This window comes from Vitis riparia, chromosome 17 (assembly GCF_004353265.1).
Source record: "Vitis riparia cultivar Riparia Gloire de Montpellier isolate 1030 chromosome 17, EGFV_Vit.rip_1.0, whole genome shotgun sequence".
Classification (NCBI taxonomy): Eukaryota; Viridiplantae; Streptophyta; class Magnoliopsida; order Vitales; family Vitaceae; genus Vitis; species Vitis riparia.
Window position 1 is genome coordinate 8,599,485 of NC_048447.1, and position 53,702 is coordinate 8,653,186.

At 34.6% G+C, this 53,702-nt stretch overlaps 4 protein-coding genes across 5 annotated transcripts; 3 read left to right on the plus strand and 1 right to left on the minus strand.

The window, feature by feature from the left end:
- Positions 1-6,084: 6,084 nt before the first annotated feature.
- LOC117904062 lies at positions 6,085-6,444 on the plus strand. The gene has a single exon (XM_034816588.1). It carries the CDS (start codon positions 6,085-6,087, stop codon positions 6,442-6,444), a length of 360 nt encoding a protein of 119 aa, XP_034672479.1.
- A 15,786-nt stretch (positions 6,445-22,230) lies between these two features.
- On the plus strand, positions 22,231-34,064 carry LOC117904063. The gene is made up of 10 exons (XM_034816589.1): positions 22,231-22,631; positions 23,101-23,759; positions 23,876-24,081; positions 24,807-24,887; positions 25,001-25,087; positions 25,244-25,376; positions 25,472-25,543; positions 25,947-26,099; positions 31,388-32,046; positions 32,128-34,064. The coding sequence occupies exons 1-9, from the start codon at positions 22,231-22,233 to the stop codon at positions 31,507-31,509; spliced, it is 1,914 nt and encodes a 637-aa protein (XP_034672480.1). The 3' UTR covers positions 31,510-32,046; positions 32,128-34,064.
- Positions 32,798-33,787, minus strand: LOC117904064. The gene has a single exon (XM_034816590.1). The coding sequence runs from the start codon at positions 33,785-33,787 to the stop codon at positions 32,798-32,800; it is 990 nt and encodes a 329-aa protein (XP_034672481.1).
- A 9,093-nt stretch (positions 34,065-43,157) lies between the features above and the next one.
- On the plus strand, positions 43,158-53,144 carry LOC117904682 (50S ribosomal protein L19-like). Of its 2 annotated transcripts, none has more exons than XM_034817415.1 (6): positions 43,158-43,245; positions 43,367-43,538; positions 44,134-44,373; positions 44,478-44,564; positions 44,692-44,825; positions 52,713-53,144. In XM_034817415.1, the coding sequence occupies exons 2-6, from the start codon at positions 43,371-43,373 to the stop codon at positions 52,813-52,815; spliced, it is 732 nt and encodes a 243-aa protein (XP_034673306.1). In that variant the 5' UTR covers positions 43,158-43,245; positions 43,367-43,370; the 3' UTR covers positions 52,816-53,144. The 2 variants fall into 2 exon arrangements, with proteins under 2 accessions (XP_034673306.1, XP_034673307.1); XM_034817416.1 differs by having other exon boundaries at positions 44,137-44,373.
- Positions 53,145-53,702: the final 558 nt, after the last annotated feature.

Genomic DNA, 53,702 nt, shown 5'->3' on the forward strand with positions numbered 1-53,702 from the left:
GAGCGGAAATACAGGGTCCACAATATTTTTTTTATATTTAAATTTAATTATTTAATTAATTTTTAAAAAATTTAATATTCATCTATTTTATGTTATGGTTGTATTTGAATATATTTTATTTTAAAATATTTATATTTATTAAATGATTATATGAATATGTCAAATCATATATGTTTTTCAAGAGAAGATAAAATTAAATTTTATATATTATTTTTTAAAAAATAATATTTCAAATTATAATTCAATGATATATCATCTATATTAAAATTGGAAATAAGTTTTATAATAAATTAATCAATTCTTTATTTATTTTCTATATTTTTTATTGTTTTTGAATAGAAAATTTTAATATTAAATAAAAGTAATTAATTATTTTTTATTTAATTAATTAATTATAATGAATAAATTATAGTTAATTTAATTTATTTTTATTATTTAATAAACAAACATATTTTTGTTATTTATTGAATTTTAAAAATTAAAATAATAATCTTATTCAAAAAACATTTATAACTCTTATAAAACTAAAAAAAAATATATATGTTTTTCTATCATGTCTTTCTTTATTCATGGTTTGATATTAGCATAAAAGTAGGGATATTTATAAATATTGAAAAAAAAAAAAGCAAGGTCTTAATGTTGTGACACTTATTATATTAGAAAATAAGTATTTTTAAATTTAAAAAGTTAATTTTAAATTTGGTAAATATTAATTTTACCATAGTTATTATTTGTGTTTTATGAATACTTTTTTATTTTAATTAAATAAAAAATAAAAAAAGGATGCTATTGAGATTTTCTTATAATCATTCACAATAATAAAAAAAAATTGAATTTTTAATATGAATTTTATAATCATTCACAATAATTAAAAATAATAATTTAAAAAATAATTATCTAGAAATGGTTTTTATTTTGTATAAATAAAGAAATTATTTAAAGAAAAATAAAAGGAAAAAAACGTTGTCAGAATGGTTATAAATAAAGAAATTATTAAAGATTTTCTTATATGGTTTTGCTTATGGGATTTTCGGTTTGGTGGTATGATTGAATACACTAACAACAAAATTGCCTAGATTACGGTTAAAATAAAAATAGAAAAAAAAAAAAAAAGTCTGCAAAAAAAGTCTGCAAGTGATGTGGGGGCAAATGAGGAGGCGCATTGGGGACAGATGGCAAGTGGGTAAATATTTGAAGGAAATAGGGTTAAAAAACAATCACAATAAAACCGCCTATGATGACATCCCTTCTCTCCCGTTTCATGAATAAAATGTGACCAATTTATAACCCTTTTCTATTTTTTATTTTAAATTAAAAATAATATTTATCAAATAAAAATATTAATAATTATAAAAATTAATGTTTACCAAATATATAAGATTGAAAAATATATATTTTTTAATCTAAACTTATATTTTTATTAGGGACAAAAGGTACATGTAACATGTAAACACAAATTTTGATTTATAAAATCCAAGAATAAGGAAACATGAACAATTTTATATCATTGGAGGAAAAAATTGTAATTACGTTCTTCTAAAATATTCTTTATAACAAAAATATACTTATGAGAGTACAGCAATTTTTTCAACTTTTTTTTATATAAATAATTATAATTATATATATATATATATATATATATATATATATATATATATATGGAATGATTTTAAAATTCAAATAATTTTTAGAATTTTAAATTTTAAATTTTTTTAATTTAAAATTTATTTATTTTCTAATTATAGAACATGTCACAAAATTGGGGTTTACTTTCTTTTGGTTGTTTATAAATGATTTTACTTCCATGCTTAGTTTTATTATTATTATTGGTGGAAGATTGTAATTGAAATATAATTTATTTTTTAAAAAATTTTAGGAAAATCTTGTTAAAGAAACCTTATTTAATTATGTCATAGTCACCAGCTCAATAAATTATAATGTATATTTATTTATAAAATAATACAAAAATTTATTATTTAAAATTTAATTTAATTTTATAGGTTTTTTATTATAGAATAAATGTGGAAAATAAAGAAATTATATTGTATAAAATAATTACAGTTATTCATTATAATTAATTAATTTACTAAAAAATAATTAATGACTTTTTATTTAATATTAAAATTTTCTATTAAAAAATAAAAAATATAAAAAATAAATACATAATTTATTAATTTATTCTTAAACTTATTTCTAATCTTAATATAGATAATACATCATTGAATTATAATTTGAAATATTTTTTTTTAATAACAATAAATAAAAGTTAATCTTATCATCTCACTAAAAACAAATATGATTTGACCTGTTAATATAATCATTTAATAAATATAAATATTTTAATCTAGTTTTTTTCTATGAAAAAAAAAAAAAGTGCTCTACAGACCACACTGGCCATAACTGTCTTTGTTTGCTCTCCTTCTTTCTGTTTGGTCTCCCTCTCTCTAATAGAATCTCTTTCTTTGTCTTTTTTTTTCCTTGTCTCCATGTTTTCTTCTTTTAAAATCGAAATGGTTAAATGGAAAGTTAAAAGTTTCTTAAACATATATTCTATATTACTAAAATGAAATAATAAAAATATGCAGAAAAAAAAAAATCAAATAACTTGCTTAGATTGAAGCCAACTGAATCTAAGGCAGAAAAATAAATTTAAAAAGTTTGAAGCAAACTGAATTTAATCCAGAAAAACAATTAAAAAAATAATCTGGTTAATTTGAAGGACAGCCAATGTAGCATAAAAGATTGGGTTCTACAACCAGGAGTTGTAGATGAAGTAATGCAAAAGTATATATATCCATATACATAAGCATAGTAGAAGGTTGGTGTTATGAAACGTGGCATTGCGCATAGACATATATTGCTTTGGATATTACATGTGTATGTCACAAATATAAACTCCCTAGGAACCCTTATGTTCTCAATTTCGAGAACACCTGCAACAAAAAATGTCACTTCATTTTGTCACTAAATTTAGTTGCAAGTTACTTGGGTACAAAGTTATTTGGATAATAATATTAAGCTATAAGAAAAAGTGAATGAATTCTTGGTGTGAATGAATGGTCAGACAAGTAAATATATAAAGGGAATGGGGCTAAAAAACAGTCACAACAAAACTGCTCGCATTCTGACTTTTATATATAATATAGATATAAATATAGATTCCTTTTGATGAATTCATCTTTGAAAACTTGTTTTGAATTGATGTTCAAAGGTTCGTTTGATAGTGATTTTGTAAAGTACTTCTAGTATAAAAATATTTTAAAGAAAAATAATAGGTGTTTGATAAAATTTTAAAAACACTTTAAAAAGTTAAAAAATCATTTGTAATATTTAATGGAGAAATACTTTATAGATAATTCTTTGTAAATATTTTTAAAGAAAACATTTTTACTAAAAACATTTCAAATAGAAATATATATATATAACTAAGGGTATGTAATTGCTATATAATCAAATAATAAAATGAATTCACATTTTAGGGTATTATATGTGATATATAATACACACACGTACAACATTGTAATAAATAATTGTTATATGTGATATCCTATCATAAGTGATATAGGTTTTTATTTTAATTGCCCGTGGCAAAAGCACAATAGTTTGATAGAAAATAGCACTTTTGGTACTCTAGAGAAACAAATCTTGATTGAACCTATATTTGCTCAATAGATATAATCTACTCACAATAAAACTTCAAATAGGTTTAATGTGCTTTTATCTTTAATAATTGGCATAACATTCAATGCGAAACAAAGTATATAGTTGTCTGGCGGGTTAAATGTTGGTAATGAGAATAGTAGTTCATTATTCTTAACAATAGGTCCTAGAAACTTCTTTACTTGGCAAAGTTGGATTGACTTAAAGGCATCACGCATTACAATAGAATCTAATATATTGTCTTGCTTATAAAAACATATTCTTTGACCTAGAAGTCCTTTTAGATGAAAAGGAGCAATGCGTCTAGGTTGCAATCTTGTTATGATTTTGAGATGATATGTGATGTCTTACATCGGATAGGGGAGAATGTTCCTGGCGCTATATATGTAGAGACTCCTCTTAATCAAGTAGACGCGTTTTAAAACCGTGAGAGCCCAAAGCAAACAATATCTACATGATTGGATGTGAGTTGTTACATGATCTATTAAGGAGTACAAAATATTATATTACAAGAAAAAAAAAAGGTGTGAGTGTTGACGAAGATAAGACATGGAAAGGACTAGGGTAAACTTGTTTATCTTCTTTGGAAAGTCAATGGGTTTATTTTACTGCTTTTTAACTTATGATTTTTTATTTTTAATATTTATAGAGTTTTTGCGAGATTTTGTAGGCAAATTTTCTATGAATATTTGATGTTTATTATGTTGATTGGTATTATGATATTCTTGATTTAATTAAACTCATGATATCTAAGAAAATCCTGATAAATTTTCTTTCATAATTAGAAAACATTAGGCTTGGACTACATATTGGCCTACTGTTAAGCATTTTCATGAATCAAAAACAAAATTTTTAATATATATAAATTGAAACAAATTTTGTCAAATAAAAATTTTTCCACGTATCTCTTCCTTAGAAAAAAGAACATTCAATTGCATGGTCACTTAGGTGGTGTTTGTTTTTTTTATTTAATTCTAAATAAACCTTTAATGCTTAATAATGTTAAATATTAGATTGTTTGTTTTTGTAGTATTTTATTTTTATTAAGTATTAAAAAGTTTAAAAAAAAAAACCAATATGTTATTTTTTCTATTTAAAAAAAATTACATATTTTGACTTTTTTTTATTTAATAAAAAGTTTATAAAATAAGTCATGAAAAGTAGAAAAACAAACAAGCTAAATTCTGAAAACAAATTATTTTCAGCAAAAAGCCAAAAAAACAAACACCATCTTAGTATATTTCAATTTACATAGTTTGAACTTAATTAATAATTTGTTGAGTGCATCACTAATTAAAATATATAATTAATGGCCTAATTAAGTAGTTAGTTTCATGAATTCAAATTTAGGTACTTTGTTTTCACTTCTGAATCATATAGCTGAAAATTGCAAAGGGCACATTAAGGGGATGAGTGGAAGGGAATAGGATGATGCAGTATGTATAGTTGGCCTTTTAGCAATGAAGAGGCAAGCACTGAAAATTGTTGTCATGGAAAAGTATAGCATAGTGTGTTGCAACTTGGCTGCTAGTTGCAACTCTTTATTCCAATAGACTAATGATGGTGAACCCACCATTTCTGGTGGATCGACTTGTCCCTGTAATATAAACACTACTGCAAATGGCTTCCCCTTACTTATTCCCCTATGTTCATAAAAGCACAACATATCAAGGGCATAAAGCAATAAAGAAACAGTAGCTTTTTGCTCATTTCCTTTTATGGTTGGGGCTGTAGGGTTGCAGGAATCTTACTACTAAAGATCAATATAACAATAATAGAAGTTATGACTTACAAAAATGAAATATAATTATAGAAAATTGTGTTGTGGTTTTGTTTATTTAATCATTTTTGGCTATTTTAGGGTTCCATTAAAAAATATTAATTCAAATTAAATAATTTACAATTTTATAATAATTATTTTATCAAGGGCATTAAGGTATGATTATCGCTAAATCCTCCAATGATCGAAGGTTGTTCTTGGGCTATCACTACAAAAGTAGTCCTTGTACAAACTCTCTAGTTAATGAAAGTCACAGAGAATCGTAATTAAAATCGTCTAATTAGTGAGAGTCCTAGAGTAATGAAGGTTAGACAATGGCTACCAAAAAAATCCTCTAGCACCCCATTTGAATATCTAGGTGCTGGCCATTGGATGTCAACTACAGTAGTTTAGTGAGGGTGGTCACTAAAAGGTTCATGCACATTTTGATGAGATGGTCACTATTGACCATCATAGTTGATCTATGGAGGAATCTTATCTCTTTAATGAGTGCGGCTAGCAATATCCTAGTATCCTTAAGCTCTTGTAACGAAATCCAATGATCAACAACTATATAAAGCTCATTGCACCCTCAGTACTAGATGCATCAGAGCAAATATCACAAGCAAGAAAACTCTCAATACTATTAGAAGAAAATTAGATACATGGCTTACTCAACCATGCAGGCAGCTTTTCTCATCCTCCTCCTGGGTCTAGTCACCACCAAACCAGCCCTTGGAATATCAGATAATTGCTTGGGTATGTCCACTAAACTCCGAGCCTGTACTAATGTTCTGCTTGAAAATAATCTGATTCCGACTCTCGCATGCTGCCAAACCTTGGGCCAAATACAAACTCTTGAGTCCTCCATTGGAATCAACAGGACCTGTGTATGCGTCCAGGGCGCTGTGGCAGAGATTGTTCCCGCACGCATCATTGCTGATATCCCCCTCCAAGTGCTGGCTGCATGTGGTGTCAACCTGGCCTTTAACATTACAGCGAGTCCAAATGGCTGTAAAGCTTAAGAAGACAAGACATATTCCTTACCCGCAGGAGTATGAACTCTTGTGGTCGTGCTTGTATTAACGGTGGTAATGGTAGCTGCTGTAGTGGCATATTATGCAATAACAATCCACCTTTATCATGGAATTAATAAACTTTTGTTTTGGTGTACACGTTGCAGAACGGCTGGCTTGTTGCACTTGCACATGTACAACCCTCAAAAGAAAAAAAGAAAAAATATTGAAATATCCTAACTTAAAATGATTCTTAAAACTATTATATTTTATTCCTAATGGAGTAAATACTGATAGCTATCCATCAATCAGTATATCCAGGAAAATATCTGTTTAAGAAAAATATCTTGAGACAATAGAAGCCCCCCTATTCAAAAGGCTCATCTTTTGGGTTTTGTATGATTTATAAAAATATGTTTGTATTTCAAACATCTAATGTTCAACCAAAGATAAATAAATGTGATTATGTCCCGTGAGACAACTCGAATACTATCATTTTGAAAATCATCAAAAATATTTTTAAGTTATGTTTGATTTATGAAAGTACTAAAAAAAACATATTTACAAAAATAATTTTCTTATGATGGGTTATACTATGGAAAATATGAAAGAAAATAAAATATAATTAAAATTAATTATAAATTTATGTGTTTTTCAATTATTTAATCTTTATTTAATAGAGGAAAATAAATAAAATAAATTTTAACAAGTATATAAAAATAATTTATTAACTTTAAATCCTTTTTTTTTTTTTTTACTTTTTCTTTCTTTCTATTTATCCTCTTTCTTTTCTTTCCGTTAAATTTTCCCTCATATTTTATGGCCACCGAAAACATAGGCTTAAGAAACAAATATCATAAAACAAAATAAGTCACTTCAGAAGACTCTCTCCTTAATTTCATGAGCTATACTTGTTCTTCTAAGAGAGATGAAGAGCATGGCCTTGCTCAAATTAATTATTTAGTATCCCATGTAAAATTTGTTGTTCTAAGGGTATAAAAAAATGGAGGACTACCCCAAAATACACAAGCAAATAACAGAAAGAGGAACTGAAAACTTATCGGAGATAGGCTGAGGTGTGACAAGCATTGTCCTTAAAATAGATCCACCCTCTTCGAAGACAAACTTGATGCACTAGGGTTACCAGTGGTTTATCTCTAGGATTCAACAACCGGTGAATCTCGTCTTTGGTGCACTCTGTAGGCGAGACATGTACAACTTAGGTTCAAAAGTATTTCTCCAGATAGATTTATGAATGTAGCAAGGACAGTCATGTACATAAGAACTCTATGAAAAATTGGTGAGTGGAGAGTTGTGGGTGACCTGCTTTTATAGGCTACTAACACAGTCCCAAGAGGACTCTACTTGTAATTGGAACCATTAACACAATCCCGATGGGACTCTTCCCAAAGAGTTAGTCAAAAAATAAAAGACTAAGTCAAACGGAACAAAATTACATTAGTATAGAACAAAAGACTAACTTCACATTTACACTCTTCCTACAATCCCCCACAGAGTGTAGACATGAAGGAAGGAAAAAAATGGAGGAAAAAAGAATTCAATGCATCAGTACTGGTGCCCAAAGGCTATGAACTAGTCTTAGGACAAATAAGTATTAAATTACAAAACATGGTGAAAATAAATTTCTATGAACTAGTGGTTCTTGATGTAACTCAAAGGACCTTTATCCACATTAGTTTTCTCAACTACACTACGAGTTGTACATAACAGGTTGGCATAAATAGGTCATGCGCCCTGCCTAGATATTCATAAAAGCTCCAGAGAATTTGCCTAAGTTCTCATAGGAAGTGGTCTCACCTCCACTCTTATATAGGTGAATCCATCAAGTATGTTCTGCATTAAACATACCATCCATAAGAAATATGGTATTCGTTAAGTGTATACACTCAGCCTTAGTCAATGCAAAATACGCTCTATCTACACCATAGGGATAGACTCTCATACAATTAAAGTTGATAGAGCACCTCAAGTCAACAAGTGATTTGTTATTACTCATATGAACCTACTTCATGAAATTTCCATTCTAATATGTTAGGTTACCACCACTCTTGACTTCTGTAATAGGCATAAGTCTCATCCCCTTCAATGTTTCTTATTTAGTGGTTTGATCAAAGAATCGGCCAAATTCAACTCTAATTTCACAAATTCTAGGGATATAAATCTTGTTTCAAGCAGTTGTCGCACAATATTGTGCCTTAGGCATATATGCCTATTCTTCCCATTAAATATTTTACTTTTAGCCTTAGCAATTGTAGCTTGACTATCACAACACATAAGCATAAACAGGGCGGGTCTCATCCATAAAGAGATATCTACTAAGAGGTTTCTAATCCACTCAATCTTAGAACTTGTCTTTTCTAAGGCAATAAACTCAGCCTCCATAGTAGACCAAGTAATGCAAGTTTGCTTGGCAGACTTCCAAGAAACGACACCTCCTCCAAGGGTAAAAACATACCCACTAGTGGATTTCATCTCATATGAATCAGAGATCCAATTTGCATCACTAAATCCTCCAATGACACTTGGAAATCCATTTTAGCACAAACCATAGTTCATAGTGCCTCTCAAATACTTAAAGACTCTACGAATAGTAATCCAATGGTCTTGATTAGGACTTTGGGTGTACCAACTCAATCTACCTACTGCATAAGCAATGTCAGGCTTGGTACAGTTCGTTAAGTACATTAGACTCCTTATGATTTGAGTATACTCGATTTGGGAAACATCGAGTTCTCTATTTTTCTTCAGTTTTGAGCTGGGATCATAAGGAGTTGACACTAGTTTACAATCAAAGTGTTCAAACTTCCTTAAGATGTTCTCAACATAGTGTTCTTGAGAAAGTTTAAACTCATTAGGTGTTCTAGTTATTTTAATTCCTAGAATCACCTCTGCCTCTCCTAGGTCTTTCATATCAAATTTAGATCTTTGGAATTTATTGGTCTCACACACAACCTCTTGGCTAGTTTCAAAAATCAGCATATCATCAACATAAAGACAAATGATTACACATGTGTTATCCTCATACTTGCTATAGATACACTTATCAGCATCATTAATGGAATATTCATTAGTTACTAACACACAATCAAACTTGCTATGCCATTGTTTGGATGCTTGTTTTAACCCATATAATGTTTTAACCAGCCTACACACATTTTTCTCTTTCCCCGGAACTACACAACCTTCGAGTTGTTCCATATAGATTTCCTTTTCCAAATCCCCATTTAAGAATGCAGTCTTGACATCTATTTGGTGTATCACCAGATTATGAATGGAAGCTAGAGCGATCAATACTCTAAATGACGCTATTCTAGTCACAGGGGCAAATGTGTCAAAGTAATCTACATCCTTCCTTTGTTTAAAGTCTTTGGCAACTAAACGAGTTTTATATTTCTTTATGGACCCATCTTGTTTTAACTTTCTTTTAAAGATCCACTTACAACCAATAGTCTTTGCACCATGAGGTAAATCTACTAACTCTCATCTATGGTTATACATGATTGATTCAATTTCACTATTAATGGCCTCCTTCCAAAATGGTACATCATTCAAAGTTATAGTTTCTTTATAGGATCTAGGGTCCTCATCTATTAGGAAGGTGTAGAAACCATTTTCAAGGTTTGTTTCTTTTCCATCTCTTTTACTCCTTTTAGATTCAAATTTAGAAGGTTCAATAAACTCGTCTCTACTTGTTTTCTAAACTTGTAGTTCGCCACCACTTAGTTTCTTAGGAAAGATGCTTTCAAAGAAATTCACATTCTTTATTTCTATTATGGTATTTACTTCTACAAGATTGTTTTCTGAATTAGTAACAAGAAACCTATATGTCACGCTATTCTCAATATAGCCAATGAACATTGCATCAAAGGTTTAAGGACCTAGTTTTCGTTTTTTAGGTTTAGGGAAAGAACTTTAGCTAAACACCCACACACTTTCAGGTATGCTATATTAGGTGCATAACCCTTCCACAACTCATAAGGTGTTTTACTAGTTCTCTTGTAAGGTATTCTATTTTGAATATGACAAGCGGAGATGATAGTTTCCCCCCACAAGTTCAAGGGTGCTCCTGAACTTACCAACATTGCATTTTTTATTTCTTTTAAGGTCCTATTTTTCCTTTTTGCTACTCCATTAGACTCAAGGGAATAAGAAGGAGTAGTTTCGTGAATGATCCCATGATCTTCACAAAAAAGAATTAAAGGGGTTGGACTCATACACTCCTCCTCTATCAAGTCTAAGCCTTTTAATTTTCTTACTTAGTTGATTTTCCACTTCATTTTTGTACTTGATGAAAGCATTTCTTACTTCCTATTTGTTTCTCAAAAGATATACCCTTGTATACCTTGATTAGTTATTTATGAAAGTTATGTAGAATCTTTTACCACCTCTAGTCATTGTATTTTTTAAGTCTCCTCAGTCACTGTGTATTAAACTTAGTAGATCTTATTATTTTTCTACTGATTTGCAAGATTTCTTTGTAGATTTAGATTCTACACATGATTCACATTTTCCATGATTTTCTAAGGACAGCTTAGGGAATAAACTCAATTCAACCATTTTCTTCATATATGAAAAGTTCACATGTCCTAATCTACCATGCCAAATATCACAAGAATCAATTATGTAAGAAGAATAATAAAATACATTATTATTGATAATATAAAAAACATTCAACAACATAAATAAACCCTTATTACAATAACTCTTCCCCATAAATGCATCATTCTTGATTAAAACTATTTTATCAAAGTCAAACAAGATTCTCACTTCTGCTTTCCTAAGTAGAGATACTGACACCAAGTTCCAGTAGATATCTAACACATGAAGAACATCATTAAGGGCAAGCACTTTTCTAGAGGTTAGCTTGAGGAGAACTTTCCCTTTGCCAATCACTAGGGTAGATCTAGAATTGCCCATGAACACTTGTTCATCTCCTTTCTTTATAGTGGTATAGGAAGCAAATTGACTTTTGTTGCCATAGATGTGCTTGGTAGCCCTAGAGTCTACCACCCAGTCTTTCATATTAGTGACCAAGCTTACCTCAAAGGAGACTACTGCTATGATCACCTTTGTCTCTACCAAATTTGCCTTTGAATTGGACTTCTCAGTTCTCTTTCTATGGTGGCATTAAGTTGCATGGTGTCCAAACTTGCCACTGACAAAGCAATTACCCCGTTTTTTTAATAGTTGGGTTATGGACCTTGTTTTATGCATTGGGTTTGTTCTTAGAGTTTTTTTTTTCGAGACCTATTGTTTTTGAGTTTGGGCTTTTCTTCTACTACATTAGCCTTAGAAGACAGTTCCTTAGCTTTATCAACATTGTGTTTATTTCGATTTTGTTCCTCAATCCTAATATGGATTATGATATCTTCTAGGGACATTTATTTCATTTTATGTTTCATGTTATTTTTGTAGTCTTTCCAAGACTATGGAAGAGCTTCTACTAAGTAACCAACCACAAAATATTCAAGTAATTTAATGTCTTCAATAACTAAGTCATTAATCAACAAGTGGTAGTCATGGATTTAAGATGATACATCTCTATCGTCGATCATTTGGAAATTTCTAAAATTCCATATGACATATTTCTGAGTTCCTACATCTTCCAAAATATATTTTTTATTCATCGCATCCTAAATTTCTTTTGCAACTTTATATTGACAATAAACATCAAAAAGTTCATTAGAAATGGTACTAAGAATAGCATGCCTAACTTGTTTATTATTAGTTTCTCAAATAGGCAACTATTCAAAACCATTTTCTAGTTTTGGGTCAATCAAAATATGTCCCAAGTTCACTACATCAATTCTTGAAAAAACCCTTTCTTGCCATTTTTTGAAGAATGTCCCGTTGAAGGGATCAATCTTAGAGGTATCAGGACGTGTGTGAACTAGGGAAGCTTCCATTGATCTATTTCAAGATTTTTGTTCTAAGGGTATCAAAAAGCATAGGACTAGCTGTAGACCCTCAATTTTGTCCCTTTAGCACATGTTTTTAAGTTCGTTTTCAGTGCTCCACAATAGTTCCTTGGTGGCCCAGTACTACTCATACCACTTACCTTTTTCTGAGTCACCTCGGAGATTTTGGTTGAGGGATTATCTGACCCCTTATTGTGACCCCTGGCAGCCCTATTTTAGACTTAGGCTTTTCGTTCATTTTTAGGATAGTTTTTAGGGTAGCTCATTTAGGCACCCTAGGCCCACTTAGGCACTTAGGCCCATTTAGGCACCCTAGATCCACTTAGGCACTTAGGCCCATTAGGTCCACCTTGGCCCACTTAGTCTCACCTTGGCCCATTAGTCTTTTTTTTAGTATGACTTGTATGGTTGTATGACCCATTTATCTCATTTACTTATTTATTTATTTTTATCTTTATTTTTTTATTATTACTAACCACTTTTATTTTATCATTTATTATGGTTTTATTTATTCATTTATTTTAATTTATTTTCATTATTATCAATCATTTTTAGTTATTTAGTTATTTAGTATTCTTACTTATTTGTTTATTATCTTGTTATTTATTCATTTATCTATTATTATCATTTTATATTCTCCGATTTATTTATTTAGTTATTTATTTATTTTATTATTTATTATTTATTTTATTATTTATTTATTTATTTATTTAATTTAATAATTTGAAATTTTTATGGAAGAAGTCTACTATTGGAGAAGTTTTTGAAAACGGTAAAACTCTTTAAATGATATGCATGGATTGTAGGTGATATGCGTGGATTGGTATTGTTTGAAAGTCAAAAAAAAAAAAAAGGAGTTTTTCCGGTGCATAAGATAAAATTTGGAGAGAGGAAGACTCCTCACGTAGAAGGACTGTTATTTGCTATAAAAAGCTCTAACAGATAGGTTTTGAAGAGGACTTTCAGCACATAGAAAGAAAAAACAGAGAGAGAGAGAAGCAGAAAAATTGGAGTTTCAGAGAAGACTTTCTAGTGAGAAGCTGTTGGTGGAGAAGAAGGAGAGGGCGGTTGAAGAAATCTCAGACGACATACCAGTGGGATCTCCTTACCAGAAGAGAGTGTTCCTCGGTATGTTTGTTGAGAACTCCTTACTCAGTGTTATTATCACTTTGTTCTATAATTGGTTTCGTGTTCTAATTTGTGCTTGAGAGAGAGGGTGTATACACTCAAAGAGGAAGTTGTGCATGAGATTTATAAGAGTGGTGTACACTTAAAAGAGAGAGCAGCAGATTGGTGGACAAAACATTCGTACATTGCACAACTTCATTGGTCAAAAGGGTAGTGGAACTAGGTCCAGATTGCAGCATAAAATTTATGTTTTTTTTAAAATGAGACTTCAAATGGTGAGTCCCTTGGGATCAGGGCTGGATGATAGTGATAGATATGTAGGGATGGTGGCAGCTAGTGGGGAAATTATATTGTACATCAGCTTCAGCACGTAAGGGAGTAGCCACCATTCTGACATGAATTCCCCATTGTGCACCCTGTTTATGATTATCTTCCTACAAAATACACAAGACTTTGTCATCTCAGGTGCAGCTATAACATCAGTATACCTGTTGAGACCCCTTCCTACTGAGATTTCTTGATCTAAAATCGGTTTGTTAAAAAGAAAAGAACTACCCATCTTAGGTATTAAATGATTTAATCTTTGCTGCCAGTTTTCATCAAACCACTGACCCTTCAACTTCAAAAATTCATTTTGACAACTTTAGGATATCTGTAAAAAATTTCCAGAAATTTTATGACTTTTCTCACTTCTTGAACTTGAATTTGAGGTTTTTTTTGAGTTAGAAAGTCATTCTGAGATAGAAGATATAAATGAGTCTTTAGGGGGACTCCGTTTTCACATGGTTCTGGACACCCAAGATCTTTTGGAAAAAATAAAATACTAGAGGACTTTTTAAAATTGATTCAATATTTTTTTCTCAATTATAAGCTTCTTGAAATTGATTTTAGACACATAAAATATTAGAAAATATGCATTTTTGATGGAGATATGATTTTTCAAAGTTGTGCCTACTGCGCATGCTGGAGTTTGTACATCTGATTAGATTTATAGTTTTAAAAATATTTTTAAGTACTATTCGACCCCGAATTTATTTTTTATGTGATATATACATTTTGAAATATGTGTGTGATTTTTTTTTTTTATGATTTTATAGGATCATTTATTATTTTTTTTAAAATTCATTTATTCATGTCACTTTTCCTTATCTAATCTGGACTTTGTAGAACCTTTAGGTGCCTTTGCGATAATCTGTCTTTTGAATGAGTGTTTGGCTTTCGGTATGTTAATCTAGATGTGTTTGTGTGTTTAATTGATCTCATGCTAATTCTTGATTGTTATTCTTAATAGATGTGTTTCTTGAATATTCGTCATTAATTCTTGGTGGGTATCTCGTTATCTTATTTGATCTAAGTTTGAATAGTTTAATTGCTTTGGTAGTCTTTAGTAAAATTTACTTTTCGGAGGCCATCGAAAAATAGTGAAGATTGGCCTCCATTCTCACCACTTCAATTTTCTTGGTCGTCAAAAATTCTACTTTATGATTTTGTTCTCTTTTGTTTTGCTTGGTATTTTGATTCATACACTTTATTGCTTTCAAATTAATTTCTTTTTATTTGTAAAATACAACACTATTCTCAAAAGCTCATTTTCCTTAAAAATCCATTTCAAAAATTCATTTAGAGTTCTTAGAATCAAAATCTCATTTTTTTAAAATAATGTGCAACCATGTTTTGATCTGATCGGTTCACATCTTTCAAATAAAATTACAGTTCTGAATAAAACACGAATCAAAGCTTGTGGTCCCAAATAAATGGGATAATTCTAAGCTAAATTCGTGTATATCGATTAGGGAATTGGTGAAACCCCTACATAAGAAAATCTTTTCAAAATTTATTTTTGTTGCCACATTTGACACTTGTTGAAATCACGTCTATCTATTTTTTTAGGAATTATATACAAGATGTATCTGATAATTGATGATTCTGTATACTTTGATCACTTTTGCTATGCTAATTAGATAACGAACATGCTAGGATTTCTATATTTTATTATTTGTTATCTAACCCCTTACAACTTGAGGAAGCACGTTACAAATTATCTATGCTATCCAGGTATGTCCTCTATCACCTACTTTCTGAATTATGTGAATATGCTTGTCATTGTGAAATAATGCTTATGTCTAATAATGCTTGAGTGTTCTGATATACATGTTTCATTGTTTGATTATTTCTAATAAAATACATGCTGGATGATATATTGTTTAAATTAACCATTGATGTTTTATGATAGCGATTGAGAAGCGGTCCGAGTACGCATCCTAACCTTCCTTTATTATGATTTGATCTTGTTTAGCATGTTTTTTTTTTGAACCACCTAGCCTACTTAGGTATCCATAATTAAACCGAGTAATTGCCACGTTTCCCTCAACTTAGTCAGTAGAGACCTTTTTAGAGCTTAGAGGGGTGCTACCTCCTAGAGGTACCTTCCCAATAAGTAACCTGATCCCCAGACCAAGACTTGGGTTTTTCAAAGACATGCCTTTTTTCCAAAAATTATGGAGTCACATTTTAGGGTTTTTCTTTCTTGTTTTATTTTCCCTTTAAAATAAAAATAAAATAAGTGGCGACTCCAACTTTTCCAAAAATTATTTTTCACAAATAAAAAGCGAGTCTCGCCGATCGAGTGGGGACGCACGTAAAAAATGCGGGTCCACACTAGCCCAAAACACATAACCAAAAAATAGAAAGAGGAATTGGAAACTTATTAGTGATAGGCTCAGGCGTGACAAGCACTGTCCTTGAAATAAATCCGCCTTCCTCGAAGACGAACTTGGTACACTATGATACCAATGGTCTATCTCCAGGATTCAACGGCTAGTGAATCTCGCCTTGGGTGCACTCTATAGGCAAGACGTGTACAACTCTAGTTTAGAAATATTCCTCTAAATAGATGTATGAATGCAGCAAGGACGGTGATGACCATAAGAACTCTCTAAAAAATTGGTGTGTGGAAAGTTATGGGTGACCTGCTTTTATGAACCACTAACACAGTCCCAACGGGACTTTACCTATAATAGGAACCACTAACACAATCCCAACAGGACTCTACTTGTAATTGGAACCACTAACACAACCCCAATGGGACTTTTCCTAAAGAGTCGGCCAAAAAATAAAAGACTAAGTCAAACGGAACAAAATTACATTAGTATAGAACAAAAGACTAACTTCACATTTACACTCTTCTTACAAAATTTAATGGTCAAAAATCAAGTTGATGGGCCTGATCTAGTGTTAACTTTGTTTTTTAGGTCCTCTTGGGGTTATGGGTTAGGCTAAGTTCAGATCCAAACTTAACACAATGAAGGCAACATTCCTCATCCTGTTGGTGGGGATAGTCACTACCAAAACCAACCTTGGACAAGTTTGTGAGAATTCCTTGGTTGATCTCTGCGCTTGTGCTGTTATTTCTTACCTCAAAAATCTTGGTACTAATGGCCTGTCTCCTGCATGTTATGAAAGCTTGATCCAAATACAAGCACTTGAAGCCAACCTGGGAACCAATGTGACATGCTTATGCACTTGAAGATGCTAAAAAATCTTCATAACTAATTGAAAATTTTGGTTCTACCATTTCTGGATTCAAATAAGGTTTCTTGATGCAGAAATGGGTTTCAAGGTTTTTGAGAGTTTTCCCAAGGGGGAGCTGACCTCTCTTTGGTTAGGGAGGAGCTACTTATATGCTCCTCCTACATGAAGCTTCCAAAAGGTTTCTTCCCTCTTTCTTCCATATGTTTAACTACCTTTTTTAGTATTCAGTCAACCTTCTATAACCATTGTTGACCTTGACCATCGGCTGCCAAAAGAGTGGTTGCAGATTTGCTTTTAATGGTAGGTAGGAAAGCAAGCTGGTGCTAATTGAAGGTTATCTCTTGTAGAGGACCTTAATCATAGGTGTTTTTTAGGTAAACATGTTTTAGGTGTTTGATTATAGTTGGATGTATTTTGAATGACATACATTATGGGGATATTTATTTTTAGCAGTATCAGCACCCAAACCCAAGTTTGAGCCATTATTAATGGAGGCATCAATTCTCAACTCTCCACTGTGTTGATGGCAAAATTCCCCTGCTACAATAGTAGTCACCAGCAACGGAATCTCGATCAACGCGTAGTATTAATTCCTCCTTCCTCCTGCAAAAAGATGTCCGGATGGGTTGTCTGGACACACCCTCCGATGATTAAGTTAGTCTTTTGGAAGTTGTTGGAAAATAGAGTTTTCCTCTGGGAGTGTTGCTCCGTGATTTTCGTCAAGGATGCTTACCTTCCTGAGAGTCTCCTTAGAGTTTATATATGAGTCAGAAAATATGGCCCCGCTGTGCTAGCGGGTCCCATCGTCATGATTGCGGCTCATAAGGTGGCAAAGCAATCATGACATTTCTGGTGCCAAGTGGCGGCTGTCACTTCAATTTATGTCTTTAAATATCGGGGATGTGTCAGGCATTCTGATAAGATTTGGGAATATCTTTCTGGCGCCAGGTGGCGGCTGTCACTTCAATTTATGACTTTAAATATCGGGGATGTGTCAGGCACTCTGATAAGATTTGGGAATATCTTGTCGAGCGTATCTTGCATTAAAGATGAGTGACAGTTCAGTAGACTTGGTCGTCAGTATTATTGGAGTTTGCTTTTTGATTGTGGACAGAAATGGATCCGGCGAATCATGAGTGTATGACGAGCCAAGTTATCCGGGGAATCTGAATTGTCGGCTGCGGATGTTCTCCGGGTAAGCGCTATTAGAGTATCCAGACATGTCTTACCGGGGAAGTTGAATCGCCCTTCTCTCCCATCCGGCGTCAGGCGCCGGATGTGACATATCCGAAGAAGGTGGAACGTTGGCCGGACAGAATTCCGGATGTGAGATATCCGGAGAAGGTGGAACGTCGGCTGGACAAAATTCTTATCCGAGTGTAATGAGCTATGCCGCACGTCGCAAGGAGGACCATTTGCGTGTGCAAGGGAGAGAGAGCCACGTGGCATTTTTTAAGGAGGATCCCACACACTGTACTCCTGAATGCATGTGGTGTTGGCCTTGCCTTTGACCCCATCGGGAATTAATGATACCTGTAATGTTTAGGAAGATAGGGCATGTACAACTTCCTTACCAGCCGAAGTATGATGAACTATTGTGTCAGCACTGCTAGTAATGGTGATTGTGGCAGTTGTAGTAGGCACCCGCGTATTATGCAATAAAAATCTACCTTTATTATGGAATTAATGAACTTTTATGTTAGTATACTCCAAGTAGAATCGATGTATATTGTATAGATACTGCATATATATGAGTTATGGATCCTTGAAAGTACATGATTCCAGGCCTAGGCAAGTATTTTCAAAAACAATACTTCTGACAACGGCCGATACAAATTATTTTTAAAAACTGTTTTATAGTGTTTTGTAAAACAAAAGTCTGATTAAAAATATTTTAAGGAGTTTTCAGCGGTTTAAATAATTTTATAATATCAATAGGCAATAAAGTTCATAAATGATAGTAGATGCTTTTAATAAAGAAAAAAATCAAGCTTATTCAACCTGACATGAGCCCAACCTCTATATTCTTTCAAGAGAAAAACCAATATAGAATGAATTCCACAACTTCCTTCAACTCCATCTATTGTGTGTAAATTTAAAAACACAATTTATGACTTAAAACAACTGCATATAAATATACCACGAGTAAGGTCTATATCAAGAGTAGAGTCGGTTCCTCCTTCAATTTGAGTTTGTCATCTCTGAATTTAAAAAAGGCTTGTTTTTTTATTCTCGGCACACATGGATGATATTTCTTCAAAAATTCATTGATCATGCCTTGGAGATCGGATTCTTCCTCAAAGACCTTGGTTCACTGTATTTATTTCCTTAAGGCATGCAAGCATTTTCTCCACTTACCGGCACGTCATTGGCCATCTCTAATATCTTAATTTCTCTAGTAAGACCAAACATTCCCCTATGCAATAAACAATCTCTAACAAATTCATGCTTAAGCCCTCTGAAATTCATTGAACAACTATCAAAAAGATCCTTCATTATCTAAAAGAAATGTTGCATCTAGTCTACTTTTTTAGCAAACCCACTCTACTCTATCTTCATGCTTTCCCAGATACTGACCGGGCAGGCAATAAAGATGATTGCACATCCACATCTGCTCTCATTGTTTACCTTGGTGTCAATTATCCCATATTGTCATGGAATAAACTTCTAATATAGTATACTCCATGCAGGTTTGATATATATATATGAGTTTAAGAATCCTTGAAATTATATAGTATATGATGTGAGGCCTAATATCCCAAGGAGCCCTCTTGTAGATCCATGGTTTGCCAATTAGAAGTATGATCCTATCGTCGGGTCCCTGCAGCCAAACAAAACTTCCATATATTTGTAGTGAGAAAGGGGAAATTTTCAAATTGTGCTCCTCAGAAAATTCAGTTCAAAAATTCCCAGAAAAAATATCTGTTTTAGAACAAAATCATGAAGACAAAATAATCTATATATATGTTCAAAAGACTTTCTCCCTGATTTCAGATAAGTTGGAGTAGTTTTAGCAAAAGGGAGAGAGGTACTACCCAATAGATCCTATTGATCTTCAAGTTTGGTAGCGATCATGAGCCCCAGTCACCATGCAAGATTCATCAAGAGTCAATTATTACACTGACGTGAAAAGGACTCGACCAATCAAGAACCTGATTGCTCATTGAATAACCAACAATTTGCAGCCAAGTCTGATCATATTTTATTCATCAGTACCTGGGGTACTGCCATGGATATTTAAAAAGCTGGAATACCAACTGGTTCTTAAAAAGGGAGGGACCCTAGCTATGATCTGAAACCATATACAGAAATTGCACCCAATTAACATCTTGCACCAAAGAAAGATCACAGGCAAGTAGTCAAGTAGTCAAGGAAAATATTTGTTTAATATGCTTTTCTGTTAATCATCTTCAGAAAGTTATTCAGTTAAAAAAACTTCCATATAAATCAATATATAAGAAATAAATTAATGAAATGATTACATTTGTATATAAAACTAATATAGGAAAGGAACCTCACAAATAATATTAGATGCTTTCAATACAAGATTGAAAATTATTCAGCTTCTGGTGAGCCCGAAGCATTCTTTCGAAGAAAATCCAACTTATCACAGAGGACAGATAATAATAAATGTGCCTTTTATTTTTAAGCTAAGCTCGTATGCCTTCTGATCAACCTTTTGAAAATAAATCTTCACAACTCATGACAGTTGATATAATTCACACCCTTTTATTTTTTGGCAACTTGTTTCGTGTAGGCTTAAAATATGACAATTACTGCAAAGCAGTATCAATTTCAGAGACTGGCTAAAAGTATAAATGCTGGTTTAATTATCAACAATAGCTAGCAACACTTAACCATGATGGTAACAGCCACTGGGCCTCTGCAATGGTTAAATATCTGTCGCTATACTGCTGCTGCTGCTGGTCTCTTAATTGAGTCCTTAAAGAATGGGGTCCTTGCCCTATCAAGCTCCTATATACAAGTCCTCTTTTCAGCTCAATTCCACGCCCAACCAAGCAAATTAACCAATCCATAGTGTTAACAAGATGGAAAGTGTGTTGAAAGCACTAATACACATCCTCCTCCTCCTCCTCCCGATGGCTTTGATCACTACACTAAGTGAAACAACCGATCCCCTGTGTGCAGATGTGTCCCCAAATATCCATGAATGTGCTGATATTCTTCAGAGCAGAAACCTCCCTGATGATCCACCCACTGAGTGCTGCAATGCCTTGAAACGAATCCAAGAGACGGAATCCAGAATTGGGGTCCAAAACACATGTCAATGTGCCAAGAGTTGTGTTATTACTCATATTGTAGCTGCAGGTGCTTCCATCAAAACCCTGGATGCTGGTGAACGAGATATCTCCACCAGTCTCCAGGCCAAATGTGGTGTTAGTCTTGGCTTTGACATTTCTGAGAATGCCCAGTGTTGAGGGGATATGGCATATTCGCTGTGTTTTCTGTTGTTATTGTAGTACTGAATGGGCAGCACTAGCTGCATAAAAATTATGTGCTTTTCGTCTTCGACCACATATTTTTGCACTTAATTATGATTTGCAGCCTCACACCATATGAATTTGGGGCAGTGTCTTGATGGTTATGCCAATATCTCCAATAAATATATGGAAGATGAGTCATTCCAAATTAAGTTGTATCTCCCAGTATTGTTCAGTTGTGTTGTCTCACTCAAGACTAATTCAGTGGCAGCCTCAACTTTCTCGTATTGGGTGGATTTGATTCTTGAAATTTCATCATGAACAACAAAATCTGGGGAGAGTCCATGAATCTCTGCAAGGTGTGGTAGGATTTTAGTGATTTGGATTCAAAATATTGTATGAAAGAACAACAAAATCCTTGGGGAATATTATTCTAGGAATGAAAAGGAAATAAAGAAAATTTGGAATAATCTCGATCACTACAGCCAATTCAAACAGCCCCATTCCTCTTTCTAGCTACAATTTCTCAGCGAGCAAACATACCATTAGATCATAACCCTTCATGTCGCCAACCCATTAGACTAAACAATACAAACAGAAAAAGACAACCAACCCAAAGCCGGCCAACTTTTTCCTTCATCCACTGTGATATTATCAATGTACGTTTCAGCATGCATAACAACACCTCTCTTGTGTTCTCAGCCAAAAGCTCCTCCAAAACAAACCCTGCCTTTGCACTGAGAGCAGTGGCAGCCATGGACAGGAGATTCAGCAGAGAAAGCAACGGATTCACAAGCCTGCAGAAGAAGCTGGCAGAGAGCCAGCGTCCAAACCGAGAAGAACCAGTTCCCGATCTCACTGACTTCATGAATGACATGTTCTTCGGGACTACAAACAACGACAAGAAAGCATACAACCTCACAGGTGGTGGTCTGATGGACGACGATGAAGATTACTACGGGGACAGCACAAGGAACAGTAACAGCAGGTTAACTCAAGAATGGCTCAGGGAAGCTAAGCAGATGGTGGCATCGTCTCCTTCTCGGTGTGAATCGCCTTCAAGGCTTGTCGGGTCGCCAAGGTTTGCGGCGGCGCAAGGCAGAGAGTCGGCGTCGTTGCTGGACCGGAGAAATCCTCTCTCCAGGTCTGCTAGAAGGTACATGATCATATTTACTGCAACTACATTCACCCTCTCCATTTAAGCTCCTAATTTAACAAAGCGTAACCCATAAATCTTAAACCCAAATCAAAATTCAAAATATTAGACTAATTTAGACTAAATTTTAGGCTTTGTTTGATTTTAGGATATATATTTATAATAATAAATTTAATATCTCATCTCAAAAAATGTTTTTGTTTAAAATAAAAGTTAGAAATGAAATTAAAATAAAAACTCTTCAAAAAAAAAAATATATACTAATCCTTTATGATTAAGTGGAGTTTTAGAGAATGATTTGGCATTCCCTCAAACCTTTATGATTTGCATAGGACTATATACTGCATAAGGGCGACTACTAGGAAGTGTGAACTTAGTAAAAGGACGCATCATCCTTGGTTGGACTCCTGTTACCGATTCTATCCTAAATTTTCCTGAAAGATTCCTGGGTTATAATATTGAATGACAGGCACAGAGCAGCGGAAGGCTTCAGTGGAGAAATCCTCTCAAAATCAGCTGAACACAGCCGAAACAAGTCGGAGAGTGTAGGCGCAGCCGCCATTCCCTCCGAAGTATCCCCTGCATCGGCGGTCCAGAAATGGTTCTCCAACATCCTCAAGCCATCCAATCCCGCCCCTCCATCCTCCAACCTTCCCAATCCGACGCCCCAAACTCTGCCACCTCGACTCTCCGTCAACCGCAAATCTCGCTTTCAGGACGACTCATCTGGACCTCACTCACTCCCAATCCCTGCCGCGGCCGCCCAGTCCAAACGAACCTTCAAAGCTCCGGCAGCGCCCGACACACATTTGCTCTCTCCGCCCAAGAATCTCATCGAATCGGCTCGCCGGAGGTCGATTTCGTCGTCGACATGCTCGTTGCCCGAGAATCCGGTTCTGTCGCCGCCCAGAAATCTCGTGGAGTCCGCTCACAGGCGGTCGATATCTTCGTCGACATGCTCGATTGATAAACTTTCGTCAAAGGTCAATTCGGCAGGAGGGCACAGAGGTGGAGACGAAGCTCGAAATATTAATGAGTTTCTCAAAGAGCAAAGAACCAAAATTGGGAAAATTGTGGATGGAGAAATCTCTGCAAAGGCGAAAATTTTGCTCTCTGGGCCTTCAAACAGTTGAGTGTTTTGCAAATTGAATTGAAATTTAAAACCTATTCTGTAAATTTTGCAATTCGAGCTGAATTTTATACGGGTTGTTGATGAGTTTATGTTTTGGGTGGTGGGTTTGTAGGCACGAGTTCGATGGTGGCGGCTATATGCTATGCGTGGTTGTTGGAGAATAGGACGAGGGCTAGTAAGAAAGTAGATGATGAGGAGGAGTGCGTGGTGGTGCCTGTGATGAATGTGAGGAGGAGAAACATGTGGAAGCTACTGCAGGCCGCCTGGCTCTTCCACCATGTCAGCATTGATGCCACCTCATTGCTCTTCTCTGATGAGGTATTCGATTTGTCTTTTATTTTGCTATTTTCGGTTTCATTGTTTGTTACTTTGAAGTTGGAGCTCACAGCACTGAATTGGACCCAAGTGTCTCACCCTTAAATGAACTCGTAGTTCCAGAAATAAAGTTTATTATCACAGAAAGAAAGTTTCTTTATCAGTGAAATAATCTGATACCCTCTCTATTTTTGACATTTATCTACATTCTTTTTTTCAGACTTGACAGTGGAATCTTCTTAAATTTGTCCCAGTTCAATTATGGTGTAGACCAAGTTTAAATTTATACAATATTCATCTAATTACAAAAATTAAAATTAAAAAAAAAAAAAAAGAGGTGTGGATTGGGGGGGTAACATAAAATTCGGACATCACCTCAATAAAGAAAATATGATCAAGTATAATTGCCCCTTTTTTGAAGTTTCTAATGTCAATTATTTGTATCCTAACCATGGAAGCCTATTTGTATCCTACTCGAAGAATTTTATTTTTGATATATTTCTTTCCTATTCTGCAACAGCGCAGTGTCCCTGCAGACTTCATAATAAATTGACTATTTTGTGTGATATAGATGACTTGAGCCTCGGATTTATATGATTTAAGTTCATTTGCGCAATAGGATGAAAGCCATCCATCCAGTTCTTTTCTAGGTTCAAACTTGTTTGCTGGTTTGAATAGTTTTGAAGTTTGAACAATTCTCTGACTTTGTTAATGCAATTGTGGGTCAGGTGGATTTGGAGAATTTAATGATGGCTAAGCAATTAAGCATCCTTGTGGTTGGGCAAGATGTTCTCAGAACCAATGGCGAGGTTGGTAAATATGAATTAGAGATTGTTTGATGTGTATGAATGATTCTTATGAACATGCACCACCAAAGTTGTGAAGCTGATTTTATATCTTAAACCTTTTGTAACATCTCTAGGTTGGATCCCAATGCACCATCCTTACAGATAATTACTGTGAAGATGCCTATGATCTACTTCAAACCCCAGTGCTAAAAAACCTTCTGGTAAATCATAATACTTTTTCTGTAGCTGTACTTAATATTTTTGTCTAGTATCTTTTGTACTTTCTTACATTAAAAACTAAAATGTAGCCCTGCTCCAGAATATTTTTGAACTGGACAGTCTGGCATAGCACATTCTTACTAGTTTCTGTGCTTCAGCTGGCAGGTATTCTTCTAGACACTAGAAATTTGAACGCATCTGCTAAGTTATCAACGACCAGAGATGCGGAGGCAGTTCAGCTGTTATTGGTTGGCTCAGCCCCAAATCACAGAAATACTCTTTTTGATCAATGTAAGGTTTTCTGCTTCTCTAGATCATCAGTGAAAATGTTTCCATTTGTTCATGTATCATGAATTAACTCATCCAGGTTTTGGTTTTTTTATCAGTGATGCAAGATCAGAGAGACAATTCTTTCTTTGAAGCCTTGAGACACAACTATGGGAAGCCTCCTAATGAGAGTAAGCTATATAGCTAATATTTTATGGAGATTTAATTGTTTTTCTCTTTCCTTTTTATCCTTGTAGTCCCTGTAATAGATGGGGCGATTTAAAAAGGTTGTTTTGTCACTTGGAAGCACTGAGGATTGTCATTTAAGCAAGTTTGGGTCAGATATGATGAGCCCTAATGTCTATAAGGGGAAGACAAAACTTGTGTACCCAACTCTAGGTAGTCTAGATGAGGTTTCCTGATTTGATTGAGTGGAATACTTTTCTATGCTCTATGCTCCTAATAACAGTGGATTGTAGGTGATCTGAAGTTTTACACTTACAGTGTGAATGCATGTTTTGCTCTTGAGCATTCACTAGCATTTGACAAAGTTTTATGGTTTTTTCATCTTTTTCCCCTGTTTGTTGATTATAGATGGTCGTCGTGATAGTGGAGTGCTGGTGGAACATACAGTTTCAGAGAGGAAGTCAACCTCCATCTCTCGCAATGAAGCCATCACACAAAATGCATATAGGAATTCTAATGATGTGAAAAGTGCAAAACCTAGCAGAGTGTCACCAAAATCGGGTATTTTTTTCCTTTTCTTTAAGCACTTATACTTCTACTTTTACAAATGTGGTAAACTTTTGTATCTAGTAGTAGGTTATCAAATTTGTTTTCACTGAATGTCAGTTTTTTGGGATGTTTTTGTTCGATTAATTGAGATGATAACTAATATTAGCTAAGTATAATCTATTTTCTTAAAGCTATTATTGAAGTGCAAGGTCCACAATGTTCTCATTTCCTATCTTTGGTTATTTTTTGCAATGGGTCTTGTGAATTCTACATTGTAGGTTCTTAACATGCTTTTTGGGTACCACACTTTGTCTCCTAGTTCTTGATGTTCTTTATTTCCTAGTCTTTTGCTTGACCAATTATTATCACTTTGTATCTATGTTTGTCTCTTGTTATTCCCTACATAATGATTCAAAAAATACTAAATCCCCACCTACAAAGGAAATTGTTGATAAAAGTCCAAAAATATGACACTTTCTTTTGACCGATGTTTTTTTCCCCTTATCATTTAGGAAAGATAAGATAATCTCAAGATAGAAAACATTCTCTTCAGTTCAAACCTAGAATAGATATTTTTCGTTTCCTACTCACACAAGCCCTGACCATTGCTTTCTATCAATTTCTAATTTTAATCTTCCTCCCCCTTCTGAGACTATGGTGCCTGTATAGACTGGTATTCTGTTATGATCCAATTTTAACTGGTAATAAATGTTGGGGCTTTGCAATATTTGATTAATCACAATTCTGTATAGTCCATTTACTATAGAACTTCCTATGGAATTCATTAGAGGAATGTTTCCAACAAAAATTGTTTATTCTTGCATATCTTTGCCAGTTTTCTAAATTAATACCGTATCATAGACTGTACCCTGTTGGATTAGTTATCACAATTTAGTTTCGTTTTTGAAGTAGAGTGGAGTTGTATGATTGGTCTTGACAATTCATTATCATATTTTGCGGAGATCACATCTGTACAATCAATCGTTTCGTTCTCCTTTCTGGTTTTCTTGATAGACCGTATCCTGTCCAATCGGTGATGGTAGTTCAGTTTCAATTTCTGCATAGATAGCACTTGTACGATCAATCACGTCATCATTATATCTCATTTTCATCATAAACCACACCTATATGATCAATCATGTCGTTGTCCTGTCTAATTTTCGTGATAAACCACATCATGCCTAAACGGTCATGATAGTTCCGTTTCGATTTCGGCGTAGATAGCACCTGTACAATTAGTCACGTCATTGTACTGTCTAGACTTCATCATAGATTGTACCTTGTCAAATTGATCATAACAATTCAATTTCATTTTCAGATTAGAGCGAAACTGTACGATCAGTCACATCATTGTCTTGTCTCATCTTCGTCATAAACCACACACTATCTAATTGGTCTTGACAATTCAGTATTGTATTCTACGAATATCACACCTGTACGTTCAGTCACATCGTTCTCCTATCTAGTTTTTGTGATAAACCGCATCCTGTTTGATAAGTCATGACAGTTCAGTTCCGATTTCGGCGTAGATCACACCTGTACGATTAGTCACATCGTTGTTCTATGTGTTCTTCTTCATAGTACGCCCCGTCGGATCGGTCATGACAGTTCAATTTCATTTTCAGCGTAGAGCGGACCTATACGATTGGTCACATTGTTGTCCTATCTCATCTTCATCATAAACAGCACACAATTCAATATCGTATTCTGCGGAGATCACACCTGTACAATCGAACACATCATTGTCCCGTTTGGTTTTCATTATAGAAACAATTTAGAAAAATATGAGTGATTCATTTACAATATCTTTCTTTTATCAATGATTCTACCATTTGATATGTTTCCAAAAATAATCAAAATCTAATTTCCTAATCTATATTTGCAATTTTTTGAAATGTATAAAGTTCTTCTATCAAGCCTTAATCAATAATCCTATAAAATCCTTCAATTTGTATCTAATGAAATCCAAGTATTGTAGGCATTCCCTCATTTCCTCCTCGAGCATTTTTAATTTCCCATTTATAAAATAAAAAAAAAAAATCTCATTATTATTATTAGATTGGCTCATTCTTCATTGAATTATATGGGTCAATCAAGACCTAGCAATGATGGAATTTATATTATGTTTACTGAATCACATGAAATTTTACTCAACTCCATTAATCTAATCTAATATATGAAATACACGTTAATGAAGGAATAAAGAGAATTTTATGAAGGTTTATATTTATTAAACATGTAGAGATATAACTATCTATATATCGGTCTCCTCCTTTATTGCGTATCTATTTAGGTTAGTATAGGACATGCTCTATCAAAATTAAAATTTGTATTTTCTATTCAATGAAAATTGAAACACGATAATTTAAATTTACTATGGGCATCTTATATAGATAAGATAATTAGATATTTGTGTAAGAATTTGTGTTTTAAGTTTACATATAATTGCTTCTATAATATAATTACAAAGAATTTCTTATGTCATTAAAGAAACACAATTTGAAATCCAAATTCAAGAGTCATTCATGAATTCATAGTCAATGGTAATAGTTAATGGTTCCAATTTGTCCTGAATTTTAACTTTTGTGAATTGTTTAGCTTTTCAATTTCAATAGAAAAGAGAGGGGAAGTTTTCAGGTATTATGTATTTTGTGATACTATACAATCAATCAGAAGGATGGACCCAATCCAAAACAAAAAGAAGGATTTCTTTTTAGAAAAGGGATTAAGCTAAATGAAATTCAAGATGTAAGTACAATAAAAAAGAGGGTTTATCTTTTTATATTGTTGTGGTGGCATGGCCAAGTGGTAAGGAGGTTTTAGAAGAAACCTCAAGCAAAAATCTAGGGAACTATGGTTTAAAGAAGGTGACAAGAATACGAAGTTTTTTTCATAAGATGACTAATGCTCGTCGTAGAAGAAATTTCATAGGAAGAATTAAGGTGAATGGAGAGTGGGTTACGGAGGAGTCTCAGATTTCGGAAAAAATTGTAAATAATTATTTCCAACTTCTTTTGGCGGATTCAAGTGGCCTGTGGAGACAGTATTAATAGGTTACCCTTTTCAAGGTCAAGCAATGAGACTTCTGGAGGGTTGGAAGAGCCTTTCAGTGTGGAGGAGGTTTATGCAACATTGCTAGAATTAGAAGGAGACAAAGCCCACAATCTAGATGGTTTTCTTTTGGCTTTCTAGCAGCACTGTTGGGACTTTCATAAGAATGAAGTCTTGGGTCTGTTCAGGGAATTCCACACCCCTGGATCTTTTGAAAGGAGTCTAAATGCCACGTTCTTAGTGTTAATTTAAAAAAAGAGGGAAGTCAAAGACTTAAAAGACTTCAACCAATTAGTTTAGTGGGAAGTTTGTATAAACTTCTAGCTAAAGTTTTGGCAAATAGGCTGAAGAAAGTTATAGCACGAGTGGTGTTAGATTCTCAGAATGCTTTTGTGCAAGGGAGGAAAATCCTAGATGCGGCCCTAATTACAAATGAGGCTATAGATTCAAGATTATGGAGTTGAAGGGGGAGAGTGATCTGTAAGTTGGACATTGAGAAAGCCTATGACCATGCCGATTAGACCTTTCTTTTGGAAGTGTTGCAGAAATTAGGTTTTGGATGGAGATGGGTTGATTAGATTTGGCTCTGTATATATCAAACAACTAGGTTTTTTTATCTTGGTTAATGGTTTTCTAGCTGGTTTCTTTCGGAGCAAGGGGTTTAAGGCTAAGGGATCACTATCCCTATATCTATTTGTGCTAGTGATGGAGCCTCTCAGTATTCTGTTAAGAAATGCAGGGGAGGGGCACTTCATTTCAGGCTTCAAGGTAAAAGGCAGAAGAAGAGGAGTGGAGATTTCTCACCTCCTTTTCATGGATGATACCTTGCTTTTTTGTGAGCCTTGCTTAGACCAATTGATTTGTTTGAGTTTGGTCTTGTTTTGGTTTGAAGCTTTTTCAGCGCTGAAAATTAATTTGTATAAAAGCGAGTTGATTCCCATGGGGAGGTCCCTAATGTTGAGGAGCTTACCTCTTTATTGAGTTGCAAAGTGGGGAAACTTTCAACTACTTATTTAGGCTTGCCTTTGGGTGCTTTGTTCAAGTCCCTTTCTATATGTGATGTGGTTGAGGAGAGGTTCCATAAAAGGTTAGCCCTTTGGAAACAACAATACCTTTCAAAGGGTGGTAGACTTACCTTGCTTAAAAGTACACTTTGGAAAAAAAAAATCTTTCTTTTCTGTAATTCTAGACAACGATAAGCTATTTCCCAATTGTTTCACAACGTGATAAGGATTAGATTAAATTGGAAATGGAGGTATGTGATAGTAGATAGTGATTTGTCTTGATTCTATATTTTTATGCCTTTTAAGAATAATGCCTAATGAAGGGGAACAAAAGAAAAAAGGGGTCTTATTATTCTTTCATTTTCATTAGTAAAATTCCAATGATATTTTCCAAGGGTGTCACAGCATATTTTGCTTGTGCTTAATGTTTTCTGATTCTCATAGAAATCTTTTAGGAACTTGTTTTGTTATAAGTGAATATATGGAATTTGTTCATCAGTAATGTTGGGTCAGAATCCTATTTTGACTTTGTGCCATCAATTCCACTATTATTAGTGAACAATAATGGAATAATTCTTTCATATTCATAGAGATGGGGAACATAATTCACTTGGATGTATTAAGTCTCACATGGGCTGCTTTAATGGTAGTCTTCACAAAACTCTTTCAATCATAGTATGAGGAAGAAGTGAGCTCTAGAGGTACTACTAATTCAGTTGAGGAATCAAACTGCATCAATTATTTTATAGATCATTCTGCAAAACATTTTTTTAACTATTTATAATTATTTATTATAATAAAATAAAATGTAAATAAAAATATCTTCATTTTGAAATTCCTTCTTTGGATTCTTTCTTGCAATCGGCCTTGTGAATTTCTAAATTCTAGGTTCTTAACATGCATTTTGGGCACCACTCTCTATCCCTTAGTTCTTGCTGTAATTTACTTCTTGGTCTTTTTCTTGACCAATTATTATCACTTGGTGTCGATGCTTGTCTCATTTCCTGAGTCTTTTTTAAAAAGGGGATACCACTGAGGAACACTCAAGTAATGTAAAAGAGAGCAGGTATTGTTGGGAAAAGAATAGGTATTTTAGGATGGAGTAATGAAAATAGTCCCTTTTTCCACCATTGTAAATTCTTGATAGAAATCAAGTTCATCAGCACGAATTTATTTTTCCCCTCCAATGCTTATTCTAAAATTTAATTCAGCCCTGACACCATTAACACATCTCTCCCCTTGCAGCAAAGCCCAAGTCTTCAACCGTGCAAGCACCCACAGTAGCACCAGCAGAAGCAGCACCCAATTCCTCTGGTGGAAAGAATAAATTTTTCCTGGCAAAGTGGTTTGGTTTTGGTTCAAAATGATGATCAAATGCCTGACTCATTTGCATACTGTAAATCTGATCCTCGTTAAGTTCCAAAAGTGATGAGTTAGAGGCCGAGTAGATGAGTTCCTGGATTGCCAGTGGGTTCAACAAAGCAGTGAGTTGGGTTCCACCATTTTATCCCCCATGATCTTTGTTTTTGGATGTTGCTTGGCTACAGGATGTTGTTAAAGAGATGAAATACTTATGGCTGGCATGCCTCTATTATTATTTTTGTACCAGACAAATAATGTTTAGAGCTGCTGACAGCAGATTAGTCCATGCTATTGTAACTCCTGTATTTTCTCCCAATGTTGTTATTGCTGAAGTTCAAAATTCTTCACTTGCCTGTCCACAAGGAGCAAGTTTTTCTCCCACAATACAAATCGACAACATGGAAATGGTTGAGTGATCATGTGATCATAGTTATCACATTGATATTCTTGCTATTACTGTTTACCCAAAGATTTCGGCCTTCAACAGTAGTGTGGACTACGACAAATATGTTGTGTTTCTATCTACCAATTCTCCCTGTAAGGTGCATTAGACTCTTGCTTCCTGTTTTACGGTATCTGGTTAAGACCTTAAGGTAATAAATTGATAATTTTTCAGTCACCAGTTTTATGCAGGTTGGACTCTGAAGCTACAACTGTGGCAAGTGTATGATAGACTTTTCTTTTGTGATGGACAAAGGAAAATGAGTATTACACCACCATTATTAGGAAACAACAAAAAATTAACTTTTGATGGGTGTTTAGTTTAGTAGCGAAGTTGTTGTAAAGAGAAGTAGAATGGAAATGAAGATATTTATTTCATGTGCAATGCACTTGCTCTCTTGCAGTTGGCGACTCCATCACCATCACATGCATCAGCCTCGTTTGGGCAGATACAGACATTCTAATGTCAGCCTCTCAGTCTATACATAAATGAAAGACAATGACATATATATTGAAAAAATAATAGCTCAATTATCAAGATCAGATCAAGAGGAGGAGGTAATAGAATTTCTTTTAAAAGATGAGGGAGATGCCTCTAGATTAGAAATTATTGGTCATGTATGTGATCCAATCTGTCTTGTCCAATTGTGACCACTTGTTCAATCCCAGCTGTGACTAACTTCCAAGCCCTCTTCTTTTGGCCCCATCTCCTTTCATGTGATGCCCTCTCAATGTGCTTTCTGCACCGAACCTCCATCCTCACCATTGCATTCAAGGCCCATTCTTTAACAGCCTTATTCTTCTTGGCATTGTTGGCGATATGACCGTTGGCATGGGCCAACTCAGTCCCCCTCATTCAACCTTCCAGGCATAGAGAAACAAGCAAAACTCAGATGACCCACCAGCATTGAACCCCTCTGCTGCATCACAGCTCCCAGTTTGAGATGACAATGGTGTTGTTGATGTCAGTGATGATAATGGCAGAGACGAGGAAGTTGATATTGATATCGATGTTGGTGATGTGGATGACATAAGTGGTTTAAAGATAAATAGAGCATGCCTTAAACCAGGGCTAAAGAGCCAGTCATGGACATCCCAATACACCTCCACTCTTAGTTTGTTGACATGAATGGATTCATTACCTCTGAACTTCCATTGGAGATGCTTAACATGAATGACCAAATGGCCATCTATCCTTATCTCCATTTCTGGATCAACCCTACCACAGGAATTGCCATTACCCATGCTCCCACCACTGCCACCACTTCTGTTCTTGCACTCAATTGAGATGTCATGGAATCTGCCTCTCTCATGAAACTTAGCTTTTGTAGAGAACTTCTTCTTTCCAAATATGTGCTCCTTCTTTGAAACCAAAATTGGATCGATGAGAGCCGGTCTGCAACCTGTCTTCCTGTATGCATCCTTCTTTAGATCGCCAAGAAGTAGCACAACCTCTTCATTGCACACAACTGCCACATAGTACTCTGAGCTTGGCTCGGTTTCTCCATTGAATTTTGCAGCCTTAAGGTCCCAGAAGATGTCAACAGGCTTATCATCAACTACAAAGCGCTTGGAGCCTTGTTTCCTCCAGAAGTACCATGGCTTCAGCTCCACCTTGCAGGTGTATTGGCTCTCCCCATCCGGGCCTTCCACTGCCACTGATAGGCCATGAAGCAGCAAATTCTTGCACCAAGTGATGGTAATCAGGCGGCACTGATCTGCAATTTTCGTGCGGTATGCATACATGAAAACACTCTGCCCAGACCTTGTAACAGCAGCTGGGTCATCAGTTTGCTTCTCAACAGATGAAAAGCAAGCAGGAATCCCAATTGGGTCTTGCATTGTACCAACTATTCCTGCAAATTAACAATGGGCAAAGCTCAATTTTGAGGAGGAAGAACCAGTCAACAAGATGAGCTACTGGCCAGGATGATGAAATACATGAGTTGGAGAGGGCTGAATTGGAGTGAAAAAAAATGAGAGAGAGAGAGAGAGAGAGAGAGAGAGAGAGAGAGAGAGAGAGAGGGAGAGATCTTGCTCACAAGATGTGAGTCACAGATGCTGCCAGAGGTGTTCTTGGCATCATTTATGAAGTGATAAAATTATACATATTCCCTAACTGGCATACAGATGGCAGATGAGTGAGAGTGAGTGAAGAACAAGAACAACCCTTTTTATATTCAATCACCAATGACCTCTGTTGATTTCTCATACCTGGATTTTCTTTTCTTTTTTTTCTTTTTTTTTTTTTTCTTTCTTGGTTTCTTGGTTTACTTCAAGTATTTCAATTTCTTCTTTCAACTTTTGTGAATCCAAGGTGGTTTTGCTTCTGTTACACTTAAAATACATACTTCCATGCATGGTAAAAAGCAGAGAAGCCCCTCTTCACCAGATTTGGAGTATAGATTTCTACATCCAAGCAATTGCAGCACATGAAGGGGTGGGTGAAAAGATGACCAGTCAAAATTAAAATATTACAAAGAGATGAAGAGTTGGTTTTCCAATGTGGGTCTTCATAATTCTTTCTCCTTTTTTTTTAATATTATACATCATTTTTTTGTGGGGAGATTTCACTTTTTAACTTTTCTCCAAATATTTTGCAGCAGAGAGAAGAGAGTCAAGAGGCTGAGTGTAGGAGAGGAATCTAGGGGGGGTGATAGTTGCAGAAAAGTGTTGAGGAATCTATGGCTGCAGGCTTGCAGCTGCAGATCTGGTCTCAATGCCCAGTCTTCTGCCTGTACTTTGGGTTTAAGTCAAGCAGATAACATGGCAATAAACAACCCCATTTCTACATTTTAGTGGAGAAAAACTAAAATAACAATATGCTTTCTTCTGGCTTGCCTCCCCTTTTCTGTCACCAGAAAAAAGTACCCCTGATGTCATTGTTACTAGAATTCAACCAAAACTTTCATATATTATTTTAAATTATAATTTATTCTAAAAGTTTAATAATTAAAAAATTCTGAAAATTATCTCTTGTTGGGTTGTCATGTCATTCTATGACTAGAATCATAAATCCCTTATCCTAAAAGTTTAATAATTATAATTTTTTCAAAATAATACCTTAATCATGTCTTCTTAAACAACTACCATCTTAAAGGAATTAAAAAAATATTCAGATGTGTGACAAAATTTAAAAAAAATACGTATAATCATTTAAAATTATATTTGTTAGATGCTTTTTAAAAAAAAAAAAAAAAAATTGTTACTTAACATATTAATAAATAATATTTTAATTTATATTTAAACATTAATTATTCTTTATAAAATTGTTTCTAATAGAAGAATTATAATATATATATATATATATATATATATATATATATATATATATATATATTGTAGACTAATGCCTTTAAAAATAACACCCTATTTAAATAATGGTTATTTGGTTAAAGAGATTAAAATAACTCTCATATTTGAAAGAATAGTTCATCCCTCACAAAGTATAAAAATTGATCCAATTTGAACAAAAATACCCTCTTTTTATTTCCTTCAACATTTATAACCTTTCTTCTACTTCATTATCCTCTTTTAGGTGTACAAAACCGCTCTTCATCTTTCATTTAGAAACCTAAGAGAATTTATCATTTTCTTCTTCTATTTCATTCTCTTCTTTTAGATACATTGAACAAACTCCTCATCTTTCTTTTAAAAACCTTAAAAGAGTAAATAGATGATCGAATAAAAAATAAAAAGCTAATCTACTATAAAATAGAGAGAAATGAGAAGTTGTCTAGGAGGGAAATAAAAAGAAGAACATTTTTGTCCCAATTGAATCATTTTTTATGTTTTTCGACATATGGGTTATTTTTATAAATATGAGAGTTATTTTAACCTCTTTTAACTAAATAACCCTTTAAATTAAATAATGGTCTACAAACATGTAAGATTAAGTATAATATCCATGGATATGAAAGGTTTTTACCTCCCTTGTTGTACTCAAGGTTTGAAATATGGTAAACACGGATATGTCTCGATATTTGGATTTTACAGATATATCAAAAATATTTATATCGAAATATCGAATAAATATTTATGAATATTTTAACAAAAATATCAATAGAAAATAAATAATTCAAAATTCATGAAAATATTTAGAAAACTTAAAAAAATGATAAAATGAGTAAAAATATTTATATTAAAGTTATTTTGTAAGTGTAATTAAGATAAATACAATTAAAGATAATATTTATCAATTTTTTTATAAAAAAATTAGCTTAAATTCTTTTAATATATTATATTCATTTATTTTAAAATTTTTAAAAATACTTTTATTAAAATATGTTTTATTACATTTTAAATAAAAAATTATATTGATTTCTATAAAATATTTTATTTGAGATTTTATTTCTAAAATTTTATTACAAATATGTGGTGAAAACTTTTTCTATTAACATTAATTTATTGAAATAATTAAAATTATTAACAATTTATAATATCAAATTAATTTTAATTTATAAAATATTAGGATTTCATTAGTTTTATATATATATATATATATATATATATATATATATATATATATATATATATATATATATATATATATATATATATATATATTGTAGCAATTTTTTAGTGAAATTATATTTTTAATATTTTAAAATAAAACATTTAAAATTAAAAGGATAAATAAAAAAATTAAGAGTGAAGTGATAGTAATTTTTTAAAATAGGATTAATGAGATAAATATGAAAAGAAGTTAAAAATAAAAGATAATATAAAATAAAATTATAATATAAATTTAAAATAAAATAATTTTTTTTTTTTGAAAAAAAAAGAGATAAATATATATCATTTAAAAAAAAAAAAGAAAAAAATTTCCAAAAAAATCGGGGCCCACAGAGCATCGCCCCCACGCCCAATTTTTCTCCAAAATTTGCCAACGAAAAAAAAAAAAAAAAAAGCAAAACAAAAGATTTTTCAAACCTTGGTTGTACCTAAATTGATCTCCAAATTATCAAAACCCATCCTTGAAGTAATTCAAGGCCTAAGAATGATGGCTTGAGTTATGGGGCGTTGAAAAATAATGAACGAAAGTATTTGGATCGTTTCTCATTTATGGGCGAATTTGAAGAATTGATTTGTTTAACATTGAGAAGGAAAAAGAACAAAAGAAAAGGGGTCCCTCCAAAAAAAATTGCAGAAGAAGGTACACAGCAGCTGTTGAATGGTCTTGGAAAGTATGGGGGAAAGAAACAAGTCACTTTGGCAGTTAAAAAATTCATAGGTGTAGTAGGATGCCCTTTGAACTCCATATGATAGGCCTTTATCACTGGGATGTTTCAAGGAGTTCCTTTTAAGCCTAGGTACCACCCTTAATGCGTTTGAGATGGAATTTCCAAATTTATATTAAAGCCATAATTTCTAAATAGAATTTGTAAATTTATATTGAAGTTACAACTTTTAGATGCGATTTCCTTTTTTTCTTTTTTCTTTTTTTAAAAATCACATTTTCCAAAATATGGTTTCAATTTTTTTTTTTATTTTTAAATAATAAAATAATTACATTACTCTTGCATGGTGTGGTAGGAGCTATTTTGAATGAAATAAGTCATTGAGTGTATTATGACTAAATTCTTAGATTCCGTTTAATAGTAATTTTAGGAAATGTTTTTAATATTTTTAATATTTGAAAATTTTCATAATTCAAGCGTTAGAAATACTAGAAACGTTTTTTAGAATCGCTTCCAAACGCACTCGTAATTTATACAAATAGAATTCATCCAATAATATATGTAGTGAAATTTTCTATTTGAAGAAAATGATGATCCTATATACATCAAACCACATTTTTATTACCATTTATATCATATGATTACACATCAAGTGGTAATAGATATAAAATAAATATTCGTAAAAATTCGTTGACATTGAAACATCATCTATAAAAATGATAGAACTAATGTTTTTCTTGGAAAAAATTGTTGACATGGATATTGTTGATCCTTAAAAATCTTTTTATGTCAAGGAAAATTGTAACCATCCCTTTCTCATTATTAAGAAAGTTATCTTTTAGCTTCTAGATCTATCAAACTATTTGACTAATTCTTGTATCTCAAATTTCATTTTGTGCTTATTCTATATGTTTGATATTTTTCTATTTAGATAATATTTTATAAAGAACTATTTTCCTATTATTATAAATGAACTATCCTATGGTGAAATTTTGTAATAGAAATGGGTTTATTGTAATATAAATATGTTAAATCAATATTTGATTGATCTTAATTTTGATGATAACAAAATAGGGTTTGAAACTAATGATTTATTCTAAGTGTATTTAGGCAAGATGATTTATAAAGTGACAATAACAAAGATAAATTTAATCAAAATAAAATTAAGAAAAAAAAATCCTCAAAGAGAATATTAATCAAAACGTATTTTATAAGATCTCTTTGTAAGGTCATTAGTGCAATCATGCATTTTATCATTAAAAAAATGATTTTTAATCTCAAGTTTTCACATTAAAACAATTTGAGTCATTTAAAGTCATTCATGCATTATTTTCTCACTTTTTTTTTGCTTGTTTGACTTATGGTTAACTAAGAGGTTGACTGATTTAAGTTTAAGGTTGATAAGTTAAACCAAGAGGTTAATCGATCAGGTCAAGTGACCAATTGGTTTAGGAAAATTTTCAACGTGACAAAAACTTGTCTCAATTGGTTGAAGTATAATCTCACCCGATCGAACCAATGATCAAGCAGTCAAACTCTTGTAATCTAATTGTCACAATTTTGCTCAAATGACCCTCCTTTGAGCTTATATAAAGGAACATGAAGCTTCTGGAGCCCCTTGAAGTCATATACATGAAACTACTAGTGGAGAAGTGTGGAAGTTTCTAGAAGAGTCTAGATATGTCTACACATCTCTACATAAAAATGGAAGGCAAGGGAAGAGTGTGGGGTATTTTAAAGAGTTCCAACGTACTTTTGTACATATGTTGTATATAGTCTTCATATAGAGAAATCTAGAATAGAGTGGAACCTTTATAGGTTCCAAAGAGTTCTACAATGCCTATAAATAGGAGGTGTCCTCATTTGGCCAAGATACCAAACAAGTTGAAAGCTTCATAGCATTGTAAAACTTTTTTATGCAATACAAAGCTTCCTTTATTTGCCTTCGTTGTGCACTCTAACTTTTAAGTCATGTGAATTACTTAGCCTAACTAGCTAAGTGGGTAGGAAAGGTTGACATAGCAACATCAAGCATTTTGAGTTGTCTAAATGCCGCATGTGAGTTTAGGAAAGGCCTAAATCCTATAACTTTTGCTACTCAACAACTAGAAGCCAATTTCATTATTAGTTGACCCCAAACTATGCATAGTGGCTAGTTTATGTTTTCAACTTCTATTTTAAGGCTCCAAACTTCATATATTAATGGGGAGACAGTTTAAAATCATTCTTGAATATTATTTAAGTATTAGGGAAGTGTTTAGAGTGCACTTGTTTTTAAATTTACATTTCATTTTAGCGTACTATTCAACCTTAGTTCCCTTGTATTGTATTATACCAAAATTGTAAACTAAAAGTTTTATTTTTATCAAATATTTTCTTATATGCCTTGTGAGGTAGGCTCAAGTATGAGGTATCACTTTAGGAAAAAAAATCTAAGTATGAGGTAACACTTAGGATTTACCAACTCTGAGGTATCACTTCACTTAGAGAGTTTAAGAGTGAAATGTCTTTTAAGGAAAATTGTAAGTGCTCATTGAAGTTGGTTAATTCAAGGGTAAAGACTTGAAGACTTGGATTGGAAGCTTTCACATAATGGAACTTCAAACTTGGGATTGAAGCTAAAAGAAAGTTAATATAGGCCGAGATTAGATTGAATCCCTATAAATCTTAAGTTTATATTTCTCTCCTCCCTACTCTTTTTATATATTTGCAATTGCTCTTATATTGATTTTTATCACATTATTATTTATATTATCACTTGTATTCTACAATTATTAAATTTCCAAAAAGTGAACATCACCCTATTCAACCCTCTTTTTTTTTCCTCTCCTTTCCTCCTCGTACTCCTCTTAGGATGGTTACCTTTAATTTGTATAATTATAATTTTCTTTTAAAAAATATTCTTATGAAATAGGGAAAGAAAACAAGATTTTTTTTTTAATTTTTAAATAATGATTTTTTTTTTCTTTTTGTATAATCCAAAACTTTTGGGATTTGAGAGTTTTTTTTTTTTTTTTTTGGTATTGTTAGTGTTCCTTTGAGTATATTGAGTTGATTTCCTCTTGTGGGTGCAAACACATTGCAAAATCATATTAAATTCTACATTTTCTTATTATTGATCATTTCTCATTTATTTTTGTTTTCTTATTTATTATTCACTCACTTTTACATAAAAAATTGTATTAAAGTTAACAAGATTTCTAGAGTGAAATATGAGATAACAAAATTTTCTTGAAATAATTTTTTCCCTATAGTAATGACAAATAAAGGCACTACTCATTCAATAAAGAGTTCATAAGATGTTAAAGGGTATGATGAAGAAGCCCAAATTTATGATAGATGAACCGTTTGAAAGGATGGATTAGAAGGTTGCTACTATGATCCATTTAATACATAATGTGAACTTGACGCATAAAAGATAACTAAAATAGTTTATACTAGTTATACATGACAAAAAATTTGTCAAATAAGTTATATATGAAGACGGAGTTGTATGGCCTACATATGGTAGAAAACATAGATCTACTACAACACACAACACTTTTATATTTTTAATTGATTGACTTTGCAACTATTGCAATTCAAGGCAAGGTGTGAAGAAGAGGGCAAAACAATTTTATTGTTGTTATTACTTCCCTCGTTATATGATAATGTAGTAACAATTCTACTATACGGGGAAATTTTTTTTATAGTTTGATCATGCTATTAGAATTTTACCATATTATGATTAAAAAAAATAAAACATTTGGTGGGGAATACCAAGAAGATGGTTTCTTGGGAAAGTCGGAAAAGAAAGGGGGAAAAGGTCATTAATAGGGAAGATCGTTGAATAAAAACAATTCCAAGTTACAATCGTACTTAATGATGTGAATATGTTAAGTAGAAAATTTGCTATGAAAAATCTCAGAGCTATATAGAGATATAAAAAATTTGGAAAATTGTGGATGTCTTAAAAGAAGTGTCTTCGTAAGTTATTACAAAGATTAAACATAAGTGAATCCAAACATGTGAATGTTCCTCTTATTATACATTTATACTGTCATCATCTCATTTTTGTTCTTGTACAAATACTTGAGGTGGAATTTATGTCAAAAGTCTCTTACTGTAATAGTTTTTATTGTCTTATGTATTTATTGGTTTGTACCAAGCCTAACGTTACATATGTAGTAAGCGTAGTTATCAACCACATGATAAATTCTAGAAAGAAACGGTGAAATACTGTAAAATGGATTCTTAGATACCCTATATATACTCATGATTCAAGTATCTTAGTTGACAAAGGTGTACCCTTTTATAGTCATTGGTTGGATATATTGATTTAGATTATGCTAGAGATCTTAATTCCAAGAGGTATATAATGGGTTATTTGTTTAATTTTTTTCTAGTAGACCTACTAGTTAAGGGTGTAGAATACAATTGCATCATCCATGATAGATATTGTTATCAAAGATCTACACGTAGGACAATGCAATTGATATATCGAATGCAGTTCTTCCCAATGATGAGTTCAAACATTGCTTGAACATTATTTATCTTTTCATTTTGTTGAAGATGGAAAGTTGTATAAACCTATAAAGGATTACAATTTAGAATCTTTAGGAATGTATGTTAAGGATGTTTACAAGTTTAGGAATTGGAGCAAAGGTAAAGATTTTTGAAAAGTGTCTCAATTTTTCTTTTGGATTTATTTTTAAGTCTTCGACATTTTCTTATTTGAATAATATTTTATTATAAACTTTTTCTATTAGTAAAAAGGAAATGTTCTATGGTACGATTTTGTTATAGAAGTATACTTATCCAAATAAAGAATATTCCTTGAAATTAAGTAAGAATATACAAAGAAAATTTGATTAAAATGAGGAGTTTTTTTTATTAGGTTGCTATTTGAGTGGATTGGTTGTGTTAATGGCTAACCAAAGCCCAATTCAAATTAAGAAATAATTGACACGAACTGAACTCAAGGCCAACGCAACATCATTTTTCTAAGCTTAGATTGAGTTCAAGTTGATTAGATTAAACTTGGATTAGTTGGGCTATATGATTTAAAATCCAACCATAATATTTAAAATTTTTTTTTTCTATATATTTATGCCAAATTTTAAATACTAAATATGATAAAATATCAAAATAATAACAAAAAATTAAAAAATTTTTAAATATCTTTCTATAAAAAAATAAAAAATGTTAGAAATAATATAAATTAATATTTTTTCTTTAAAAATATGAAAAGAAAATAAATATTATTATATGTTATTAATATTATAAAAACATTAAATTAAGTTTGAGCTGAGTGATGTTTGTTTTTTTATTTAATTCTAAATAGAATTTTAAAGATTAACGGTGTTAAGTATTATATTGTTTGTTTTTTTAATATTTTATTCTATTAAACATTAAAAAACAAAGACACATCAATACAATATTTTTTCTATTTAAAAAAACTAATAGTGTTTGTTTTTTGTTACTTTTTGCTGAAAGCAATTTGTTTTTAGAATTTAGGTTGTTTATTTTTCTATTTTTTCATGATTTATTATAAACTTTTTACTAAATAGAAAAAACCAAAATATTTAACTTTTTTAAAAATAAAAAAAATAACATATTGGTTTTTCTATATTTTTTAATACTTAATAAAAATAAATTATTATAAAAAAAAAACAATCTAATATTTAACACTATTAAACATTAAAGTTCTATTTAAAATTAAGTAAAAAAACTACAATATTTTTACATTTTCATTTCAATAAAAAATTTATAATAAGTCATTAAAAAATAGAAAAACAAATAACTTAAGAGTTTGAAAACAAATTATTTTCAGTAAAATATACTTAAAAAAAACTTCGTCTTAATCTCAAATTATTTGAATATTAACTTAAGTCTAACCCAACTTAAGCTCGAATGAAAAAAATCTAACCAAAATTCGGACCTATCATTCTACAAAGATTAGAGATATTTTCTCCATTACCATTTTCCTTTTCTAGGGGTATTTTAGACATAAAAGCATGAACTATGTGGGCACTTTTGTCCATGTAGCACAATCATAAACCTTGGGTTTTATTCGAATCAGGAACCTTAGGGTTTTAGATTCTTCATCGACGAACCCCGTAGAAATCCATTGAGATCAATGTGAGTTTTTTTTCTTTTTCTTTTTTTTTTTCTTCATTCAATTCACTTAATTTATCTGTTGAGTTCGCATGTTAGTTGTTTGTAAGTGAATTGTTTTCCAAATTGTCCCCGTCGAATTCAGAGAAATGCAATCATTTCGTGGAGGCATTCTCTCGAAGATTGTTCATTTCAAATTGGCAACAAGATTGTGCAGTTTCGAGACCAATGACGGGGTTGTGGCCGTCGCCAATCTTTGTGGGAAATCATTTGATTCTTCGATCCGCAAGTTCACTTCTCGCTCTTCATTGCCATTGGTACGTTTTCTGCTGATTCATTGTCTGTACTTCGAAAAATGAAAGGGTTTTGCTCAAATTAGAGAATTCCAGCCTGCTTATTGTTGAATGAAACTTTTAATGATTTATTGAAAGCGATCCCTGGGGCCAATCTGGAGGGATACGGATACCAATTGTTTAGGATTTTGGAAACCCAGAAGTGTTTGTCATTGTTAAATTGAACTTTTCTAATTTTATAGCCCAATTTTAGGGCGTCTGAAATCAATTCCTATCTAGCCATCCCCTCTGTTGATGAAAATTAGACTGGTGTCTATAAATGGATGAAATTTTTTGGTTTACTAGTGATTAGATTGTTGGTTTTGTGGATGATGTTCATTTTTTTGTTTGAGGGTTTGATTATGCTTGGGTAATTTGCTTTTTGTTTAAAAAATTTGAGCGATAGGCTAGTGATGATGGCATGGTTCTTAGCATAACTTCTTAGTGTTCATTTCAGCCAGAATATATTGATGTTTACAAGGTCTCATTTTTCATTCAAAGAACATATTTTTCTTATTTCTAGGTTTTATTTTTCTTTAAGATATAAGGGTTTATAGCAATCCTTGTGAATTTTTTCCAGCAGTCAAAGTTTGGATCGCAAGCAGAATTTTTTACTCCTTCAGGATCACTGTTAGACAGAAGCTCTAGGTCAGGTCTTTTTCAATGGACAGCAGCAATGCCAACTTTCCCCAGCAGGTGTATCACGACAACAGTTAACCCTATTTCTGCTTCACAAGATTCTTCTGCTGCTCCTGTTTCCGATTTGGCTCCACGCATCAAATTTAAGAGGCTAGATAAAACATCCAAACACATAATGCAGGCATGCTTCATTTTGAGCACTGTTGGAATCAATAGTAACACTTTCCAGGTCTTTCATTAATTCTTTTATTTTAATTTTTATTTGTAATCATGCTGTACTTGCAGATTCTAGATAAGGAAGCAGTGGAGGAGGTGAGGGCAAAGAGAGAGATACCTGAGATAAAGCCTGGTTATATTGTTCAGCTCAAAGTGGTATGTAAGTGCTTGTTGATTTTGTTATTATTTTTATTATTAATTTCTGTCATTATGTGAGTCTGGGTGGCTATGTTAAGGGAATTTTAGCTATAAGTTGTTCCATTGTGATATTTGGTATGAGCAGGAAGTGCCAGAGAACAAGAGGCGTACTTCAGTTCTGAAAGGTATTGTTATAGCAAGGCGGAATGCTGGGCTCAATACTACATTTAGATTAAGGAGGCTGGTAGCAGGGGTGGGGGTTGAATCCCTTTTTCCACTGTAAGTTAATTTTGGTTCTGTTTCCTTTTTTTTTTATTTGTTTATTTTTCTAAAATGAAATATGGTTCACAATATTTGTTGCTTTGAAAATGCTGCTTTATATCAGAGAGGATAAAAAATCATTGAGGCTAGGTATACCAAAATTGCCCCTTCTAAAACCTAATAATCCTTGAGTGTGACTATATGTACAAATCACATCTTGTGTTAATTGCTATTGGTAGATTCACACTAAAGGAAAGAGGTGACTAGAAATTGTAAGATACGGTTGTTAGATGAATGAGATAGGTTACATATGGTTGATAAGATGGCAAAGATGGCAAAGATGTCAAGTGAAAGTGAAGAATGGAGCAATTTGAAGGGAAAAAGTTTAGAGAGGTGGTAAGACCTTGGGCTATGAGTTTTTGTGCAAGTTGGAGCTATTTGAGGGCACTAGTAAGGGAGTGCCTGTGGGTTGCAGGCCAAAAGCCTGTGGCATCCCTTGCTGCTGCACTAGATGGCAACTGTGCTAACAATTCAGCCTTTTTTTTTTTTTTTTTTTTTGATAAGTAAGCACAGAATATATTGATAAGAGGCCAAAAAGCCACACGTATACAGGGGGTATACAAATTAGCTAAGCCTCACCACCAAAAAACAACAAAAAACCCACCATCCCTTAATTGGAGGCTATCCACTCCAACGAGCCTATAAGAGACATCGACCTCTCTCCACTATACATTCTCGCCCAACACCATAAATTACAGACAAAAGAATTTTTAAGTTTCTGAATATCTATCATCCCTCCCCTAAAAGCAAGCCTATTTCTTTCCTTCCAAAGGGTCCAAAAAATGTACAACGGTATAGACTTCCATATCTTTTTCCTTTTTTTCCCTACAAAAGGGCCCCTCCAGCTTAACAAGACCTCCTTTACAGTTTCTGGAAAGACCCACTGAACACCAACCAAAGCACATATCATATCCCATAGGACTTTTGCCACTATACAATGTATGAGGATGTGATTTACAGTCTCCTCTTCGCAACCACACAAGAAGCACCGATTAGGGAGGTGCCACCCTCTTTTCTGAAGCCTATCAAGCGTAAGCACCTTACCCCAAGTAGCCTCCCAAGCAAAAAACAGAATTTTTGTTGGGACTTTATCCACCCAAATGTTGTTCTTCGGGAAATTATTAGCCACGGTATTTACCACCAAGTTGTATGCTTCTTTTACTTTAAACTGTCCGTTTCTCCCCCCTTTCCAAAAAACAGCATCCTCTTCTAAAGTAGGCTTGAACCCCCTCAAAAAATGGAGCATATTACCTACCATTTCCAGCTCCCAATCATTGAAACCCCTCACAAATCTTAAATCCCAATCACCATGGCCCACATTCTGATCCCACAATTCTTCTACTGTGCCATTCCTATTAGCAGCCATCTCATAAAGGTGAAGAAACCTTTGGGACAGCACTGTACAACCGCACCAAGAGTCATTCCAAAAGCTGATTTTGGAACCATTCCCCATATTAAACGCCATGTTTTCCCAACACCAATCTTTTTCCTTCATAATTTCCTTCCAAACCCCTACTCCAAACGCCCCATTAGCCTTTTTGGTCACCCAACCAAGACCCTCTTGCCCGTATTTCGCCAAAAGCACTTGCTTCCACAGATTTTCCTTTTCACAAGCAAACCTCCAAATCCATTTTCCCAACAAAGCCTTGTTTAGCGGGGTTAGCTTCCTTAGACCAAGCCCCCCCTTTTCCTTCTCCGTACACACAACCTCCCACTTAACAAGGTGCACTTTCCTTTCCAAGTTTCCTCCTCCCCAAAGAAAATCCCTTTGCACTTTTTCAAGCCTTCTCGCAACCGACTTTGGCATACGGAAAAGAGACATTTGATACAATGGTATACTAGCCATTGTGCTCTTAATAAGAATGAGTCTCCCGCCTTTGGAGATATATTGACGCTTCCAATGCGCAAGTCTTCTTCTCATCTTCTCTTCCACCCCATCCCACACGGCAACGCTCTTGTTAGGAGCCCCCAAAGGCAACCCTAGATACACCGAAGGCAAAGAGCCCACCTTGCAGCCCAATTCCGCAGCCATCTCCTCCATCTCTTCCACCTCTCCAACCGGGAATATTTCACTTTTATCCAGATTTATCCTTAATCCTGAGGCGGCTTCAAACCAAAATAGAATCCAACCCAAATAAGTTAGGAACTCCTTCTTGGCTTCACAAAAAACTATAGTATCATCCGCAAAAAGTAGATGGGAAACATGCACAGGCTGCCCTCCTCCTCCTTGGATCCTACATCCCGACAAAAACCCCCCTTCAACAGCCCTCCTAATCAGATTGCTCAACACCTCCATCCCCATCACAAAAAGGTAAGGGGAAAGGGGATCTCCTTGCCTCAACCCCTTAGAACTAGGAAAGAACCCAGCCGACACACCATTCACCAACACCGAAAACTTGGCTGTGGATATGCAACTCCACATCCAACCCATCCACTTTGGACCGAACCCCATCTTTCTCATGACTTTCATCAAAAATTGCCAATTTAAACTGTCGTAGGCTTTCTCTATGTCCAGCTTACAGATAAGACCTCTCTCTCCCCTTTTTTGCCATGCATCAATTACTTCATTTGCAATTAAGGAGGCATCAAGGATCTGCCTCCCCATTACAAAAGCATTCTGATCAGTTGATACCACTCTCCCTATCACTTTTTTGAGTCTATTGGCTAACACCTTGGCCAAGAGTTTGTACAGCCCCCCCAAGAGACTGATTGGCCTAAAATCCGCAAGATCCTCTGCCCCCCCCTTCTTGGGAATCAGAACCAGAAACGAATTGTTAATGCTCTTGATGAAGGCCCCTTGCTCATAGAACTCTTTGAAAAATTCCAGCACCTCCTCTTTAACCAGGCCCCAGCATCTTTGCCAAAAAGCCATAGTAAAGCCGTCCGGTCCCGGGGCTTTGTCCCCATTCATCTCCAACAGGGCACTATGGATTTCCACCTCTGAGAAGGGGTACTCCAAGTTCTCTGCCTCTTGCTGATTTAGATGCTCTAACTGTAGCATTTCAATATCCGCCTTCCAATCTGAGTTTTCCATAAGTAAATGTTGGAAAGCATTAACAATCCCTTCTCTCACATCCTTCTCCTCAGTCATCCATACCCCATTTATCTTAATTCTGTCCATATGATTGAATCTACGATGGGCAGCCACCATGCGATGGAAGTAGCCTGTATTTTTGTCCCCTTCCCTTAGCCATAACTCTCTGGAATGCTGCCTCCAGTGAGTTTCCTCCAATGAGACCCACTTAGCAAAACTGTCATTTGCTTCCTTTTTTGATATTGTTTCCTCCTCTGATAGTCTTCTCTCACATTCCACCTTGTCCCAATGATCCACTAATTGAAGGGCAGCAGCTTTATTATCTTCCAATCTCCCAAACACTTCCCTATTCACACTTTAAGCTTTTGCTTCACTGCTTTCATTTTTGTAGCCAGCCTATAACTGGCACTGCCTCTCACCTCCACTCCCTGCCACCAGCTATGGATTAACTCTTGAAACCCTTCAACATTAAGCCACATGTTCTCGAATCTGAACGGAGAAGGCCCTCTTCTCACAGTTCCACCCTCCAGCACCACCGGAAAATGGTCCGAAACAGGCCTAGACAACCTTTTTTGAGTCACGCTACTGAATTGATCTAGCCAACTAGAAGAAACCAAGAATCTATCCAACCTGGCCCAATACAGATTATTAGGCCCCCCACTCCACGTATAATCTCCTCCTTGCATCGGGAGATCGATCAGCCCTAGCTCATCTATAACCTGAGCAAATTTCCTCATTGCTGCAGAAATTCTCCCTTGTCTATTCCTCTCATTTTGAGAAAGAATAACGTTAAAGTCCCCCCCTACACACCAGGGTTCTTCCCATAATCCTCTAATTGCCCCTAACTCATCCCACATACAGTCCCTTTCATTTTTGGTAAACGGACCATACACCCCCGTGAACACCCAGACAACTCCATCTTCCACCTTCCTAAAACGACAAGAGATAGAGAATTGTCCCTCCTCCCACTCCAACAGCTCCAGCAGCCTTTTATCCCAACAGACCAGAATGCCTCCTGCCGAACCACACGCATCCAAGCCCTCCAATCCAAGAATCTCCCCACTCCTATACTTCTAACCACCCACTCAGTCATCAATTGAATTTTCGTTTCCTGTAAACAGAATAAATCTACTTTCTGACTTTTCACAACGGCTTTAATTAATTTCCTTTTAGAGCTATCATTAGCTCCCCTCACATTCCAACACATAATTTTAAGCTTCATTTACTTCTACAATTTGACACCCTCTGTCCTGTGAAGGACTACTCTGCTTGCTCCCTCCCTCATAATTTATTGAGCATTCCAGCCTTTTCAACTCCCTTTCAAATTTTGTCTTCTCTAAAACACCTCTACTGTATATCTTTTCTCTTCTTTTTCTAATTTTTGCCAGGAAATTCAAGATCTCCTTCTCCAACCCTTCTGTCGAGAAGCCCAAAAACTGGCTAAATTTGGCCAGATTGCAATCCTCCCATCCATTCTCCCTTTCCTCTCTAGCTTCTTGAGTCACAGCCAACTGTGATCCTCTCTCCCACTCCTTGTCGTTATTATTCACAATGTTGACTTCGATCAAATCCCAGCTCCCACCTCCATTATCAACAGATTTACACCTACTCAGCGGGGTATCATTTTGAATCTCCTCACAAGCAACCCCAGAATGATCGTAAAACTCCCCCTCCGGAGCCCGATCAAAAGGAAGAGAGGAAAAAGAAGAATACCCCGAGGCCCTAACCCCCCTTTGAATCTGAATAGACCCATACCTCGATTCCTCTTCAATTAAAGCCCGATCAGTCATTGAATGAACGGTGCCATTTGCTGCTTCCCTCCGTCTTCCATCTCCCTTACTTTGACAAAATCATCTTCTCTATTTCTTCCCTCACTGTACTCGTCCCGCGCCCATAGAGAAGCCCTCTCTAACTTACCATTTCTGCTCTCAGGCTGGGACGGGCTTAAATAATCCCCCACCAGACCATTATTTCCAGCCATATCTGGGTTTGCATCAGCCCACCAACCTGGCTTAGAATAGGATGGCCCAATCCCAGGCCCATCCTTCTCAATCACCACCCCTTTTAGCTTTAGCCCTTTTAGATGGCTCACTATCATTTTTTCCCCTCCTTGGGCCTTAGGAGATAGCGGACCCTCATCAGGCCCAGCCCCATCAGACGCCACCCCATGCCGATTTGGAAGAGGGCTGGACCCATTGGACTCCTTCCTGCCCACAGACGGGCCTGACTGAAGAAGCCCATCCTCCTGACCCAGATCCGCAGGAGACGGGGCTCCAGACCCTGCTCTGGCCCGCTTGCCAGTCCTATCCCCACCCACTCCTCTGACTTGCCCATCATCGCGTCAGCAGGCAGCAGCAGCGTCTCGGGCCTTGCACTGTCCAACTCACCAACGCGCGGGGTAGCGCGTGCCGCAGCTTCACCCCTGACCTCCTCGCTGTGTTTTCCTTTCATACGGCTGCCCGGCATCACCTTCCTCATCTCCGGCCTCACTTCCCACCAGAGAATAAGGGAATAACACACCTCCTCCACCACTATATCTAATCTGCTCGGCAAGCTTCCATTCCTTCTCTTGACACGGATGCGAGCCCATTCCAGTTCCGCCATCTTCTCCGTCTTGGAATCCATGGCTACGAAACCTCCACACTCGTCCCCCACTTTCCGCAAGATGGACGGAACCCATAATGAAACTGGAAGCCCTAGGATCTTTACCCATACTTCCTTCCTGCTCCCACCTTCATCCTCACATCCACACCTAGGACTCCATCGTTCCAGCCCTAACTGGACACCTCCCACCCGCCTGCTTCCAGAGGATAGAACACGATCGGCTTCCCCCTCAAACTGGAACTCCAAGAGAATCCTGCCCTTTTCCATCCTTGCCAGCCCTAGCTTGCCCTGCAACCCCCAGGACCTCGCCATCACCCATCCTAGTCTCTCCATGTCCATTCCATTCTCTGAGTTAGAATTCCAGCTACCTACAAGGCAATGTTCCAGTTTACGCAGATTCCCCCTGATCTCTTCTTCTCTGACTTCCACTCTTATCACTTCCCCCTCCCTGCCATTCGCCCCCTTTACCATATCTGCAAACGACTGCCCCATACTTGCTTTCAACATGCCCCTTTCCTCCTGCTTGTTCTCCTTTTTGCCATTGCTTCCTACCACCTTCTTTAACATCTCCGCCATGAGGTTCCACCCCCCTCTCTCGCCTCTCCCTTTTGGAATAAAGATATTGAAACTTCTCTTTTCCTGTTCAACCACCCCTAATTTAATGAAAGCCCCTGCTTTGTTCTCATCCCGCACCATGGAATAGGCTCTCCCATTCTCCCTCCAACCTCTTTCCCATTTTCCTTTATCCTCTGCCTTAATACACTGGTTCAGGCTGTCCAGTAGTATTTCTACACTCAACAGCCCCAAACGAACCCATGAAGAAACCCCTCCCTTGCTTTCCTCAATAACGATTTGGGTTTTGCCCTGTTTCTCCTCCACCCCGATCTCGAAAATCTTTGACTCCACCCCAAAACTCCCCTCTTTCCTTCTTCTCCTTCTTCGCTTTCCTTCGCGAAAACCTCCCTCATCGCCCTCGCTCTCTCGCTCGCTCTCTCGCTCCATTATCTTAACCCCCTACTAACAATTCAGCCTTTAGGCCCTTTACACCATGTCCCATGTTGCAGTTTATTATTGTGGTTAGGACAGAGTTGAATTCCCTTCTTTATTGGCTTAGTCAAGGTGGTGATGTTCCTCAAAATGGGTTGATCCCCCCCTTAATTAAACCAAGACCTTCAGGTTAACCTGGAGCTAAGGATAAGGTTGTATACACACTTTGGAAAGACCTATAGCTGATCATTGTATTTACCTGGGGTGCAATTTTATTTCACTAATAGTATATGGATGAGTGAATTTTTTAGAAGTTTGATCTAGTGTTCAGTTTAGGCTGCCCAGTTATGGATTGAATGGTTACCTTTATTCAACTGGGATTTCAGCAAAAAACTTCTTTGTTCTCCTATTTTTTGTGTGTGTGAGAGAAATATTAAAGAGATTTTGGTAAAGGTGAATTCATAGATAGTAAGTTATTTCATTGGACAAGATCAGAAGGCACTGAAACCTATAATACATCAGTTAAGTTGTCCCTGTCCACAAAATCTGAAATTGTAACTCACCAATTTTCTTCATAATTGTTATTGGGAAAAAAAAAGGCGTCACAATAGAAGAACCAAAGAGATACCTTTCGTGGCACATTTCCCAACCAGCTCTTTCATATTACTGTGATTAGATATGTCAATTTCATCACCCTGTTCGAACAGTGTTATGCCGATATATCTAAGGGTGGGCCCATTTCCCCTTCAAGTCTGGATTATCCACTCCACTGTAGGATAGAGTATATCCTCCACAAATACAAAAGATTCAGAGCATGACTCTATAATTTGTGAAATATGCCGTTGCATCACGTGAAATGAAGTTTTGTACATTCATGAGCTTCATGAAAAAAGTCCTTGGAAACACGGAAATAGTTTTCTCAGACCTGATGTTGGGTTGTAGGTGATACAGATCATGATTGTGAAGGGGCTTTAAAGTGGCTGATAAGATCCCAAGATTTTTAAATTCCTAAATTGCGACTTAGTAAAACATGTGATGATTCTGTACTATTACTGTGTGATTTCTGTGAAAGATAAGGTTTTGCTTTTGTTGATGCATTGTGAAATGTCTTGTTTTGTATTTTTCTGATTTTGTGGGTCTTTTACCTGTTTTCATCATTTGCTTTTGATTGACAATGCTCTTAGTCTCTGCATAATGGCCAAATGAGTGCGTGATGACAGGTACTCACCCAGCATAAAGGAGATCAAGGTTCTGGACAAGAAGAAAGTGAGAAGGGCCAAGCTTTATTATCTCAGGGACAAAATGAATGCACTTAGGAAATAATAACAAAACTTGTAGCTAGTGGAAGATAAAAGAGGGGCTCCTCGAGAAAAACGATGGGGTTCGATTGCTTTTGCTAGAAAACTCTCATATCATCTGTACTTTCCTTTTTCATTTCCCATTTTGTTTTTCTGGAACAAGTTTTGGTTTATAGCACTTCTTGAATTCCAGGTGTGGGTGGGATACAATGCAACATAACGGAGGACCATCCACAAAATATGCTAATTTACTTCACTGCTTCATTGCTCAGGTTAAAGTAACTTATGAGCAGACATAAATCCGTCTGTCCTTTTTAAAGTTCTATTGAAATTTGTTACCTCATTTTTAGACCATCCATTTAATAATAGTTTTCTGCATGAGGGAAAACATTATCCAGTCAATTTGTGGCCACCCTGTACCTTGGGGGGCCTTGGGGTTTGACCTTTGGCAATTTGTAGTTGGGATCATTTTGTGGACATGTGCCCCTCTAAGGTGGTGGGGCTGGTGGGCCTATTGCACCCTTGGAAGTTTATAGCTGGGGTGTTGTCCTTTGGTATTTCAGTTGCTGTGTTGATAAGGTGGCAATACATGTTCAGGGGTTGGTGAGAAAGTTGGAACCTAGCTTGCTTGCTGTATTCCCAAACCATGCTAAAGATTTAAATGTTACTCTGATTTGATTTGCTCAATATCATCTGATTTACTTGGTTACTGTCTTCTGATGGAAAACTTGGCCACATGATTCTCATGCGACTGTCCTTATTTTTCATTTTGTGTTCAATGTTTTAGCAGGACTTTTAGCCTTTATGCTATGATTGGAGCAGGGAAAAGCCATTCCTTTTCAAACAGGGTGCTTTTGTTAGTAGATAACTTGGAATTTTGTCATCCCCATTGATTGTTGATAGAATGATATC

Bases quoted from the DNA above. Each gene is read 5' to 3' on its own strand.
- LOC117904682 (XM_034817415.1), top strand. From the start codon at position 43,371: ATGCAATCATTTCGTGGAGGCATTCTCTCGAAGATTGTTCATTTCAAA. The intron at 44,565-44,691 runs GTATGTAAGTGC...TGGTATGAGCAG, and splicing joins ATATTGTTCAGCTCAAAGTG to GAAGTGCCAGAGAACAAGAG. The intron at 44,826-52,712 runs GTAAGTTAATTT...GCGTGATGACAG, and splicing joins GTTGAATCCCTTTTTCCACT to GTACTCACCCAGCATAAAGG.
- LOC117904063 (XM_034816589.1), top strand. From the start codon at position 22,231: ATGGACAGGAGATTCAGCAGAGAAAGCAACGGATTCACAAGCCTGCAG. The intron at 22,632-23,100 runs GTACATGATCAT...ATTGAATGACAG, and splicing joins CTCTCCAGGTCTGCTAGAAG to GCACAGAGCAGCGGAAGGCT. The intron at 24,082-24,806 runs GTATTCGATTTG...ATTGTGGGTCAG, and splicing joins CATTGCTCTTCTCTGATGAG to GTGGATTTGGAGAATTTAAT.
- LOC117904064 (XM_034816590.1), bottom strand. From the start codon at position 33,787: ATGCAAGACCCAATTGGGATTCCTGCTTGCTTTTCATCTGTTGAGAAG.
- LOC117904062 (XM_034816588.1), top strand. From the start codon at position 6,085: ATGGCTTACTCAACCATGCAGGCAGCTTTTCTCATCCTCCTCCTGGGT.